Source organism: Apium graveolens, chromosome 2 (genome assembly GCF_009905375.1).
Source record: "Apium graveolens cultivar Ventura chromosome 2, ASM990537v1, whole genome shotgun sequence".
NCBI lineage: Eukaryota > Viridiplantae > Streptophyta > Magnoliopsida > Apiales > Apiaceae > Apium > Apium graveolens.
This window is the reverse complement of record NC_133648.1, coordinates 122056147-122128235: the sequence shown is the minus strand read 5'-3', so window position 1 is coordinate 122128235 and position 72089 is coordinate 122056147. Positions and strand designations below refer to the sequence as shown.

Below are 72089 nucleotides of genomic sequence, written 5' to 3'. Positions count from 1 at the left end.
AAACGGTGGCATACCAATACTAGCGTGCCAACTATTATTATACGCAAACTCAACCAGATACAAATATTTATCCCAATCACCTGTCCACTCCAATGCGCAAGCCCTCAACATATCCTCCAATGTCTGAATCGTGCTCTCTGACTGTCCATCGGTATGCGGATGATAAGCTGTGCTAAAATTGAGCCTCGTACCCCAAGCTTATTGGAATCATTTCCAAAAACGTGATGTAAATCTCGTATCCCTGTCAGAAACTATCGACACGGCACACCATGAAGTCTAACAATATCTCGCTGAAAAATCTCTGCCAACTCATGAACCGGAGTAGTCTCTCTAATAGGCAAAAAGTGAGCGGACTTAGTGAGTCTATCAACCACCACCTATATGACATCGTTCTTCTTGAAAGTCCTCGGCAAATGAGTCACAAAATCTATAGTAATGTTTTCCCACTTCCAAACTGGAATATCTAGCTGCTGCAACAATCCACTAGGCCTCTGATGGTCTATCTTCACTTGTTGACATGTAAGGCATTTTCCCACAAATTCTGTTATATCTCCCTTCATTCCACTCCACCTAAAGTGCTTCTTCAAATCCCTATACATCTTGGTTGAACCTGGATGAATAGAGAATGAAAAACTATGTGCCTTTTTTAAAATTTCCTCGCGAATTATCGGATCTACAGGAACACACAATTTTCCACCCAACCATATCACACCTTCCTCATCAACACGAAAATGTGTTTGCTTTCCACCTGCCTCCTCAGATCTAATAGCTTCCAAACCTATATCATTCTTCTGGGCTTCGTTAACCTTTAAAACAAGATTTGGTTCCACTTTCAAATTTATAATGCTACCATTTGATCCTCTAACATACAACTCAATACCCAAGCGCTCCAAATCTGAAATAAGGTGCGGCTGAGTAATGAGAGATGCAACACTCCCTAAGTTCTTCCTACTAAGAGCGTCTGCCACTACATTCGCCTTCCCTAGATGGTACTGAATATTTGCATCATAATCCTTAAGAAGTTCAAGCCACCTCCGCTGTCTCACATTAAGCTCTTTCTGAGTAAAGATTTATTTGAGACTCTTGTGATCAGTAAAGATGTCACATGTCTCTCCATAAAGATAGTGTCTCCAGATCTTCAAAGCAAATACCACGGCCGCTAATTCCAAGTCATGGGTAGGATAGTTCACCTCATAAGGTTTAAGTTGCCTAGAGGCGTAAGAAATCACTTTCCTACGCTGCATAAGAACACACCTCAATCCTCTCTTGGAAGCATCACTATAAACCTGAAAACCTCCACTTCCTGATGGCAACACAAGTATTAGAGCTGACACCAACCTCTTCTTTAACTCTTGAAAGCTCTTCTCACGATCATCATTCCACTCGAACTTAATTCCCTTCCTCATTAGCTGAGTCAATGGCAAAGCTATGGAAGAGAAACCTTCCACAAAACGCCTGTAGTAACCTGCCAAACCCAAGAAACTCCTCACTCTGTCACATTGCTAGGTCTGGGCCAATTAGTAATAGCCTCGACTTTCACAGGATCCAACTCAATGCCCCTACCAGAAAAAATATGCCCTAAGAATGCCACTTCCTCCAACCAGAATTCACACTTGGAAAATTTCACAAACAACTTCTTCTCCCTCAAAATTTCAAGTACAGTACGTAAATGCTCCTCATGCTCCTCTCTGCTCCTAGAGTATATCAAGATATCATCGATGAAGACCACCACGAATTTATCCAGATAATCATGAAAGACCCGATTCATCAAATCCATAAATACCGCTGGTGCATTCGTCAACCTAAAGGACATCACGAGAAACTCATAATGACCATAACGAGTGCAAAATGCAGTCTTCAGAATATCTTCATCCCTAACTCGTAACTGGTGGTAACCTAACCTCAAATCTATCTTTGAAAAGTACTTCGCCCCTTGTAACTGATCAAACAAGTCATCAATGCGTGGGAAAGGATACCTGTTTCTGACAGTCACCTTATTCAACTCCCTATAGTCAATGCACAATCTCATGGAACCATCCTTCTTCTTCACAAATAATACAGGAGCTCCCCACGGAGACACACTTGGCCTGATAAATCCTCTATCCAACAACTCCTGCAACTGTTCCTTCAATTCTTGCAACTCAAGTGGTGCCATTCGGTAAGGCGCCTTAGAAATAGGTTCAGCACCTGGAACAAGTTCAATAGCAAACTCCACCTCTCTATGTGGTGGCAAACCTGGTAGCTCATCGGGGAACACATCTTTATACTCTTTCACAACTGGATAATCCTCGATGTGAGGTTCATCCTTCGATGTATCCTTCACGAAAGCAAGGTAGCCATCACAACCCTTAGACAACAATTTACTCGCCTTTAGAGCAGAAATTAACTTAACATCCCCCTTCGGCTGAGACCCTTGGTATACAAATTTTGGTTTATCTGCATCCCCAGAGATCACCCTCTTTCCTTGACAATCAATTGTGGCACAATGTCCACTCAGCCAATCCATGCCTAAGATAATGTCAAAGTCATGCATCTCCATCGGAAGCAAGTTAACCTTACAATTTTTATCTCCAACAGCTATCGGACACTCTCGATACACATTAGAAATAACAACAGAATTCCCCATCGGGTTAGATATAGACATATGAGGATATAATAATGAAGGTGCAACGCTAAGATGACGAACAAACGATAAAGACACAACAGGATGGGTCGAACCAGTATCAAATAACACATAAGCATCACGTCTACCAACAAGAAGTGTTCCTGAAACGGTACCTGAATTAGCTGCTGTCTGATTCGCAGTCAATGCAAACACTCTGGCTGTAGGATTCTGCTGACTACCATTGCCACTACCACCGCCAGCTCCTCCTCCACCAGGGTTTGTGATATTGTACAATCCTTTGCCCTATGGGACATGCTACCACACAAGAAACAAGCCCCAGTCTGTCTGTAATAAGCTCTACATAGATGATGTCCACCACATGTAGCACAAGGAGCCACGGGAATCATATTAGGGTTTCCCCTATACACTGAGTAACGGCTCTGTCCCTGCTGACGATTCTGCCACTGCCTAGGCTGCTTCTGTCGCTGAAACTGCTGATTCTGATTCTGACCTACATACTGATTCCGGCCGTGGAATGACTGACCACCTCTATTTTGATTCTGTCTGTGCCACTGCCCCTGCTGACCATTCTGACCTCCATACCACTGTCTACCCAGTGCAAAACCCTGATCATCCCTAGTCCTCTTACTATCACTGTTAGACCTGGAAGTCCTGAAATCTATGCGCTCCTTCTCAACATCATTTGTTGCATTAGCCGCCTCTGCCACATTATCAAATTTAAAAGAAATTATGGAACCCCTCAGATGAGACTTCAACCCCCATTTAAATTTATCAGCCTGTTGCGCAGCAGTCCCTGCAACTGTCCCAGCAAATCCAGCCAACCTTATAAATCTCGCTATATAATCAGTAATGCTCTCATCATGGTGCTGCACAATCGAATGAAATTCCCTCAAATAAGCCTCCCTATCAGCATTAGAGAAGTACTGCTCATAGAATACCTCCTTGAATCCCTTCCATTCTAAAGCCTCTGCATAATGTTCCCCTTTAGTAGCTTTCACTCCTCTCCACCACCTATGACATCACCCTCCAACTTATACACAGCTAACCTAACCTTCTGAATCTCATCACAACCCAGTGCATCAAAAATCTTCTCGAGATGAACAATCCAATTTTCAGCATTAATGTGAGTCGGTGCTGCACTAACAGAGTCTGGTTTTTGCTTCACAAACCTCTCCAACCATACAAACGGCTCCAACTGATGGCCCTGACCATTCTGATTCTGATTCCCATTGCCATTCTGATTTCCTTGTCCATTCTGATTTTCCTCGCCATTCTGATTTCCTTGTATATTCTGATTTTCCTCGCCATTCTGATTTCCTTGGTTTGTCAAAGCCTGCTGTACAGCCTGAGCCACTGCTTGCCCTATCATCTCAGTAAGCTGAGCAGGGTCAATATGAAAGGATCACGTCTAGGAGGCATCTACAATATAAGATAGCGAACGAATGAAGATTATGAGAAGAATATGATGAAGCAGTTATAAACATATTTCAAAATGATGAAGCAGAATGAAATGATAAAGAGCTGAACGAAACAAAATTAAATAGAACAATCATCATATCATCTACCCAAACTCACAGGTCAACCTAAGTAGGTTTTCTACAAGAAAGAACCTGGCTCTGATACCATCTCTGTAACACCCCCTTCTTAAAATAGAAGGAGATATTACCTATAATCCATAAAGCTGCAAACAGAGCACTAATATATCTCTAAATAAAAATTAAACAGTCTAAAATCGTCAAAATAATATTAAATCTCCAAACTGTCCAAACCAATAATATAAATTATGAATTCTCTAAATAAATAATTAAGTCTAACTAATGATAAAATTCCGAAATCCTAATCAATGAATTGGGGTAGCTCTCCATCACACAATCCCAGATTCCCCTAAGCACCTGCCAGAAAAAGAATACGGCATGAGCCAAACGCCCAGTACGGATTTGGAATACAATTTATAAAACAAAAGATCAGAAATAAATAATCAGCAATTTATAATAAAACAACAATTTTAAAAATAAGTAAGTCTGAAGCAACGAGGGGCTAGGATATTTCATACCGAGATCAGAACGGATACAAACACACACATCATAGGGTACCTAATGCGTGCAACAGAATGGATAACGTGTACGGCATATACAACGTCACCATAAATCAAATCACAAATCAAACTCTGGGTGCACCCACGTATCCTGAAACAAATATCAAATGCGCAAAAGCTCCCATCTCTGTAATACCCCCTTTTTATTAATAAAAAGAGATATTACTTAAAATCCATAAACCTATAAACAGAGCACTAATATATTTCTAACAATAATTTAACAATCTAAAATTTCTAAAATAATATTAAATCTCCAAATTGTCTAAACCAATAATATCGATTCTGAATTCTCCAAATAAATAATTAAATCTAAATACTGATAAAGTCCGAAATCCTAATCAATAAAAGGGGTAGCTCTCCATCACACAGTCCCAGATCCCCCTGAGCACCTGCCAGAAAAAGAATACGGCATGAGCCAAATGCCCAGTACAAATTTGGATTACAGTTTATAAATCAAGAGATCAGAAATAAATAATCAGCAATTTATAATAAAATGATCATTTTAAAAATAAGTAAGGCTGAAACAACGAGGGGTTAGGATATTTTATACTGAGATCAGAACAGATACAAATACACACATCATAGGGTACCTAATGTGTGCAACATAATGGATAACGTGTACGGCATATACGACGTCACCATAAATCAAATCACAAATCAAACTCTGGGTGCACCCACGTATCCTGAACAAATATCAAATGCGCAAAAGCTCCACCCAAGAGCTAACAGAAGGATACGCCATGACCAATCACACTGTCACAGAAGTGTCATGTCACTGGTGCTGCAATGACATGGTTGTAGTACCCCTACAGCTGTTTAACTCGGTATACCCTAAATCACTAAGGGTTCAAAATAAAATATTCTTGCAAATTTAACATCACCTGATACGAGTAATTCAGATTTCCAAAACAGAGGGTGTCATAAATAATATTTCAAAATAGAAGTAAACAAATATTTATAATTTTGCAAATCCATTTTAAAACAATTTTCGGAAGTCAAGGAGGTTAAAAGAATTTTTAACGAAAACAAATAGAAGGTAGAACGAAACGAATCAAATATATATAATATCTAAGAGAAGTAGCGCAGAATAAAAGGGGACAGAATCTGTACCTCAAATATCACAAACTCTAATACTATTGAAATCCGCACACGATGCTCTAAATTCCCGGCTCTTGTCCTATAATGATTTATATTTAAAATCTTTTAGGTATTTATTCATTATATAAATTATATATATAATCATACTTTATATTACTCTTGAATTTATTACTTATAAATCTATTTAATTAATAACAAAGCATCAAAGTCATGCTATAAATCAGATCACCGACAAACTTATTGCAATGGGACACAATTAAAATATAATAACCTGATTATAGCAAGCATATTTACTATCATATGCATTAGATACATCATAGGGTACCTAATGCGTGCAACAGAATGGATAACGTGTACGGCATATACAACGTCACCATAAATCAAATCACAAATCAAACTCTGGGTGCACCCACGTATCCTGAAATAAATATTAAATACGCAAAAGCTCCTCCCAAGAGCTAACAGAAGGATACGCCGTGACCAATCACACTGTCACGGAAGTGTCATGTCACTGGTGCCGCAATGACATGGTTGTAGTACCCCTACAGTTGGTTAACTCGGTATACCCTATATCTCTAATGGTCAAATAAAAATATTCTCGCAAAATTTTAAAATCACCTGAGACAAATATTTCAGATTTCGAAAGCAGGGGCTGTCATAAATAATATTTGAAAACCGCATAAACAGATATTTAAAATTTCCAAATCAATTTTAAAATAATTTTTGGAAGTCAAAAGTGTCAGATCAAATATATAATGGAACGAGTAGGATACATAAATGAGTGAATCAAATATACCCAAATGATAAGAGAAGTAGCGCTGAATAAAAGGGGACAGAATCCGTACCTCGGATATCGCAACTAAAATACTAATAAAATCTGCAACGAAATCGCTAAATTCCCGTCCCGCGATCTAAATACAAAATTATAATTTGTAATTAATATAATTGATTCTTAAATTTATTAGCAGTTAACCGAACAATAAAGCTTATCATAATAGAACTGCGCGGCTCCAGGCTATATACACATATTCCAATTTAACACTGACACCCGAGACCAAACTATTTATAATATATACTCATTCGATTAAAACCAACAAATATGTGTACTAGTACTGCACTACGCTAGCTACACGATTGTATACCCTGGCTTTTAATCAACTAGCATGGCTCACTTTAAGTTAAAAACAAATATACATGTAAATATAATAATAAAACTAGTAAAATTATAATTATCAATAAATCAATAACTTATTCCTATTATTATTTAACACATGTTATCGACATGCTGCAACACAACGTACTAACTTTAATTATTAAAATCTTAACAATCTAAATAAATTATTGCTCTGTATTTACAAGAACCATAGATTTCGTCAATTATTAATATATATATAAAAAACACCCTGACAAAATTACATGACCCTGTACACATGCTATGCATAATAATAAATATTATTATAATATGAATACAAATGCTATTAATATAATAATTCAATATTTGATATTAGTAATTACCAACACAGATCATGTCCAAAAACATGTATATGGACAAAGTAAGTAGCCAAATTATAAATACTATTAAAACTCAACATGTAAGTTAATTACATTTTGATTATTACAGATATACACAATTACAAATTAAAATTTAGTATAAATTTAAAATTATTACTCGGACTCAGTGGTCAACATGAATACATAGCTTAACTTGAACATGAAAACAATATATCAAAACCAATAAAACCCACCATGTCCTGTACATATGAATCATGATAATAAGCTAAAAGAAAATTGAATTATTTATTCAGAGGACAGAAGCATGTTAAGAAAAATACTCAACCAACTCATGCTCCCACATGCCACAAATCCAAATATATATGCATTAAATTGAATAACTATACTCAAAGATGCAAGACAAAAGATATTTAATATTTTAGTGTAAGAATGATACAATCTCTTTGTCATGTAACTCTCCCACGTGCACACCTCTTCTTTCTTTCCTCTGTTTTGCTCTGATCTCTCCCAAGTCTCACCAATTGACTTTTAATATTAGGGTTATATGTTATGTGAATGTAAAGTAGAACGTAAAAGAAGTTTATGTACTGCCAGTCAAAATCTCCCATTACGAATAGAATTCTAGGCCCAGTTTTATTTTTCTATTTTTTTTTGATATCTTAAATAATAAAATCTTATTCTATTATTATTATTATTATTATTATTACCTTTATCTAATATATATAAAATTCACGTATATTACACTAACCGAGCACTAAATTTATATCCGCAAAAGATTCGAAAGAATTTTTTAATTTAGTAATTATCATATTCAACCCCCCTTCTACGATAATTCGGGACCTAACATCCATGCAACCAAACAATCTCCTAAAAACTCACAAGCACCACTTGTACTTTTGAATGGGATGTTGTTGAAAATAATGAAAGATGGCAAGCCTGTATCTCTCAATGAACTCTCTCCTGAAAAAGTCAATCCCATGAATCATAATGCTAGATCTATGAATTCACTTTTCAATTGAATGGTAGCTACTGAGTTACGGAAAGTATCAGCTTTTACCATGACTAAACAAATCTGGGATAATATTAAATTCAATCATGAAGGGAAATCTAAGGTACGTGAAGTAAAACTTAGTATGCTAATCAGTGATTATGAAGGTTTCAGGTTGGAAAGAGATGAATTATTAAAGATACTCAAGGAAGGTTCTTGACCTTGATGAATTATGTATCTCTTCTGGAAAGGACTATTCCTCACTCCGAAATCAATCGGAAAATTCTCAGGGCTATGCCAAAGAAATTTGCTCCTAAGGTCACCATATTGTAGGATTCAACTCTTCTTTATACTATGGATACTCTTACACTCTTTAGTAAACTGGAAGAATTCGAGAATCAACTAATCAGGCATGATGAAGAAGATGATTTTCCTTGGAAAAAGATATTGGCTCTTAATGCAGATGCAGATGAATCACTTGAGGATTCATCAAGAAGTTTCACAAATTTCTCGCCAAAAGGAATGCATCAAAATAACCTATTAAATTCTCAGTTTCCAAAGAAGGATTTCAAGTCTAACCCCGACAAAGAAAACAAGGCTAATTCAAGCAAGGATACATACTTCAAATGTGATCAAAAGGGGCATTTCAAAAAGGACTATTACAAGCTCAAAAATAGGAAGAAAACATTTCTTACACGGAGTGATGATGATTCTGATATGGAGATCGGCTCAAATGATGAAGTTGCTCAACTATGTTTTGCTGGAATCGAAGACAACACCGGTGAAAATGATAAGGTACAAAATCTTCAATATCGTACACATTCAAATATATTTTCAACAATTCTAACCTTACAGGCTCAGAATAGAAAGTTAAAAGAAAAGAATGTTTATTTAAAAAAAGCATTAAGTGAGGTTCTCAGTGAAATAAATGATCATATGAAAGTTGAAGCGTTGGTTGCTAAAAATTGATCTTTAATCAAGAAAGTTTCTAAGCTTATAGAAGGAAATGAGTATCTCAAGAATGAGATTGAGATGAAGGACGTCTGTCTTGAAGCTTTGAAGAAAGATTCAACTTTAGTTATTCCATAAAATGTCGAAAGAGACAGTGAACCTGACCTTTTGGTTCTTCAATTAAGGCAAAAAGTTGCCCAGCTAGAAAAGGATCTAGTAAAGTGTTTTCATGGTAAAGGAACTCTGAATGCTCTACTTGTAGAACAAAAATCTTCTCTTGATAAAGGAGGATTAGGATGCGAATCAGTCAAGAAAGGAGCTTTTCAAAGTGGTTACAAGAGGACTCCAATGAAGTACAAGATGTTGTATGAGAATGTCAAAATTGTGGCAAACCTGGTCAGACTACTTCTGAATCAAGATTATGTGGTATAAAGGGCCACTATCCTAACTCGTCTTATAGATCATCTACTAGATATAAATTTGCCCATGCATATGTTAATATTATTCAGATGTAGATTAAGAAATCAGATAGGCATTTATATAAGATCAGTGATACTAACCAACAAGGAGCCAAAGTCAAGTGGGTACCTAAGAGTTGAAAAAAAAATCAGGTATGCTTGAAGGTCAATGTTCCTCGCAATAAATGGATAATCGATAGTGGATGTTTTCGTCACATGACTGGTGACAAGTCCAAGTTTCTCTCACTCGAAGCTAAAGAGGGATGTCTAGTTACACTTAGTGACTCTAACACCGTTCGTATCATTGGTAAAGGTACCATTGGTAATGACAGGTTCATTATTTAAAATGTTTGTTAAGTTGATGGCTTGAAATATAATCTTATTAGTGTAAGTCAACTTACTGATGTTGGTCATAAAGTTAATTTCGATAAGGATGTTTGTTATATTGGTACTAAAGCTAACAAGTTTTCCTTAGTTTCCAAAAGAAAGGGAAACATCTTTTTCTTAGATTTTGATGAACAATATGAAAAAATATGTCTTGCTTCTATTCTAGAACAACAGAATCTCTGGCATAGGCGCCTTGGTCATGTCCACATGGATTTGCTTCACAAAATATCATCTCATGATCTTGTTCAAGGTCTACCAAAGCATAAGTACAAGAAGGTGGAACCTTGCACAACTTGTCACCTTGGTAAACAGGTGAAAACTTCCTTTATTTCTAAGAATAGAATGTCAACTACTGATCCTTTGCAGTTACTTCATCTTGACATTTTTGGTCCTGAACGCTATGTAAGTCTTGGTGGTTAGAATTATGCTTTTGCTATAGTTGATGATTATTCTCATTTTACTTGGGTACTATTTTTATGTACTAAAGATGAATCATTACTAATCTTGAGACTAAGTATTCTTTTAAGATCAAAATAATTCGTAGCGATCATTGAGGTGAGTTCGAGAAAGACTTCATAACATTTTGCAAATCCAGAGGAATTACTCATTATTTCTCAACTCTCCATACACCTCAACAGAACGGAGTAGTTGAACGTAAGAACAGGACTCTACAGGAAATAGCTAACTCTACTTCATGAGAGTAAGCTCCCACATAAATTTTGTGCTAAAGCGGTACACACTTCCTGTTATATTTTAAATAGAGTGCTTATTCGTCCTTTTATGCTTAAAACTCCTTATGAATTGATTAAGAAAAAGACTCTTAATATTAGTTATTTTTGAGTATTTGGTTCCAAGTCTTTTATCTTAGATACTCAGAATAATCGAGGCAAGTTCGTTCCAAGATCGACAGAAGGAATTTTCTTGGGATATTCTACTACAAGGCTTACCGTGTCTAAAATCCTATCAAAGACAAAGTAGAATAATCTATCAATATTTCCTTTAATGAATCTACTCGTAATATTTCTCAAATTAAAGAAGATGATGTTGATCTACTGTCTCATTCTCAAGTGAGACATCCTCTTTCTTGAAAGAGTCAGTCTCCTTCTGACAACTCAGGAAGTCAAGATTCTCCTAGTTCATCTCGGTCTTCGGGTGATTTACCAGGTTCTCCTCATGGTTCAGATCATTCTTCTGGTTCTCCTAGAACACCTGAACAACGTTCAAGTGATTTCACGGCTTCTCCATCAGAAAAATCTTCACAAGCGGAAAAGAGACAGTCTCATTCAAATGAGACAACTCCTATTCATTTCCACGAAGACAATTCTAATGAAGAAGAAATTAGTAATATTTATCTTCCAAAGTCTTCCAGAGCAGTGAAGAATCATCCTCATGACAATCTTATCACTTATTTAGATCAAGAAATCTCAACTCAAAGCAGGCTTCAAAATTTCTGTGCATTCTGTGCTTTTATTGCTGAGTTTGAACCAAAGAATGCTCTGGAAGCTGTTGCAGATGAACACTGGTTAGTTGTAATACAGGAAGAACTGAATCAGTTCGAGTGTTGTGATGTTTGGAAACTCGTCCCGCCTCCTAAGGATGCTAAAGTCATCAGTACTCGTTGGGTTTACAAGAACAAAAAGGATGAAGATGGTAACATTATTCAGAACAAAGCTTGATTAGTAGCATATGGATACAATCAACAGGAAGGAATCGATTATGACAAGACTTATGCTCCAGTAGCTCGCATAGAAGCTATCCGCATTCTCATGGCTTTTGCAGCTCACAAAAAGTTCAAGCTTTATCAAATGGACGTCAAAAGCGTATTTCTAAATGGCCATCTCAAGGAAGAAGTTTACGTCAAGCAGCCTCCAGGTTTGTTTATGAAAAATATCATAACTTTTTTAAAGGCTTAAGAAATCTATTTATGGATTGAGATAGTCCCTCGATGTTGGTATGAGCTTTTCAGTCAATTTTTAGTAAACAACGGTTTCATCCGCGATACACTCGATCCAACTCTCTTTATTTTTCATAAACATGATCATTTTTTATTATTTCAAGTTTATGTAGATGATATTGTGTTTGGATCTACTAACGAATCTTTATATAAGTGGTTTTCTGATTGCATGCATAAAGAGTTTGACATGAGTTTAATGGGTGAACTACAGTATTTCATTGGGTTGCAAATTAATCAGTCTGCTACAGGAATTTTTTTATTCACCAAGGAAAATATATCAATAATCTACTTAAAATATTTTCTCTTGTATATGTTACTCCTAAGGCTACACCTATGGGTACTTCTGTTAAGCTCACTAAAGATGAACAAGGTACACATGTAGATGTCACTAAATTTTGAGGTATGATTGGATCACTTTATATTTAACTGCCTCTCGTCCAGACATTATGTACAAAGTGTGCTTATGTGCTTGTTTTCAATCTCAACCTAAAGAATGTCATTTGAATGCTGTTAAACATGTTTTTAAATATTTGAAAGGTACGAGTAACTTGGGATTGCTTTATCCAAGCTCCTATTCTTTTGATTTAATTGGTTTTTAGATGCTGACTATGCAGGATCACAGGTTGATAGAAAAAGTATAATTGGTGCTTATGAGTTTTTAGGAGATTGTTTGGTTGCATGGCATAGAAAAAACAAACATCTATAGCTCTTTCTACTGCAGAAGGAGAATACATAGTAGCTGGTAGTTTCTGTTCTCGGATATTACAGATGCAACAAACTTTGCAGGATTTTGGTATTTCTTACACTAATATTCCTATTTACTGCGATAATACCTCTATAATTAATATCTCTAAAAATCCTATCATGCATTCTCGTACTAAGCATATTGATGTTTGTCACCAATTTCTACAAGATAATGTTTTTAAAGGTAATATTGAGCTTATTTATATATCTACTGAGAAACAGCGTGTAGATATATTTACTAAACTTTGGCTGAGGACTGTTTCTGTTTAATGCGTCGTGAACTTGGTATGTGTTCTATGTGATTTTTATGAGATTTTCTTGTTTATATTAATTCTGTATTTTCTAGTTGATTGTTTCTTTTTTTTATTCATTATTTTTATTTTATTCATTTCTTTTTGATTGTTTTGTTCGGGAGTGGTTCTATTTTGGTTTATTTTTTTATTATTTCCTTTGTTTGCGTGAGACCACCGAGTTGCATGCAAATAGATTGAGTATCTCTTTGATGTGACTTATCACTTCATCTTCTCCTCGTTTCTCGTGCATGTATGTTGGGTTGTGTATACATTTTCTCTTTTTCTGATCAATCTTTACTTCTTTTCCTACTTCTATTCAAATTCCATCTCATTGACTTCTCTTCTTTAAATACATCTCTTCATTTCCTTTCTTCTCTTTTCATACTTTCTAATTCTCAAATATCTCTCAATACCCAATCTCTATATACCCTAATTCTTCTCTTTTTCTCTAACAATGCCTTGCCAACACACTCACAATACTCGTTCACGGTCGGCTGCTCCCAGGCCATCGAATGCTCCTACTTCTGGTTGAAACGTCGCCGAGTTACCAAGGTAGATTCTGAAGTCTCCAGTCGTGCTTCACATGAATCATCTCCAGTACATGTAACTCCTGGATTGTTAAAGGTGTTTGCTAATCAGATTTTGAAAGAGCGTCTCTGTGATGTTGGTCTACTCAATCGAGTTGGTGTGGTTGATTTGTTTAGGAGGAAAGGATGTGAATCGCTGCTCTCTCTGTCAGAAGTTATTTACCCAGAATTGGTCCATGAATTTTATGCTAATTTCCGATTATTGATGGATGATATGGTGTTTTCGGAGGTCTGAGGAACCCCCATCGTGTTCAAGCCCGATATGCTAGCTCACATTGGTGAACTTTCAAACAAAAGAGTGTGTCTGTATACGAAGAATAGGTTGAAGAAATTATTTGTAAAAAAATTATTGATGTGTCCATCAAACCCACGGTATCAGACTTAACCCCCCTTACGTTGTTTATTTTCAACTTGTTTCATACGAATATTTTCCTAGGAAAAGTGGTAGAGATCGAGTCACTTTTCAGGATGCCATTATGTTGTCTGTGTGTATTCAAAAAGTTCCCTGTGATTTAGCTTCATTGGTCATTAGGAACATGAGTCATTGTTCAACTCATGAGTCAATGCATTTGCCATACTCAAATTTGTTGACTAATATTTTTAGGTATTTATGTATTTCTTTTCATTCGGTTAAGAATGAGAAATTGAGTATGTGTTTGATTTGTTCATTTTGTCTACCAATAATATTGTTGCCACTGAGTCAAACGACCTTATTTTTTATGATGCTCACCGTATCTTTGGTGGTTTGCCTAAGTCTCCAAATTATGCCTTCGAACCCAATGATCAGGACAATTCTACTTTCATTAATTCTTTATTGGCCAAGTTGAATGAAAATTCTGCTGCCCTAGCTTCTTCAAATCGGCATTTTGCTTTGTTTGAGTCTTTAGGTTCCCTTACCTCCTAAGTCAATACGATGAGAGCCTCATATGGGTTGTTCAATAAACATGTATGTAAGTCTCTAGATGCCATTAATGCTAAGCTTAACATTCTGTATGCTCATGATAAGAGGTTGGCCAAGACGGTGGATTTTGAGTTTGGTACTTTGCAAGAAGGCATATGCTCCACTTCTAAAGCCTATGAGAACGGGTTTGTTAAATTGTTCTTTCAACTTGGTTCTGAGACCAAGTTTCTGTCTCAGTAGCATTCTGCCATGCAAGATAAGTCTAAGATGTATTGGGATAGGAAAAAGGACTGGATTGGCGATTGTACATTGGAATAAATCACTGAACATATCCCTCTCCCTGCGATTCCTCCACCATCTGTGTTTGGGATGACCCGCGAGGAGTATAAGACCAAGATTTTTGAATGACTGCAGGAACGTGATGGAACAGCCCCTGACAAAGATGACTTTGACAAGTTATTTTCAGAGGATGGGAAGGAACCAGTCTATCCTTAAGACAAGCACAAGGACAAGGGAAAAGCCCGAGTCGATGTGTCTGACTCCGACTAAAGACCCTTTTATATTGATGAAGGGGGGAGAAAAGTAGATTATGTTTTCTTTTCAATGATAATGAGACTGTTTCTTTTGTTTGGTGATTAAGACTATGATTTTATTTGTTTTGAATGATGGTTTTATGAATGATGTTTATGAATTGGGATTAACCTTGGTTTAATGGGTTTTTGGTTCAATTATCTTAGACGTTATTGGTTTAATATGTTGTTTTGTTCGTTTTATCCTTGTTCGTATTATCACAGTCTCATTATACTGCTTCTTTTATGCTTCGTGTCTCATTTGTTGCATTTTTCTCATTTATAAACTATTACATAAATATATTTTTATGGTTACTAATCTCTTGAACATAACTTAAAGTGTGTTTGATGGGGGGCTTATGTTCTCTTTTTCATCATCATAAAAGGGGGAGAATGTTGGAATACAGGTTTATGATGATTGTGCTGCAATAAATTAATCAGACATTATCCGAAGCAATACAGATTATCATCGGAAGCATAGTTCTTATCGAATTAATAGGGCAGTTGTATTTCTTGTTTGACTGGATATTCTCTTCCTTATTTATCTCAAACAAACCCTATATGATAAACCTAGTTTGAACTATTCAATACTTATCTTCCAAAGTTTTATCCCTTATTAAAATAACTAACAAATTATCTTCATAGAAGTATTCAAATGTTTTTGAAACATCCCCAAGTAACAAACTTACCCTTATCTCGAGTTTGAAAAAACAAAGTCGTTAGTTTCTGGTTCAATATATATAACTCCATATTTCATATTTCAGACTATTGCTTACACGATCCATCTTTATTCATTCTGAAAAATCATTCTTGTTCTACATACATTGAATACCCAGTCGAACAAGAACTTAGTTGATTCATAATTTCATATTCATTTGATTGTACGTGTATTTATATCAACTTATGTCGAGTTATGGCAAGGGTTTGATTTTAAAAGATTAGCCAAGGTATCCAGTGGGCTAGGTGATGGCTGTAGTGCTAGGTAGCAAGTGTGCTAAGGGAAAGGGTCTTTCATGGCTATATGTTTGTAATCATAGAAAAGATTGTAAGTTCTTTTATTGAAGTTGATATAATACATTCCCTATGCTAGTTGGCATGGGGACTTGGATGTAGGCCATTAACTAGGACTAGAGGCCGAACCAAGTGAAAACTCTTAGTGTTCTGCATTATTTTATTTCTGATTATTATTGCTTTATATTTCAGTAATTTATATTCTGCAGATTAATTGAGACTGTCTCATAGTCTGTCTCATAAGTGAAAGGGTATGTCCCATTTACAGAAGAGACTGTCCCATTCATCTTAACAGTTAGATTATCGAATATATAGATTATGACTTTCAAATTTTATTATACTTCCAATGATAATCTGTATTGCTTCAGATAATGTCTGATTAATTTGTTGCAGCACAATCATCATAAACATGTATTCTAACTACATATCAAACTACTTAGTTATGATCATGCAAGTCTTCCTTCTATATTCTAATTTCTAAATATTTAAATGTTTTACAGGTCAAAATGATTACTTCTGCTATGCAAGTATTTTTCTGTTATGCTATGTTCAGAATAGTTAAGTATTTTTACATATCCGAATATTGCATTTATAAATATTTTAGATTTTGAGAAAATGATTTTTTTTCTAGAATGATTCATGCCCAAGTGAAATGGGGGATTTAAATTATTAAGGAGGTCGATTGATTCAGCCCCTTTCATAAATTATTTTACGATTGGATGGTTACTGGTTACCGCATAAGTGGTCGAGACGTCGGTCCAGCGTGAGCTATTATTTGAAAATGTAATATCTTGCAAGGAGAATATATGCCTTTTGGGATGCCCTATAATTACGGTATGGCTGCGAGATACCGGTGTTGTTTCTGGACTGATCATCAGTAACAACATAGTGTATAATTTGTTCCAATCTAAATTGCTATATCGTTTTTGATAATCATATAATAAATCATTTATCAAGTATTTTTGTTTTGTATAAAATGTGAGATATAATTATGATTCAATTTCGAATTGATGTTCATATTTAATTTGCTGTTAATATCAAAAATTGGTATTGATATATATGATTGATGTTGACTTCAATACTTCAGTACTGGTATATTGTGAGCATCTAAGATTAGTATTGATATCTAATTTGACGTTGACATCAAACTGAATATTAAAGTCAAAAGTGAGGTTTGAATAAAATTTATGATTCAGTCCATAATTACTTTTTTATATTGTGTTTACACTATTCCTGTAAACACTGTTTTACAAATTCTGATCCTTAATGGGATTCAAATTATTTCTGAAGCATTTTCGCTCAAAATATATCAAAAAGATTTTAAATAAAGTTGAGAAAACAATTATTAGATTCCCTAACTAAATTTTATGGTTCAACAATTATGATTTTAAATGTTCCGCTCCTTTGCAGATGGCGGTTTTTTATTAAAAGACCATATATATGTTATACTGAACTTGTTGAGTATTTCTTTCGCTCATACTTCCCTATTTTAAATCTTACTTTCTAATTAGAGAATTAACTAACGCTGTTTAGCTGTATAATTCGAGAAAGCAAAGAAGGTGATTATTATAAAGATGGTTGCTCCAAGGTTTACAGAATTAGTGTAAGTTCTATTATGTAAAGATGTTTATATATATATATTAGTTGTGTATGATATAATTGGGACTAGTATACTTCCTTTCAAAGTTATACTAGCAGGTTTAGCTTTGAGTTCTAAGATTGTTGAAAAGAGGTTTTAAAAGAAAAGAGAAAAAATTATTTATGGAAATTGGGAATTCTTGTTTCTAGAACTGTAACCTAAAAAAATCTTGGTATTCTTCGGCGTCACAGATGCTAAATTTTAACTGTTGGTACTTGTTTATTGATTAAATATGTATTTTATTAAGGTTTCATTATGACGACCAAATCCTCTGACCCCGGATTGGGGGTGTGACAGGTTGGTATCAAAGCTAAGGTTAAAGTAAACTAGAAACAAGAGTGTCGGGGTTAAACCCAATATGTGATATGGGCTTACAAGAACTAAAAATGAGCAAATCAACCAAGAGGGACCGAAAGCAACTGTGCCAAGCAAAAATTACAAATGGAGCCCTATAAACAATAGAACAAACAAGAATCAACATATACAAATAACAATAACAACAAATATAACATTAAAATCAAAGAATAACTTACTTTATAGATGACCCAATATGAAGAATCAACCAATCTGTTAAAAGAAAAAAATTTTTAAAAAAAATTGAACTTTGAAACCAAATTTTGAAAAAATACTTACTAATTTGAACGGAATTTAGGCACAAAAAAACAATAAATCAGTCTAAAGCTTCCTCTGCACCTAATTAACAAAATCTAGGCTTTTATTAAAAAAAGCTAGGGTTCTAGCTAATTAGGATTCAACATTGGGGTTTGAAAGCTAGGGTGTCAAAGGAGTCTGTAAGCTAGCTGCGGTTTGAATTAGAGTGCAAATTAGGGGGTTTCAATATAGGTCTGAATTAGAGTTCATGAGTTAGAGTGAGAGGTGAGATTATGAGAAAACTGAGTTTGTGAGGAGAGAAAAAGAGCAAAGTCCTTTGAGTTCGTGAAAGTGGAAATTAAAATGAGCCAAGGGGTAAAATGTTTTTAAGTAGAAGGGGATAATATTTTCAAGTACGGGATGTGTATATTGGGTTTAACCCCAACAATCCTCCCCTTCAACCCAATACTCCAGATCAGGTTGAATGGTAACCATCAAAACATCAACGTCCATTCACCGATGCCTCCCCTCAAATAAGAATCCTTTCATCTCGTTCTTCCAACTTTTGAGAATCACTAAGGCCCGTATAGTGACCTCCAATAACTCCAAACTACCATTCTTCATCCTAACGGCATATCCATCCATAAAATCACGTGCATCAACCACGAGTGCCTCCTTTCAACATTGAGTCACCCGATCCTTGCTTTCACAATCCTTCGGCCTCTTTTGAAGAACATCACGAGTATCATCCAAAAAATTTCACCTGGTTGATCAACCATCAAACCATCGAAACTATTGCAATGATCCCGTCCATCTTCCACCTCGAGTCCGAATGAATTGATTCAATGTGCAAGTCAACCGCCATACCACACGTAACTTTGTCAGCAATCCATCACGTATTCCACCATACCAATTGAACCTCGAACGTTCCTCCAACCCAATTCATCACGAACCTCGAACCTCAGCTCTTGATACCACTTGTTAGAAGGAAACACATACACACACATATTCGAGATTCAATTCTACCAATACAGAGTACGCACACAAACACACAACAATATATTAGACGTGGAAAACCCACGTCCCAACTTGTATTATTAATCAATTCAATTATCAATAATACATCAATACATAACACCTCAATGGTGTCCCAAATTGATACTTGAGCCAAACAATGCTCAAGCATCTCCCACACGATACCTAAGATGACTACATCTCTTAAGCATATGTCAAAACAATAACATGACTATATTTATATAGCCATCACAAACTTAGCCAACAAGACATACCGAATCTGATAATAATAATAATAATTGTCTAACCATACAATTATTACCCATCTCCATTATGATAATAATTGTCAACATATATAATTATTACTCAATCCCATTATGATAATAATTGTCAACAAATATAATTATTACCCAATCCAATTATGTCTTGTATCACCAAGCCCATATCACATATTGGGTTTAACCCCAACAATCCTCCCCTTTAACCTAATACTCTAGATCAGGTTGAATCGTAACCATCAAAACATCAACGTCCATTCGCCGATGCCTCCCCTCGAACAAGAATCCCTTCATCTCGTTCTTCCAACTTTTGAGAATCACTAAGGCCCGTATAGTGACCTCCAATAACTCCAAACTACCGTTCTTCATCCTAACGGCATATCCATCCACAAAATCACGTGCATCAACCATGAGGGCCTCCTTTCAGCATTGAGTCACCCGATCCTTGCTTTCACAATCCTTCGACCTCTTTTGAAGAACATCACGAATATCATCCAAAATTTTTCACCTGGTTGATCAACCATCAAACCATTGAAACTATTGCAATGATCCCGTCCATCTTCCACCTTGAGTCCGAACGAATTGATCCAATGTGCAAGTCAACCGCCATACCGCACGTAACTTTATCAGCAATCCATCACATACTCCGCCATACCAATTGACCCTCGAACGTTCCTCCAACCCAATTCATCACGAACCTCGAACCTCAGCTCTTGATACCACTTGTTAGGAGGAAACACACACACACATATTCGAGATTCAATTCTACCAATACAGAGTGCACACACAAACACACAACAATATATTTGACGTGGAAAACCCACGTCCCAACTTGTATTATTAATCAAAATAATTATCAATAATACATCAATACATAACACCTCAATGGTGTCCCAAACTTATACTTGAGCCAACCACTGCTCAAGCATCTCCCACACGATACCTAAGACGACTACATCTCTTAAGCATATGTCAAAACAATAACATGACTATGTTTATATAGCCATCACAAACTTAGCCAACAAGACATACCGAATCTGATTATAATAATAATTGTCTAACCATACAATTATTACCCATTCCCATTATGATAATAATTGTCAACACATACAATTATTACTCAATCCCATTATGATAATAATTGTCAACAAATACAATTATTACCCAATCCAATTATGTCTTGTATCACCAAGTCTCTAGTTCTTTTTTTTGCTAAATTTGTAAGTCTCTAGTTCTATTAATGTTATATGTGAAAGTTTATAAATTTATGTAATATGTTAAGTTTTAATTTTAAATTTGTGTTTTGATGCATAATTTGTATACTTGTTTTGTTATATAGAAATGATGTTTATGTGTATGTATGTGTATACTGGGTTGTATTTTCAAAATAATAACTTTGAATATTTATGTTTATATTTTAGTTCTTGTTTGATACATCATATGAATACTTGTTTCCCCTAGATGTTCCTATTAAGGGTGATTAAGATTTAGGACTATGAAATGCAGTATCTAATACACCATAATGGTTTCAATTTAAAATATAATTATTTGCAGGCTAGTCAATGAAGGTTGCAAACTAGTAGAATGCAGTTCTGCAGTACCATCCCAAAAATTTTTGAATGACGATCTTGTAAAACTTGTTCATACTAATGATAAATGGATAATCTGTTCGCACAAGAATACACAATTGTTGACTTCTTTGAGTTAAAAAATTATTATCTTGTATAATGCTTATAAGAAATTACCAGATGAACTACTCTGGTATTATCATTGCATTTGTAAAATGGCTTGTCGATATCTCCACTTCTCTACATGTGTAAATGGCTTGTTGATATCTCCACTTCTCTACATGTATTCTGACTTGTTGATATCTCCCCTTCTATACATGTATTTTGACTTGTCGATATCTCCACTTCCCTACATGTATTTTCGATATCTCCATTTTTCTACATGTATTTTGACTTATCGACATCTCTACTTCTCTATAGGCCAATTTGACTTCTGTACAAGTAAAGTGACTTCTCTACAAGTGAGGTGACTTCTCTACAAGCCAGATTTACTTCTCGATAAACTTCTTGACATTCCTTGATCTGTGACTTCTTAACATTTGACTTAGAACATTTTTCAACCTAAAGCTTTATTCTTCACCAAATAGTTTATCTTCATTCTGAGGCATGATCAAGATTGATCTTCTTCCAGAGATTTATTCCTATCTTGTTGGTTGTTTACTGAAAAATACTCTAGTCTAGTCTATTCAAACAATTTTTACAGACTCAAGAAATATCATTACAGATTACATAGGATTAGAGGTAAACTAATTCTTTGAGAATTAGTTTCACAAGAGGTACAATTGACAAATTTCTATTTTATAAATACCATGGTAAAGACTTGTTATTAGTACAGATATATGTTGATGATATCATTTTTGGAACTACTAATCATAAATTTTGTTAGAAATTTGCAAAGCTAATGCAGTCAAGGTATCTAATGAGTATGATGGGAGAATTGAGTTACTTTCTGGGGGTACAAGTTAAACAGACTGGTGAAGGGATCTTCATAAATCAATCTACATACACCAGGAATTTACTTAAAAAATTTGAAATGCAAGACTGCTCAACTAAATTAACTCCCATGGCCATTGCAACCAAGTTAGACTTAAATACTGGTTTTTCAGTATATATAACTAACTACTGAGGTATGATTGGCTCACTCCTATATCTGAATGCTAGTATACCTGATATCATGTATGCTACCTGTATTTGTGCAAGGTTCCAAGCTAATCCTAGAGAACCTCATCTACTAGCTGTGAAAATAATTTTTAAGTATCTCAAAGGCACCATGAATCTGGGATTATGGTATCCTAGAGATTCAAATTTTAAGCTAATTGGATATTCAGATGCTGATTTTGCAGGATGCAAAATAGACAGGAAAAGCACTTCTGGAAGCTGCAAATTTCTTGGTGGCAGATTGGTTTCTTAGTATAGCAAGAAACAAAAGTCAATTTCCACATTAACTGCAGAAGCAGAATATATTACTACAGGAAGCTGTTATGCTCAGATTCTATGGATGAAGAATCGGTTACTAGATTATGGGTTAGATTATTTTGTTATTCCTATATATTGTGATAATCAAAGTGCAATTCCAATGACAGGAAATCCAGTGCAGCATTCAATGACTAAACACATCAGCATCAGGTACCATTTCATAAGGGAACATGTGGAAGCAGGTACAGTGGAATTGGTCTTTATTCCAACAGATCAGTAAGTAGCAGATATATTCACCAAGCCTCTCTATGAAGCTACTTTCACAAGATTGGTGAATGAACTGGGAATGATATCATGACAATTCTCAAACTCTGATAATTAAGACTATTGATATTTGAAGCATGGTATCTTATTATGTGCCAGTAATTCTTAGATACTAATTATTGTGCTAAATGTTGATGCCATGATAACATGCAATTAACTTCTATGACCCTTATCTGAAAGCTGCATGTTAGAACTACTAATTGTGTGTATATGCTCTGTTATTAGTTAAACTTGCTTTAACTAATAGATTCTAACAGTAACTATTAATTTCTGATATTGGTCAAACCAGTGCTGACTGATAAATCCTGATAGTCGTAATTATAATACTGATAATGTCAAACCATGATTGACTATTATATTTCATTTATTATTTTGAATTTATTCGAAATAAATGGTTACTCAGTATTTTTAATTAACAGTGAGTTAATGGTGTTAGTGTTTGTGCCCTAGAGACAACACTATGATGTTTTAGTTTAAGACATTAGGATTATTAATATTTATGTTCTATCGATTATTCCCTTTATAATTTATTAATTCTTAATTTACTGCGATATAAATGTTAGAATAATAAATGTCCTTGGAATATGATATGCAATTCTATATCTCTAAGTACGTGACTTAGAAATGAGATTATGAGAATAGTATCAATATTCCTAAAGGTCCCTAGTCGAGTATTATTATTAAGGGACAATAATAATGCATTAAGACTAGTATGTTTGTTGACTGATGATCACATCTCATTGATCATAGGTATAGTGATACTAAAGTCAAAGACACATGCAGATGTACATGTACATGGTGCTGAACAGGCACGATGTGAGATTCTACATGTCTGTTGTGTCATAAGTAATTCTCACAGTGATAATGATGTAATGGTCAAAGACCTGAAGTCATTATATTTCTATACGAGAATTAATATACGTTGATTCCATTAAAAGTTATTCTTGACCGGGTAATGATAAAAGTGGACATTGGGTATATTATGAATCGTATGAGAAATATGAATGATCTAGAAGGGATTTAACCCTCCTATTTTAGGAGTGATATTATTGGCCACTTGTGTGAGCTAGACTATGAAATGCGTGGCCACGCACAAATGTTGATTTAATATAATAGTCTACTCATTGATCAAGGAAACTTGGATTAAACTATGATGAGGATGACATATTACATGCCTCTAGTTTAATCTATAATATTTGGTTAAAGGGATTATATTATATTGTACATTATTCACAAAAGGTTTAATCGATCACCGATTCAATTATTATTACTTGGGTAGCAATGATGTATTACTAGATGTCGCTCATTGTTTACAATTTTAAATTAGATTTAAAATTTGTTGCCAACGTAATAATAACCTATAAGGTCACACACTAAGAATGCTTGAAAGATTATTTAATTTAAATTGGATTTAAATTATATTAAAGTAATTCGAAGTATTTATAATATTAAATAAGTATGACTTAATTAATTAGATAAATATTGATATTCGAATTTACTAATATTAATTATGAAATTTATTTGTTAAATAATTAAGTGAGACTTAATTATAATACAAATAGGAATTTCGAATTAGTAATAACTCCTAATTAGTTAAGAGTTATAATTCGTTTTTCTACTCTATATATAATATCTCTTGTGTGGCTGATATTTTGTGTGAGTGAAAGACTTTTACTAAAACTCTAGCCACCAAAAGAGAAGATGGAGAGAGCAAGAAGAAACGGGTTTGTGCTAGTACACATCCATCCTTGAGTTCAAGCATTCGTGTGGATACCGATAGAGCGTAGATCGCGAGAGCGGGATGCGTGGTGATTGAACAAGCTTTGGATCTCCATTAGTCAACCAATTGGTAAAGCTTCTTAAGGTAAACAATCTGATCTACGAATTAAGTATAAGTTTTTCGCATGGATCCTGCGGTGGGTTTCAAAATTCTGATTTTTTTACATTTTTAATTATTGTTTTTGTTGCGTTTATGTGCTCGAAACCCAACAATGGCATCATAGCTACTTGTGAAAAGTGTTTAATTCGTTTATGTGTTTACTGGATTTATGATGATAACATGTATACAATATTCCATGACTGTTATGTATGTGATTTTGTATGTTTTACATGTTGTTATGTTTAGATATGCGTATATATATATATATGTTTTGAATAATATGTTTTAGATATGATATTCATGAGAGTTGTATAATCATATGATGATTATATAATCTGTATATATACTGATATATACATGTTTTGTGTTTGTTCTTATTATAAGAATCGTATTTGATATAATTCTGAATCGGATGCAGCAGATTTACTGAAATCTGTGTCTGGTGTCCGATTTTGGCGAACGAATATGGTAATTCATATGGAATCGAGCGTCTGAATGTAACAGATAGCTAAAGCTATCATCGACTGATCTATAAGGCTTTTGACGTCGTTTAGACCCTGTAATCTGCGATTTAATGTTATCAGATTTAATTTTGAATTTTCTGATTTTTGCTAAATTTGGTTTTTATGATTAGATCATGATGGGTATGATATCTTAAGATCATATTATGTGTTTTAACATGTTCTTATGTGTTAATTGAGCATGGTGGATGGTTATGTCTTATGACCTTAGGTTAATGGTTTTGATTTTTTTAAATACGACTTGCATGTCGTTTGATCTTGTAATTATTAAATCTCGAATGTAACTCGAGTTCTTATTGTAAGTACATTAGATTAGTTTTTATTTTTCATTCGTGTAATGTACATGAAGACATGAAGATTTGAAGATCAAGGAAGGGTAATCTTACATGGAGGCCATCCAAGGAAGCAATATAAGAAAGAAGACATGTAATAGTTAGCCTGTATTTATTTTTCACCTTAATTTGACCTAGATCTTTGTCATTAGCTTGATGAAGATCACATAGGATAAAGCCATAACCAACCATGTTTATTTATTGCACTTTACATATATATGAGCATATGATGAATGTATGTGTAGAGTAGTTTATAAAGATGCATGCTTAATTAGATTAAGGATGTATGTATTAGATACGACACTCATGTCATGCTTTCTAAACAAGATAAAATCTGTAACGACTCAAAATTTTAAAATGAACAAACGATTATGAGATTCTCGTGTTTATGAAACACGGAATAAAATAGAAATTTTCTTTATTTCTGACATGGGGCGATTTTGTCAAAAGCGATTTCTTTGAACTTGTAAGGTTGTGGGTTTTAAGCGAGACCGTTGTGACTCCCTCACTACCTGAAAATCAAACCATTGACGAATATTGATTTGAAGTATTTTATTCAAGGAAAAATTGGAAATCACTTTATGATGGGATCATGATCTTTTTAAAAATAACAAAACCCTAAAATTAATATTAAGTTGATCAGATGCCTTCCAATAAGTCTAATGCATTAACCCTAGATCTATAAGGAGTGGGTTCGCCAAAGCGAAGTACTCCCATCTATCGTGGGAGATGTGTTGAAGTATATTAATACTTTTGACTATTGGGTTTGACTTAACTAAGTTACCACAATAGGATTGTGAACTTAGAGGCATAGAGTTTGGTGAGATTTATTAGATAATATGAATAAATGTTGTTCTACCAAGCTATCTAAGAGTTATATTGTTGATATAATTGACAAATGTTGTCTACCTAAATAATCATGTTTTAGGAGAAAAGCCAAAGCTGACCTAACGCATGGTGAAATATGGATCTTGGCTCAGTAGAAAGGATATAGAAGATATTATTTCCGAATTAATAGTTAGGGCTATTGATTTGATAAAAATAGTGGGAGATATATATTGTGTGTATATATATATATGAATAATCACTTGAACATAATTTAATGATCATCTGTAGACTAAGTCATTTTATGCACTTTAATATTGTAGATATCAAATGACAAATAACACAAATAACTTCTCTATGTAATAGTCCTTGAGAAGGACAAGCTGACATGATATAATTTCCTCAATTGACATTGGAACTTGAGGATTGTCCTCAGGTTCAAGGATGTCACTCAAACCCCTCCCTTTTTCTTCTAGCTGAGAATGAAACATGTGCAGAACAAAATGCTTACCAGAAGCAAATTAATTATACAACTGATGTTTTATGTCTCATGCTTGTAATTATGAGTGCTAAGCTTTAGAAGCAACAAGAGCATAATGATGCTTATGATATGATTGAGCACCTTCAAAGGCTGTTTGAAAGATAGGCTCGTCAGAAAGATTTGACAATAATAAGGCACCATACTTTGTATTAATGGGAGAATGATATCCGGTTGGACCACATATTCTAAAGATGATAGGTATATGTACCTTGATATTTTGGGTTTTAAGAATAGTCTAGAGACTCGGCTTAATTTGATCAAACAATCTTTGAACAACTTCTATTCTTAGTTTGTTAAGAACAAAAGGAATGAGATAGAAAGAACACTCACTGAGTTGTTAAGCATGTTTAGAACTGCTGAAAATAACATGGTAAAGGCAAGAATTATGTCCATATTGATGATGCACACATGGAATGCAAATGGGAAAGGAAAGTGGACAGGCAAGGTAAGAATTTGATCTTATTCGGTGTCAAACCAAAGTCCAATCCCAAAGGGCTTTTGAAGCCTGATAGTGGTGTTGCTAAAGGAGATGATTGTCATTTCTATGGAAATAACTGGATGATTGGAAGTTAAATTGTCGAGCTTGTTTGGAAGATCTAAAGAAGAAGACTAGCAATGGTCAAGCTTCAGGTATCGGGTTAGAATTGGAGAAAAAGTTGTTGCTCTAGTTGAAGGAACTTGATACCTAATTTTGCCCATATAGGCGAGATTGAGAACTTGATAAATTGTTATTACGTGCCTGCTTTTAGGGGATACATTAAATCAATTTCTTGTCAGGACAAGAAAGATTTTTATTTTAATTAAATAAACAATAGTTGTTTATTCTATTTTAATGATAAGACCTATAATGTTGCACAAATAGTTAACAATTTATATGTTCTAAGATGACTCAAATCAAACATTACCTCTACCATTGTTGTTAAGCCATATTAATGAGAAACACATTTCTGAGTTACATATAGATGGATACTTGGATAAGTTTGATTTTGAAATATACGGAAGATGCGAACTTTGTCTCATTGGCAAAATAACTAAAGCTTCTTTTACCTGATCAGGTGAAAGGGTCATCGAACGATTATGACTTATACATAATGATGTATGTGGTCGAATGCGTATGATGGCAAGGGGTGGCTTATACTACTTCATAACATTTACTGATGATTTTAGTAGATATGGATATGTGGTTCTTATAAAGAACAAATTTGATTCTTTTGAAATATTCAAAGAATATAAGGCCGAAGTAGAAAAGCAAACAAGGGAAAAGTATAAAAGTTTTACGATCAGATCGTGGAGGAGAATACTTAAACCTCAATTTCAAGAGTTTCTTAAAGGAGTGTGATAGTGTATCATAACTTACTCCTTCTGGAACACCTCAATGGAATAGAGATTCTGAGAGGAGAAATCGTACCTTGTTGGACATAGTGCGATCGATGATGAGTCAAGCGGATCTTCCATTCAGTTTCTAGGGTTATGCTCTAGAAACGGGTGCATATACACTTAACCAAGTTCTGACTAAAGCGGTTCAAAATACTCCGTATGAGATATAGAGTGATAAATGTCAAAGCATGTCATTTATAAAAATTTGGGGACATGAAGCGTTTGTAAAATGTTTAGCCTCTGACAAGCTTGGACCAAAATTACATAGATGTTATTTTGTGGGATACCCAAGTGAGACTAGGGTATAGTTTTTATAATCCTTCCGGGAACAAAGTGTTTGTTGCTTGGGCTGCTGTATTTCTTGAGGGAGAACTACTTTCTAAGAAAATCAGTGGGAGGATAATACATCTCGATGAAGATCGAGAACCACATGATAACATTGAACCAGAGTTGGAATAAGATCAGGATGTACATCAAAATGTTGAAAGTAATCAGGTCCAAGAAACATAGGTTATTTGTAGATCTAGTAGGATTCACCATGAGCCCGGGAGAAATTATGAATTTCTTTTGACTCAAGATGGTGATGTGATGCTTACGGATAATGATAAGCCTCTCACCTACCAAGATGCTATGAATAGTTCAGACTCCAAGAGATGGCTAGAGGCCATGAAATTCGAGATGGAATCCATGTATCAAAATAAAGTATTGACTTTAGTTGATCCACTCAAAGGGGTAAAACCTATAGGGTGCAAGTGGGTTTTCAAGAAGAAAATTGACATGGATGGTAAAGTATAGACCTATAAGACGCGACTAGTGGAAAAATGTTTCAAAAAAAATTTATGGTATAGACTATGATGAGACTTTTTCACCGGTTACTATGGTCAAGTCCATCAGGATTTTGTTAGCAATAGTTGCTTACTTTGACTATGAGATTTGGCAAATGGATGTCAAAACTGCTTTCTTATATGGGAGCCTTGAAGAGGATGTATATATGATACAACCTGAGGGTTTTGTCGATCCAAAGTTTGCTAAGATAGTTTGTAATTACTTCTATCTATTTATAGATTGAAGCAAGCCTCAAGGAGAATGAATATTCATTTTGATAAAACGGTCAAAGTGTTTGGCTTATTCATAACGAAGATGAACCATGTGTTTGCAAGAAGGTTAGTGGGAGCCATGTGATATTCCTAGTATTATATGTAGATGACATATAACAAATAAGGAGTGGCATACCTTCTCTACAGGCTATTAAGACTTGGTTGAGAAATAGTTTCTCGGTGAAAGACTTAGGTGATGCTACCTATATATTAGGGATCAAGATCTATAGAGATAGATTGAAAAGATTAATCGACCTAGTTGGAGTACATACATTGATAAAATATTGCATCATTTTAGGATGCAGGAGATAAAAAAAATGATATGTTTCGATGTCTCATGGGATAGTGATCTCAAAAGATAACTGCCCCCTAAATCATTAGATGATAAGGGCCAATTGAGAAAGCTCCATATGCTTTAGCAATTGGATCTATAATGTGTACAATGATATGTATTTATCCTGATGTTTCGTATGCTTTGAGCATGACGAGCAGATACTAGTCTAATCCAGGTGAGGGTCACTGGATTATTTTCAAGAATATTCTTAAGTACTTAAAGAGGACTAAAGATTTATTTTTGGTATATGGAGAAGATAGGGAACTGGTTGTAAAGCGTTACACTGATACTAGTTTCTTAACCTAATTTCTGGATAGACAAGGATGATTATGTGTCTATGTCTGGTTTGTGTTTTGTCTAAATATAAGTTATATTAGCTGGAATGGTTCACAGTAAGAACATTGATGATTCTATAATGGAAGCCGAATATATTGATACTTTTCGAAACAGCCAAGGAGACTATTTAGGCATGTCCTTAGGCGATATCACCTTATTAATGAGATCAATGATCAAGGAGATATAAATGTAAATTGCATAGTAATGATAATATTGCAGACCCACTGATTAAGGCTTTGTCGCAACAGAAGTACGATAGTGAAACTAGTTCCATGAGTATTAGATACATGGGTGATTGGCTCTAGTGCAAGTGGGAGATTGTTAGTGTTTGTGCCCTAGAGACAACACTATGATGTTTTAGTTTAAGACATTAGGATTATTAATGTTTATGTTCTATCGATTATTCCCTTTATAATTTATTAATTCTTAATTTACTGTGATATAAATGTTAGATTAATAAATGCCCTTGGAATATGATATGCAATTTTATATCTCTAAGCACGTGACTTAGAAATGAGATTATGAGAATACTATCAATATTCCTAAAGGTCCCTAGTCGTGTATTATTATTAAGGGACAATAATAATACATTAAGACTAGTGTGTTTGTTGACTGATGATCACATCTCATTGATCATAGGTATAGTGATACTAAAGTCAAAGACAAAGGCAGATGTACATGTACATGGTGCTGAACAGACCCGATGTGAGATTTTACATGTTTGTTGTGTAATAAGTAATTCTCACAGTGATAATGATGTAATGGTCCTTAGACCTGAAGTCATTATATTTCTATACGAGAATTAATATACGTTGAATCCATTAAAAGTTATTCTTGACCGGGTAATGATAAAAGTAGACATTGGGTATATTATGAATCGTATGAGAAATATGAATAATCTAGAAGGGATTTAACCTTCCTAATTTAGGAGTGATATTATTGGCCTCTTGTATGAGCTAGACTATGAAATGTGTGGCCACACTCAAATGTTGATTTGATATGATAGTCTACTCATTGATCAAGGAAACTTGGATTAAACTATGATGAGGATGACACATTACATGCCTCTAGTTTAATCTATAATATTTGGTTAAAAGGATTATATTACATTGTACATTATTCACAAAAGGTTTAATCGATCACCGATTCAATTATTATTACTTGGGTAGCAATGATGTATTACTAGATGCCGCTCATTGTTTACGATTTTAAATTAGATTTAAAATTCATTGCCAACGTAATAATAACCTATAGGATCACACACTAAGAATGCTTGAAGGATTATTTAATTTAAATTGGATTTAAATTATATTAAAGTAATTTGAATTATTTATAATATTAATTAAGTATGACTTAATTAATTAGATAAATATTGATATTCGAATTTACTAATATTAATTATGAAATTTATTTGTTAAATAATTAAGTGAGACTTAATTATAATACAAATAGGAATTTCGAATTAATAATAACTCCTAATTAGTTAAAAGTAATAATTCGTTTTTCTACTCTATATATTATATCTCTTGTGTGGCTGATTTTTTGTGTGAGTGAAAAACTTTTACTAAAACCCTAGCCACCAAAAGAGAAGATGGAGAGAGCAAGAAGAAACGGGTTTGTGCTAGTACACATCCAATCCTTGAGTTCAAGCATTCGTGTGGATACGGATAGAGCGTAGATCGCGAGAGCGAGATGCGTGGTGATTGAACAAGCTTTGGATATCCATTAGTCAACCAATTGGTAAAGTTTCTTAAGGTAAACAATCTGATCTACGAATTAAATATATGTTTTTCGCATGGATCCTGCGGTGGGTTTCGAAAATTTTGATTTTTTTATGTTTTTAATTATTGTTTTCGTTGCGTTTATGTGCTCGAAACCCAGCAAATGGAATATCTTTTAATTGCTTGAGTGGGTTAGCTACTGATGTAAGTATCTAATAACACTTGATTACTTACATTGGGAATAGAAATTTAAAGAGAGAGATTACTTTTTGTTTACCTAGATACACGTAATCGTGTATACGTATTATGATTAATTATTACATGGTTAATCAAAGAGTCTTTTCAGTTTCTATCTCCTCCGCTACAAATATACACCCTCCACTTTCAAAACTTCTCACTGTCTTTTTATACACAACTCCTCATATCATCACTATGGCACAAAACCAGTTCTGCACTCGCACTCACGATGGGGTGTATTATCTTGCTTTCAAGCTCGATAAGGGTCGTGTCTATTATGACCCATTGGGACGTAGAGTCAAGATTAACAATCAAATCTTTAGTCCTCATGATGTTCCATCATCAGTCTATGAGGAGCTGTCTTTTGAACAGTAAATGGATCTTCATTTCTTTCAAATAGAGACCATTCTTGAGGAAGAACGCCTAACCAAAGAGGCTGAGAGGCGTAGGCTTGAGAATCTCGAGATGTAAGAGAACATTATCTCTCTTGCAAAGACTATTTCGGGGATTTATCATCGCCGAGCCATGAAGAAGCAAGAAGTATTGAAGAAGTTAAAGATTGGATAGTTTCTAGGAATAGTTTCTAGCTTGTGTTAGGGCTATTTTTTGATTCTCCTTTGTATTCATCTTTTTCTTAAATATTAATGAAAATATCTTTTACTTTCTTTGACTCTTTAAGTGAAAATTTTTACTGTCTTGTTTGTGCTTGAATGCTTAATTGACTGTTCATATTCAAATTAGTACCGCATGCTTAATTTCAGATATATTTAATAGTGCATGTGAGAAAATAATCTCTGTTTAAATTCATATGTTCACTACAGTACAAATTGAGCACATTACAGGAAGTAACTGATGTTACGAAAGAAATTTATGAAAGATTTAATTCTTAACCAGTGAGAATTATAATCTTTGAGTGTTATGTTCTATCAACATTCTTTGAAACTTTCTTCATCCACCAGGAAAGTTGTCCACACTCAATCTTAACTTCATAAATCTTATATCTTAAATTTCTTCTTACAACTGAAACACTTAAATTTATTTCTCAAATGTTTTCAAAAACCAAGTGACATAATTCTTGAATTATGCTCACCACTCAGAAACAACATTAAGTTGGTTAGAGACTACTTGTTGAGGTAGATCTTAATGATACTAATAGAGACACGGAGGTTTCATCGATTTTTACTGAAGACTCTGTGAAAGCTATCAATAAACACATTCAATTGTTAGTTCTTTGCAAGAAGAACAAGGTTTGAGATCATGGTACATGACAGTAACCTGATCAAATCCTCTCTGATTCAAATGGAGGTTCCCATTATTGGTGAACAATAACTGTCATAACCACGGTATAAACTGTGAGTTCAATTGTGACTTCAGATTAACAAGGTATAAATACTTTTATTACTTTATCAGCATTTATTTTAAATACTGATTTGGTCTTTTCAGCATTTATTCTTCATGTTATAAATCCTGTTGGTATGATTATTTCTAGACCTTATTTAAGGACTACCTCTAGTTATATGACCACAGATCACCCATCTTTAGCCACATCTTATTTCTGTAGGACAATCTTTCTGAGCCTTTTTTGTGAGATGTATGAAAAGATTGAGGGAAAACAGAATTAAAGAGAGGCAGGATCCTTCCTGGCAAAAGGAGAGGTAAATGAGAGATAGGATTTAGTAATCCTTCTGAGGAAGCTCTGACTATTAAAAGTCATGAGATGTATGGTGTGAGGAGTAGTGAGACTACTTTAAAAGAATAGAGAGATTAAGTTTTACTTGCTATGTTTACAAGTGCACAGAGTACTAAAGAAACAGATGTTGAATAACAGTCTCTTGAACTTCAAATAAACTCTGATGTACCAAGTGTTGTTAATCTCCCTGCAAGTCTAAGTATTGATACTTTCTTGAAGTCCATACATTCTACTATTTCACCACATGAGACGATCCTTGTTTTTGTTTGAAAACAGTCCATTTACTCTACTAATCCATCACCTGACATAATCCCTGTTGTTGTTGAAGATGAAGTAGCACAACAGTCTATTCATAAAGTTTCATCCATTTCAGAATCACCACAGCATTCTATAGGAACTGAGGTTCTGAAGTATATATCGAAGCTCCGGTTCATTTATCTAAAATTCTTGAAGATGTGGAGTTAACTATTGATGGTGTTGAAGCTTACGAAGCTATTGGATCACATGTTGCACTAATTTCTAATTCTATTCTATATGCTGAAGCTGGCGATGAAGTTCAGCAAATTGTGCAAAATCCAGTTGTTGTTGAATAATCTAATGATGGTGAAGAAGCTAATGTTTCAAATGTTCTTATAGATCTCAAAGATGATCTTTTCTTCCCTGAAGATATGCCTTTACATGTGAGATAAAAGAAAATAAAAAAGTTCAATGCTAAGAAGGAACAGGATTATTTTGATAATCTCTGGAATTCTAAATGGAAAGATGATACATATCATGTTTCCAAAACAAAAATTGTTGCACATCTGGAAACAGCGGAACAGAAGATTAAGAATCCTGATATGCTGCAATATCTAAAAGCATCAACTTTGGTTGTCAGATCTTTACATACAGCTCAAGAAGCAACAACTTCTCAAATCAATCAAATCAAAGAATCATTTATTGCTTCAAGGATGACTACTCATCAGGAAATTGAAGCTGGTCAAGCTAGATTGGAAGCTAAACAGGTTCAAATGTCTGATCAACTTACAGAAGTACAGAATTCAATGGAGCTGATTCTTTTTCTACTGCTTGGTGATGATGCCAAAAAGGGGGAGAAAATTGTTAAATCTAAATGTAAACAGCTGATATTGATAAATACTGATGATGAAAATCCTGATGGAGGTAATAAGGGGGGACAGAAGGATAGTGAAGAGGTGAAGAGCTAGTTGGAGTTAGTGTTTCATCAAAAGTGTTGGGTCCCAATGTGTTTGTAGAAGGGGGGTTGAATACAAACGTTACCAAATAATCGAGTAAAATGCGGAATAAAAAATGTGAAACAAAATTCAAGTTAAATAAAAATATTATTAAACTTGAAATGTGTTACAACAACTGTATCGATTACAAGGTATTAATCTCAAATCAATTATCACAAATCTAGAATAAATTCGACATGAACTTTTTCTATTTTTGCAATAATTAGAATCAAATGCTAAACGCGATTTGAGATTAAGTTCTAGGGATTTTAATCCGCTAGATTGATATACAAGAACAAGATAAATAATTCTAGTGGTTTGGATTTAACATTAACAAACTAGAAATTGATCTTGAATTTCTGCAGATGAAGAATGATATTTTTCAGAGGCGGCTGCTTGCTTTTTGTTCTTGTATTTTGATTGAGTTAAAAATGATATGCTGCTTCTCTGCTTCTATTTAATCAATCAGCTGAATCAATTGAATTGGAATGACAATCCTTTAAGCTTGCAAGACTTTCGGTAGGACAATTGAATGAACTAGCAAGACAATCTGAATGAACTAGCATGACAATCAGAATGAACTAGCAAGACAATCATCCTCCTGATGTAACTTTCGGTGTAACAATTGAATATGGCCTAGCATGACAATCGGTATGACAATCCTGATTGTCATGCTAGTTCATTTTCAATTGTCTTGCTGATTTAATGCTTGAATTTAATCCAATTAAACTTCTGAAAATTCCTAAAATTCCTAGAATTAAATCAGAATTAATTAATCAATTAATTCAATTAATAAATAAATTATTCTTCGCAGATATAATTTATTTTCTTAATTAAATTAGATGACTCAATTAATTAATAGAGAATTAATTCTAGTCTTGAGCAGCAACCATTCTTCTGCAAATCTTCTGAAAATCACTGAAAATTATGAATCAATTCCACCACTTCAACGTTGACACTCGATGTACTGTCTGGTTCATGAGTGACTAACTTCCGTGACGTTTCTTCATGTCTTGACTCTGACACTTTGATTTTCTTCAGATTAAATCCTTGTAATTAATGATACTCTGACGAGATCTCTGTCACTTGATTAAATCCACGATCTTGATTTATATCACTGAGGCATGATCAACTTCTTGAACTTCTTCCAGTGAATTAACTCCTCAAGTCTGTAGATGAACCTTGTCTCTGAATCCTTTGACAGATATTACTTTGCGAGATCTCTCTGACGGTAGATCCACTATTTACTTATTACATTCTTATTTGAGTTGAGTTGAATCCTCGAATATACAAATAGGCTATGACATATGACTTACAATCTCCCCCTATTTGTTTGTTAGACAATAACACACAAATACCTAGAGGATAACTCAACTAACAAATAAGAAAAAGATATAAACATACATGCAAAGTAAATAGCAGAAAAGTTCTGGACTAGATTTAACATTTTCCAGATTCCAAGTAGATGTTCCTCTAGACTGAACATATCTTCAAGTAGTTCCATCTTCACATGTACAACCACATTTCCTGTTGAGAAGCCCATATCTCTTGCTTCTCCCCCTATGAGAATCAACTGATTAAAGAAGATCACCTTCGTTTTACCACCTCTCCCGTACAATAGGATCCGCAGATAAAAACCAATGGTTCTCCTCTAACAGCTTCTTCCCTTATCAGAAAATCACCTTGTGTTTACCACCTCTCCCGTACAATAGGATCCGTAGTTAAAAACAACAATGGTGTGGTGTAGTGTACATTTTTAGGATCTTTTTCTTCCTCCCTGCTATTTCTCCCCCTTAGTTGAGGAATCCTCCAAACTATTACTTAAGCTTTTATCTCCCCCTTAAAGAAGGAATGTATGCTGTCGTCTGAAGGAGTTCTCATATTTCACTTGGTTGGAAAAGAAATAACAAGTGTTTCTCTTTCTTCCTCACTGTGAGTGTGTGATCCTGTTTTAGTGTACCTCACATGTGTTTCACTCTTCTCTCCACTCGTGTTTACACTCATTCTCACAAGTGTATCACTCTTCTCTCATAGCTCCATAATCCAGCTGTACCTGCAAGGAAAATCACCTTAGCCATCCTTTAAGGAGGTCACAGGTGGTGCAATGGGAGTTCACAAATCCCCATCCTTGTTAAACTCGTCAGATAAATCTGAGTCATAATCTACAAGTTGCTAGTTTCCCTTTTAGGGTTCCAGATTTGAATTCTGGGAAGGTAAACAATGATCCAACGATTTTAGCATAAAGATCAAAGTTCCCTTCTAATGTCTGTGAAGACACTTCCTTGTGACTTATCAGGTAATATCTGAATCATTGTCAACAAGTTGTCGATCTGCACCTATGTCAGATCCACTATCCGCAGATGCATCCAGGGGATTTAAGCCTGGGGAGGTAGACACTGACCACTGACATATGGCTTTTGGATCAGTATCCTCTCCTAACACCTGTAAAGGCAATTGGTCCATTAACGAACCTTGAACAATCGAATCTGACCTTAAAATGGTCGAAACTCTTGTTTCCGTCAACTCATCCTTTGAGTGTGTAACCTCTCCTTGTGCATCAAGAATTGATTATGTTTGAAGTGGTGACACTACATCGGATACCTTGGCCGACAGGCAAAATTCAATAGACTCACCCTGTTGAGAGAATGAATCTAGTAACTGTTTTTGTGCCTTTTCAGCCATTACATCTTTTTGAGAAGATGTATGGGGGCTAGCAGTTGTCTCGGTTTAAATACTACTCATCTATGTAGGAGACAGAGCTACTGGGTTGACTACAGAACCTTCCTTATGTGGTGCACTAGGCACTATCTCCCTCACGCTCATTCATACTATATTTAGTGGTAAGAGAGTGTTGGTTGGTTCTGTTTTTTTTTTTGTTTGTCTTTACAGTCTGGGATAGACGTTGTGGGTTTTCAACCTCATGACTGTCAATGAAAGAAAGTCAATGGAGACTGAACCTGTATCATAGAACATATGGTAATAGAGAGAAAATGATTTACAATAGTGATTTCAAAAGATTTTACATGAAATAAGAAATCACTAATGTAGAAAGAAGTTTGATTTTGTTTTTCAATATGAATGAGTTTTTGATAAAACATTGATCACTTAGGGTAAAGTCTAAGTAATTCTCATTCATATCAAAAGCTTACAAATATCTGCAACATAATGTTAACAAGATATCATTGACCGATACTTGTCAAGTACTTTAGATACTAAATGTTATGTTGCATAACTATGACGACTCTACTAGTTCATATAAAATTATAACTTCTGTTAGAGTGCCATACCATGTCCTTGACGATTGCTTGAGCAGTATACTAGTTCATACCAACCTGAAGTGAGATTGTGAAGAAGAGATTGCATGGTCCAATAGATCTGCAGCTGCAAAGTCCATGAACTGTGGTGCACTGACTTCCTCTTTTAATTCACCAATCAGGAGTACACTTGTACACATCTTACTAGAGTACAATTCCAAGTGTAATGTGCAGCAGGTGCCTGATATGTCGTAATATTCTCAAGTCTCGTCACTGGTGCTATATGTTAGATACTGCTTCCTGATAATAACCTAGCACAATATACAAAATTACAATGATAACATTCCCAGCTTGCAAACAGCCATATCCCTCGGATAAACCTTTGCTGTTATCTCCAAAGGTAACCAGGGGGCCATCTTTCTCAATCCACATTTGATAGCAGGGCTCTATCTCCGGTCATATATCTTGATGATCCACTGTCAAGAATCCACACTACCGGTTACACCTGTATACTGCCCTGCACTTCAAATGGATTAGACCTTCTTCGGAACCCAAACTTGGTTGGGCCCGGCATACTTGTAGAACTGTCCTTTGTCAGACAAAACAACATTTTTAATTTTAACGATCTCAACATTCTCAATGACTGAACATTTGACCTTGTAAACAGCCTTAACAAATTTCTGTTTAAGCTTAGGCACAAATGTCTCCTTTCTAGCCTTAGAAGGACTAGCAGTCTTAGACCTATCATGCTTCTTGTTATTCACATGCTGACGAGGAGTAGTCTTATCATTAGACACATACTTACCATTAAAATAAGCATACATCATATTAAAAGCACAAGACATACAATTAGCAACACCACATGCTTTATGAGAGTGATTAACAGCAGGCAATTTATGCATGGTAGACATGGCATTATTGTTATCCAACTCATGTGTGTCTGAGTTAGTCTCAGTTGCTTTCACAACTTTGACTGGAACTTTCGACTCACTTGACTTGGAAACAATCTTCTCATAAGCATGATCCTCAGCACGTATTTCTTCTTGAATAACAGAAGAGGTCGCATCAAATGGTTCAGCAATTGATGCTTTATAGAGGGGTTCATCAACACCCTTAAGCACATGTGGTACTTCCCTCCCTTTAGCACATACATGAGGAGGGGAGTTTATGCCTAATTCTCCAATAGCAGCATTGTAATCATAACCTATTCCAGATGTTTGATTAACAGCTTGCTTACTGTAGAACTCTTTAGCCTTCGAACAAGAATTGAAGTAGGCTCTAACCTTAGTCTCAAGACCGGTGATCTTGTCTTTGAGAATAGTTTCGAGTTTTCTATAACAGTCAACTCTATTCTCTAGAAAAGATACCTGTTCTTTTAATTTATCTTGATTAATGTGCACAAGTCTTAATTCATTGACCTCTTTCTCAAGGTCTGTGATCTGTAAACTTAACAGTTCATTATCACGACGTGCACAATCTAAGTTACCTCTTAGATGATAAACCATTTCAGCATCAGAAAGTTTTACCTCTATTCTTGACGATGAAGCTTTTCCATCAATAGCCATAAGAGCAAGATTTCCTTCATCTTCATCTTCACTGTCAGTATCATCCCAGCTTCTTCCCTTTGCCAGATAAGCCCTTTCAGAGTTCTTTCTTACTTGCTTTGGCTTCCTACATTCTGTGGCAAAGTGTCCCAACTCATTGCAGTTATAGCATCTAATGGTGCCCCGATCAACCATCCCTGTTTGGTATCCACCACTGCTGGTGTTAGAGGATGAAGATCCACCTTTCTGGAATTTGTTGTAGTTGGACTTGTACTTCAGCTTGGGATTCCTCTTGAATCTGACATGGGAGAATCTCTTGACAATTTGGGCCATTGACTCGTCTTCCAATTGCTCCAGCTCTTCCAAGGAATAAAAATCATCACTTGATTGATTTGTAGTAGGAGGATCATATTCTGCTACTAACATATTTTCCTCAGCCTTGGAATACTGTACCATTCTTTCCAATTGTTGAGATTGCTGTTGTTGTTGACCTTCAGCTACAAGTGCAGTAGATGTGCTGACCATTCTATCCTTCCCGTAGACTTCCTTCTGTTGAATCTGCTCCAACTCATAAGTTTTTAACACTCCATAGAGCCTGTCCAAAGAAATCTCACTCAGATCTCTAGCTTCTCTAATGGCAGTGATTCTATGTTCAAGATGAGCTGGCAGTGTTAAAAGGAACTTTTTGTTGACCTCCCTGGTTGAATAATACTTTCCATTGATGTTCAGGTTGTTGATCAACGCATTGTACCTCTCAAACACTTCAGTAATTCCTTCTCCTGGATTTGATTTGAAATGTTCATATTCAGAGGTTAGGATTTCCAACTTGTTCTCCCTAACTTCCTCTGTGCCTTCATTAATCACCTCAATAGTTTCCCACATGTGTTTGGAATTTTTACAGTTCATCACATGTCTGTTCATCAAGGGATCAAGGGAATCAATTAATATTAATTGAAGGCTGGCATCCAAGGAGGCTTCTTCCTTCTCAGCAGGAGTAAAATCTTCAGGCTCTTTTGGATAGGTTCTAGCTTCAGTAGTCACCACACCATCTATTATTACCTCCGGTTCAATAACCATCGGAGTTTTTATACCCTTCTTTAACAAGTTTGAATATTTGGGATTTGCAACTTGTAAAAATAATAGCATCTTCTTCTTCCACATGATATAATTCTCTTTATCAAATTGTGGAATTTTAACGGTTCCAACTTTATGTGAAGTCATTATGAATTTTTGAATAAATAAAAATTCAAGGAGTTGAAAAATCACAAAAGTCTAGGATCTTGATTTGTTCGTTAATCAGAAGGCTCTGATACCAATTGTTGGGTCCCAATGTGTTTGTAGAAGGGGGGTTGAATACAAACGTTACCAAATAATCGAGTAAAATGCGGAATAAAAAATGTGAAACAAAATTTAAGTTAAATAAAAATATTATTAAACTTGAAATGTGTTACAACAACTGTATCGATTACAAGGTATTAATCTCAAATCAATTATCACAAATCTAGAATAAATTCGACATGAACTTTTTCTATTTTTGCAATAATTAGAATCAAATGCTAAACGCGATTTGAGATTAAGTTCTAGGGATTTTAATCCGCTAGATTGATATACAAGAACAAGATAAATAATTCTAGTGGTTTGGATTTAACATTAACAAACTAGAAATTGATCTTGAATTTCTGCAGATGAAGAATGATATTTTTCAGAGGCGGCTGCTTGCTTTTTGTTCTTGTATTTTGATTGAGTTAAAAATGATATGCTGCTTCTCTGCTTCTATTTAATCAATCAGCTGAATCAATTGAATTGGAATGACAATCCTTTAAGCTTGCAAGACTTTCGGTAGGACAATTGAATGAACTAGCAAGACAATCTGAATGAACTAGCATGACAATCAGAATGAACTAGCAAGACAATCATCCTCCTGATGTAACTTTCGGTGTAACAATTGAATATGGCCTAGCATGACAATCGGTATGACAATCCTGATTGTCATGCTAGTTCATTTTCAATTGTCTTGCTGATTTAATGCTTGAATTTAATCCAATTAAACTTCTGAAAATTCCTAAAATTCCTAGAATTAAATCAGAATTAATTAATCAATTAATTCAATTAATAAATAAATTATTCTTTGCAGATATAATTTATTTTCTTAATTAAATTAGATGACTCAATTAATTAATAGAGAATTAATTCTAGTCTTGAGCAGCAACCATTCTTCTGCAAATCTTCTGAAAATCACTGAAAATTATGAATCAATTCCACCACTTCAACGTTGACACTCGATGTACTGTCTGGTTCATGAGTGACTAACTTCCGTGACGTTTCTTCATGTCTTGACTCTGACACTTTGATTTTCTTCAGATTAAATCCTTGTAATTAATGATACCCTGACGAGATCTCTGTCACTTGATTAAATCCACGATCTTGATTTATATCACTGAGGCATGATCAACTTCTTGAACTTCTTCCAGTGAATTAACTCCTCAAGTCTGTAGATGAACATTGTCTCTGAATCCTTTGACAGATATTACTTTGCGAGATCTCTCTGACGGTCGATCCACTATTTACTTATTACATTCTTATTTGAGTTGAGTTGAATCCTCGAATATACAAATAGGCTATGACATATGACTTACAATCTCCCCCTATTTGTTTGTTAGACAATAACACACAAATACCTAGAGGATAACTCAACTAACAAATAAGAAAAAGATATAAACATACATGCAAAGTAAATAGTAGAAAAGTTCTGGACTAGATTTAACATTTTCCAGATTCCAAGTAGATGTTCCTCTAGACTGAACATATCTTCAAGTAGTTTCATCTTCTTTTGTACAACCACATTTCCTGTTGAGAAGCACATATCTCTCTTGCTTCTCCCCCTATGAGAATCAACTGATTAAAGAAGATCACCTTCGTTTTACCACCTCTCCCGTACAATAGGATCCGCAGATAAAAACCAATGGTACTCCCCTAACAGCTTCTTCCCTTACTAGGAAATCACCTTGTGTTTACCACCTCTCCCGTACAATAGGATCCGTAGATACAAACAACAATGGTGTGGTGTAGTGTACAAGTAGGATCTTTTTCTAACTTCCATGACGTTTCTTCATGTCTTGACTCTGACACTTTGATTTTCTTCAGATTAAATCCTTGTAATTAATGATACTCTGACGAGATCTCTGTCACTTGATTAAATCCACGATCTTGATTTATATCACTGAGGCATGATCAACTTCTTGAACTTCTTCCAGTGAATTAACTCCTCAAGTCTGTAGATGAACCTTGTCTCTGAATCCTTTGACAGATATTACTTTGCGAGATCTCTCTGACGGTAGATCCACTATTTACTTATTACATTCTTATTTGAGTTGAGTTGAATCCTCGAATATACAAATAGGCTATGACATATGACTTACAAAAAGCAATCACTAGATCTCAATCTAAACAAGGAGGAGAGAGTAAGAAAAATGAAAAAAGAGTTAAAGAATTAACTGTGACTACAAAAATGCAACAATCTTTACAAGTCACAACTGTTGCTAATAAAGACCAAGGTATTCTGGAGACAGAAGCTGGAGCTGAAGCAAGTCAATATCTTCAAACTCTGAAAGTAAAAGGAAGAAAGAAAACTCTATTCTACAAAGATCCAAGGATTCAAGCATTTGACTCTGAGGTGAGTAGAAGAATCTTTAAAAGAGAAAATCCTGGAGTTGATCTTGTACAGCTAAGGCAAATGGAGGAAGACTTCAAGAATTCCATGAAGACAATAAATGATGATACTGTTGTTATCTATCAAGTACTTTATGAAGATGATCCTTCTAACAGACCAACAGGAGGTGTAGTTATAAGGGAAATAAATCAGGCAGGGGATGAAAGATATTTCAGATCTCAAGATATCTTAACTGCTGACCAGGAAGCTTAAAGGAAAAGAGAAGATAGGAGAGAAAGTCAAAGATTTCAAAGCCTAAAGCCAAAGTTGTTGTAAAGAAGAAATCAGTATCTAAGGCAACTAAATCTCAAATACTGATAGATCCAATCTATACAGTAATTCAAGAATATGATACGGAAGAAAGATTTGAAGAAGAAGAAATCATCCAAGCTCACCAAAGAAGGAAGATTTATGAAGCTGACTGGGCTGATAAATTGAATTTAACCTCTAACATTGCTCAAGTTAAAGAAGAAGTTGTTAATCAACCAAACACAATCTCTGATTCTACTCGTGTTGTTGATTTCTCAAATGAAGCAGATTTATCAAATCCTGATTCTGAAGACATAGTCTCTGATAAGCCGGAACTTACTTTTGAAGAAAAGAAGAAGCTACTGTGGGAAGCAGGGAACCAGTACCTAGAAGAGATTCTTCTAAAACATTAAAGAAGATTTATAGTGGAAGTTCTCGATCTAGACAACCTGGAATCACAAGTGGTCTTGGAAGATTAACTACTGATGATCCATTTGTAGAAGATGCTTTGACTCTAAGAAAGCATTCTTATTTGACAGAAATTGGAGACAATGTAATGCTTGAAGACTTACAGAAGATCATATCAGTGCAAATTGTTATTGATCATGCTGAAGAGAAAATAATTTATTTTCTGGAGTCTGGGAGAAACTTAAGGTTGAATCAAGAACAGTTAAGAGACAAACCATGGCAGGAATTGGAACTTATTGCTACAATTCTCAAGATAACTAATTCTGTAACTGTCAGATGGTCTGCATTCATAAAGAACCTGATACAGTTAAAGCAGAGAGGAATGCCTTACAAATTAAACTACATTCCAAAGTACATTGATCAATCTGAATATGCTGTTGATATGCCTATTGGAGGATCCAAGATAGAAATGAGTCTAGGGACTAGAGTTTTAACCTTTAATCCTGATGGAAAGAAAATTAGGTTTCTAGAGCTGGATGATCTATCTCTTGGAAATTCAAAGTTACATAATCTCAGGGTTGCCATCTATCAGAATAATGAATCAACAGATGAACTAAGGGAACATAAACAGAGGATGGATTGGTATTTAAATGTAATGGAAGAGAATCTGTTGAGGAAGTTTTTTGAAGATTTTCCAGACTGTGTTAAAGTTCAGAATGAAGAGTAAAGTCTGGTATTCACTGAAGTAAGATTGAATATGCATACTTGATTCATGCATTTAGATAGTTTTGACATCATCAATTGAAACTTGTCCATATTTTCATGATGAACAAGTTGGGGGAGATTGTTAGAAGCAATTGATGATATTATCAGAAACTATCAGAAGTTCACATCAGAATTTATATCAATGGATGATAATATCAACGGATGATGATGTCAACCGATGATGATATCAACGGATGATGATGTCAACGGATGATGTAATCAGTATTTGTCACATCAGTTGATCTTCGATAAGGAAAAGGAAATATGAACTCAAGGCGGTGAAGGACTTTATCTCAGAAGCATTGTTTTAGGTTTCCTTGTTGTTAATAGAATAGGATTCCTTATACATTGTGTAGATGTGCTCTATATAAAGCACAGATTAGGTTCATGCTAAAAGCATTGCGAACATTATTATATCTTTCGCATAACCTAGAAGCTCTGAAGGATATTTGTTCATCCTTTCGAGAGAGTACGTTTGTAAACAGTTTTTATCTGTTAATATAAAAATTGTTGATTTTGTTGAACCTTTGTCGAATTGATTGCATTAACTGTATTCACCCGCCCCCTACAGTTGATTACGATCCTAACATCTTCTTTATGTACTAATATAAGTGGAACATAGATTATATACAAGTCTTCGTTCTATGTTGAGTTATCCAAACCAGCATTGTTGAGTTAAACATACAACTTCAATCTTGCTCAACATTCTACTACTATTCAAACACAAAATGCGATACAGTGTCTTAATACATTCATACATATAATATGATTAAATGTGTAACCAGTCATAAATATAAAGGGATTACATTTTTCTACAATTATTTAAATACCAAAATATGACACAATCTTATATACAATATAATATATATATATAAGTATATAATATATAACACAAAAAAAAGTAATTTAATTCAATATGCGTATTTTTTTAAATATCTGCATATTTCGAGCAACAATATTGTAATAAACTATCAAAAATAAAAAAAAATATTGAAACGTCAGAAATAACAATATATGTATATTAAAAATTATATAAATAAATTTTTAAAAATAAAAAAAAAATAAATTTTATCGTGCATTGCACGATCTATAAGCTAGTATATATATTAAATTTATATGTCAGGTCTCAAAAAACTGACGTAAAAAGTTGGTTTATACGTCGGCTAATTAAAAACCACATATATATATAACTCGCATACGCGAGGTTCCCAAAAACTGACGTAAAAACGTAATTTGTACATCAGCATTCCAAAAATCGACATATATATTTTCTTATACGTCGGTTATACTCCGAAACCGACATAAAAAATTCTTGAAAAAGAATAATATATATTGGTTCCTTAGTAATTTGACGTATATAAGTAGTATATATGTCGACATCCTTTATGGCCGATGTAAAAAACCCGACATAAAATTCAGTTTTGTACTAGTGAATGTTGAGTTTATGGTCGATGTAAAAAACCCGACGTAAAATTCAGTTTTGTACTGGTGAATGTTGAGTTCAACAAGATCTAGTCCTTTATTTGTAATCCATCAGGTATTATTTATTATTAATCATTTAAATTAGACTTGCGCCTTATATATATATACATATATATCATTTAATATATATTAATTATTACATCCAATATTTATATATTTATATATATAATGGGTTAAGTACCTAGGCCCATAACTTTGATGGGCAGTTATGAGTTAAGCTCATTAGGGTTAGTCATGTTATTCCCTCTATATAATGAGTTTTATGTTTGACTAAAAATTATGATTCTTATAATTTTTAGAAAACACACATAACCATCTTTACGTATAGAGGAGATAGTAAGGACTAAATTCTTCAAGTATCCACATTTCTTGCCCCATATCAGGATCATCAATGGCATCTTCTGATTCAGGTACGCTTTCACTATTAATTTTTTTTTTGATTGAGAGATTCATGTATATATATTGATCATATTTGTATACATGATTAAATCTAACACTCAAATCCCAATTACTTGAGACGCAACCAAATTAGATCAATTGTAAGAAACAGATCTAAATTTATACGTTAATTCAAAATTACGAGTTAGTTGTTTGAATTACCTTCGCAACGACATACAAAATTATATCACAATTGGATTATGATGGTTAATAAATCAACTAATTGTTAAGGCAATTGCATGAGAGATCAGAGATATTAGTGTGAAGAAGCAATGAAACAATTATTTTCAGATTTACCGGCACATAATAGATTTTAACATATTTTTGCAATAAATATAATGTAAAAATTATATTTGTAAATAAGTTTTAAAAGTGAAAGTATTTTTGTAATTAATTACTACCATGTCACGTAATAAATGTCTTTTTCAAATTATTTTCATGTATTTTCACGCATAAAAAAAACACAATAAGGACTTATATATATATATAATGGGGGACGGTCTCTTGTAACGGTTTGTCAGGAACCCGTATACAACAAATGATTTTTTATCTGTTGGATGAACCATCCAACGGCTGTAATTAAAAAAATTGTTATTGGGACCGCAGACAGTATCTGAGGTCTGGAGAAATTACTTTTTTGCCCTTTTATCGCGGACCGCGAACATTGTTTGTGGTTGGGACTTGATGTTAATGCAGGGGGTCCATTTTCACTCGGTAAATAGAAATTTATTTCAGGTCTCAATCGCAGACAATGTTCGCAATCCGTGAAAGTTAATTTCTCCATGTTCGCGGTCTCTATAGATATTTTTATTAATCATAGTCGTTGGATAGTTGATCCAACGGATAAAAAGTTGTATAAAGGCTTCCTGGCAAATCGTTGTCAGGGACCTCTCACATATATAATAAATGTATTTTCTCTTTATATATATATAAAGAAATTGAACATCCTATATTTATAAAATACAAAAAGAAAAGAAAAAAATGTTTGTAAATATGTTTTTATACGCGTGAAATGGATGAAAAAAACATGAAAAAATTAGGACGTTTATTTTAAGATTGGAGAAGTACTCTTTTAATATAATTATTAAAAAAATCTTTCAATAATCACCTTATATTAAAATATTTTTAAAAGAGTTGTTCCTCCTTTCTCTCTTTTAAAACCATAACCCTTACGGGCTATCATCAACCTTTTTGTTGATAACAATCCCCCTTTTATTTTTTTTTTAATTTTTCTATTTGTTTTAAAAAAACTTTCATCAAGAATTTTAGTATTTTGCTACCCGTATATTGAGTTTTATTCTCTCTTTTTATGACAATTTAATTTGTTTATTTTGTTATTCGGGATCATGGATTTGCATTAATTTAGTATATTACGTCATTTATATGTGTCATATCGGATTATAATTTAGTTAATTATTTGAATGTGTAATGACAAGTCCGATTTATGTGTTTCTCACGGCTATAACCAGTTGCTATATTGCCTATCAAAAAAGTACAGTATGTAGATTTCGGCGATACGAGCCATAGATGTACCCCAATATCATAGTTTATGATTTGATTAACAATCATAATTTTAAGTTTATGATTTGATTAACAATCATAATTTTGATGAATAAGACTTTGATTTGATTTATCTTAATACATATTTGTTAAATTCTAATAATCTTTCTAGTTAATGTTAAGGCTGAAAACGAGTCACATAGGTAAGAACAATTGTAACGTCAGATTCGGCTCGAATTTAAAAATACTCGTTCGGATTTGGTTTGGATTCGAATCAAAATTTTCACTCTTTGCTCATATTCGACTCGAATTCGAATATAAATATTCGTATATGATTCGGTTTGACTCGATTATGTGTCAAATTACTCGTTTTTATATATTTGGATCTGAATTCGTCTAAAATAATACTAAAAAAATTAAGAATACTCGGATAAATAAGTACAAAACTAAAATGTTATCATTTTGTAGAATACAATTTTAATATATATGCATGACATGTATTATATATATTATGAACATAATTAACAAAAATCGAATATCTTTAATACATACATATTTAAGTACTTTCAAAATTTCGAACTACTCTATATATATATGACCAAATACCAGAATGATGAGATTCGACTCGATATTCGTTCAAATTTTAAAGGAGGATTCGAATTCGCTCATTTTATATACGAATGCGGATTATATTCGTTATTAACGAGTCGAACCCTGATTCAAACCCGTATTACTCGGATTCGTTCTCAGCCCTAGATATCGTGTGCATATTAATTAATAAACTAATTGATTAGAGTAGTTCTAAATACCCCAAATTCGTTCCCAAAAACCTTTCTAAATAATATAACAAGATATGTGACATATTTTTAATTGTATGCGCATATATATGCACGCGGAGTCTTATCATATTATTAGGAAATTAACAATTAACCGTACTGACATATAGGCATTTGAAAAAGAATTTTGGTTACTTAACATTTCCAATTGATTATTTAAAAAATATTAAAATATTCTATATATTTATTTTAGTTACATCAATTAAATTCAAAATATATAATTGAATTAAAATCATAAATATTGTTAAATAAAATTTATCAACAATAAAATTATACTTTTGCTTCACCGACTTGTAATATTTGGTAAGGTGTCTTACAAACAGAAACAAATAACTAGTTTATTTAACATCCACTTAAATCTTGAAATCCTAAATTTAATTTGATTATAATTGACAACGTCCGTGTCATTATTCAGCTAAATCACAAGTTTCCGCGTCAAAAACCCTCCAGTTTCCTTTTTAAACTTGAATTGATGTTTTTGAATCCTAATTGAAACGAGAAATTGTAGATATTAGCTATTATAAATTAACAACAACACAATCACTTTACGCATGAACACAAACAATTGCTCTTTATCTCTATATTTATTTATTTAGTACATGTCTTGAATCTTGAAAGTGTGACAACAGAGGAAGAGGCTATGGAACAAAACATGGAAAAGCATGTTGTTGAGGCCATGATCAACCCACAAGCAGTTCTTGATTATTATTTTAGTTCCGATGAGACTGGGAAGATTAAAGGGATTCGAGATATTCAGATGAAGGCTAAGCAACATTTGTCAGCCATGGGATGGAGATTTTATTATGCTATCAAGAAAGGTGGCAAGAGAGAACTTAGATATTGTCCTCCTAATAGTAAGAAGAAGTACATATCTCTTCGAATGGCATGCAAGGGCTATTTAGATAGCGAATCGCAGTTGGGGGTAATGCATGAGAGTGTTCTTGATGGACCAGTTGGGAAAACAGGGGATGAAGTTGTTGGATCACATGAGTCTGGGAGAGTTAGTGATGGTGTTCTTCAAGGACAAGTTGGGAGAGAAAACAACGTGGAAGTTCCCGAAAGCAAGAAAAGAAGGCTGAGTTCTGGTGATGTTTATGGTGAAAGAATGATGCTTTGCATGAAAGGAAAGAGAGATGTTGTGGAGGAAGATGATAGTTTTGTGCAGAGTAGTTTGTCCAAGGAAGATCCAGGTTTCCAAGAATTTTTTAATGATTTGTTTAGGGATGTGGATGCTGAAGTCGTGGATGGTGAAGACGTGAATGTTGGCGCTGATGTGGATGGTGAAAATGTTAATGTTGGACCCGGATTGGGGAAACAGATAGTTAGTGATATGATTTTGTCTGGAGAGAAAGATAACAAGGTTAAGAGAAAGATTGGGGGTAAGGGTGGGGTAGGGGGGAAATTGGCTTTGTTGATTAAAAGTAAGGTGATTTTACCTTTGACAAAAGTGTATTACAGAAACAGAAGAGATGGTAGTGTAATGGGAGAAGGAAGGGTTACTAGTGAAGGGATTGATTGTTCTTGTTGTAAAGGTGTGTTTACTCTTAGTAAGTTTGAGGCTCATGTTGGTAGTACTTATCACAGACCTGCAGCCAATATATTTGTGGAAGATGGAAGATCTCTAATGCAAATTGAACAGCAAATGTTAACTATTGACAAGCAAGTGAAAGGAATCGACAAGAAAGCGAAAGGTAGCAACATTGGTTCAAGAACTGGGACTGTTGAACGTAATCGACATGATGATTTTTGCTTAGTTTGTAGGGAGACAGGAGAATTAATATTGTGTGACAGTTGCACATCTGCTTTTCACCAAGATTGTCTTTGTTTGTCCGAGGTTCATGTCAGCGAGTCCTGGTACTGCGCATCATGTCGTTGCAAGATTTGTGGCCAGATTTGTCCAAAAGATGATTCAGAACCAACTATTAATTGTGAGCAATGTGAACAACAGTTTCATGTGAAGTGTCTAGGTGAGTTTTGTGTTGCAGACGTAGAGAGGCAGAAATGGTTTTGTAGTGGAAAGTGCAAGTTCATATCTTCTAGCCTTGCTAATTTGTTGGGAAAAACATTTCTGGTTGGGGAAAATAATTTAATTTGGACTATTTTAAAGAATGAGAACAATGTGATTGATGTTGAGACAACCAGGAAACTAAATCGTGCTCTTGCTGTGATGCACGAATGTTTCATGTCGGCAAAAGAACCTTGGAACGGGAGAGATGTCGCTGAAGATGTAATCTTTAGCAGACAATCGGATTTGAAACGATTAGATTATCGAGGCTTCTATACTGTGATCTTGGAGAAAAAGGCTGAAGTTGTCACAGCTGCAACTGTGAGAATTTTTGGAGACAAAGTGGCAGAAGTACCCTTTATTGCTACGCGATTTAAGTATAGAAGACTTGGTATGTGCAAGACACTGATGGATGTGCTGGAAGAGAAGCTGATGAATTTGGGCGTTGAGAAGCTAGTTTTGCCTGCACTTGCTTCCGTTGTAGACACTTGGACTGGTCCCTCGTTTGGGTTTTCGGAAATGACATCATACGAAAGATCCAAGTTGATTAACTACACTTTACTGACTTTTCCGGGTACTGTAACATGCCAAAAACTGCTGGTAGGATCAGGATAATCTTTTAGAGATGGGTATTTGTTCTTTGGTGGATATGAAGCACTTGCATAGATCCGCTAGTGAATCAGTTCACAGTGGAAGGAAAAAAAGAGAAGTCATTCCAGAACCTTGAGTTCACTAAACAGTAATACATGTTTAAATTTTGATTTCTGTAGAACTAATATACCTTTCATAATATTTTTAACAGTTCAAGTTTGTTGGTGAATTACATATGTAATATTTTTTTGAATATTCATCTCCAAGTCCTGCTGCTCTGTAGATCGCAGCTTGATAGATCATGAGCGTCTGTATTTGGTCATTCTAACTGGCTGTATTGAGTTTGTAGTTTCTTGTACTTGATTACATTCAGGACTACCTTGGTTTAATTTGTGGAAAATGAAATTACTGGTTGCTGATAGGATTTGAGAGAACTGAAAGACTCATTTGCACTTCTTATAAAAAAAAAAAAAAACTGTTCTATATAATGCATATATTTAACATGTGTCAGAATTGATGTTTGGCATTAACTGTATGATGCACTTTCGAAAACCGATTGTCTTCCAACTGTATGATTGGCTAGAAATTAGAAATTAGAAATTGCTGGGCAATGTGCTGTGCAGGGTTTTTCAATTCCATGCTTTGAATCAGGGACAGGATGAAATTTCAATTGTTTGCACAATCAGCTACTAGCCTACTACAACTGGAGATCTTTTCTATGGAATGGATCTTTTTGAAGAAAAAAAAAAAGCCTACTTCCACACACAAGTTTAAAAAGTCATGCTTCAGTCAAGGCCCAAATTTGCTCTATAGGGCCAGCTACAATTTCTGGTCCAGATGTATTATCAAGATTCAATGGTGGCTGTATAATATATTTGTGGCTGAGGAGCATTCCAGTCATAAGGCTCTGTTTGGGAGGTCAAAGTATTAAAACATGTACGATAAAATATAAATATTCAAAAATTACAAAATAATGAAGCTAAACCCAAGGACATAATATTTGCTTACAATTTGTACTCGTCAGACTTTTTTATGGGAAGTGCAGCAGTGTTTTATTCAGGTTTATGTTGTTGTTGTTGTGGGAGATTAAGAAGCTCCCAGATTGTTAGTTGCAATGGAGGATTAAGATGGCAAGTTTTACAAAAAGTTGATAAAGAGTTAGATAAAGGCAATGAGAGATCAGCATTGTCTCTTGTTAAGGATGTTCAGGGAAAGCCTGACGGTCTCAGATGTTTTGGAGCTGCCCGCCTGGTTTTTTTCTTTCTCACCCTCCTAATTTATTTCATGTTTTCTTGATCTTTTTTTCCGATTTTTTCCCTTAACTGAACACGCTCACATACCCCAAGTGTTCACAAGATTTGAACCCCTGTTTAGGAGATATGGGTAGACCAAGATACATTTGGTTGTTTTCTCAATTTTTTACATGTTGTTGTTTGTGTCGGAGCTGTCTTCACTCTTCCTTAAGCTTTGTTCAAATTATGTATGTGTACATTAGATATAGCCATATAGGTTCTAATAGGTTTTTGTTTATGACTGTTTAGTTACTTATAAGTCTGGTAGGCTTTTGAATTGGAATTTATGTGTAGATATGTGTGGTTCTTTTAAGATTTCCAGACATTTGTAATTCGTAGTCTAATTAGACAATATATTGCTTCGAATATAGGAGTTGCTAAGAGTAAAATTCAGGAACACCTATAAATGTAAGTGTATTAAAAATTGTTGGAATTCAGGTTGTTTATGAGTTTGAGACTTTGGGTAGAGCGGAGCATGGATAAAGCATTTCCTAACCATTATAGGAGTATAAACAAATTACATTCCTAACCATTATATATTTTGTCTTAGAAATACAAACATGAACTGTGATTCTTGTATAATTTTTTTTGTTTAACCTGTGATGCTTAGTTGTCCTCTGCTACAAAATTGTTTTTAAATAAATTTTATTGCAGGTACCGCAAAGGCTTTACACCTTGGATGAACTAAAATTGAACGGCATAGAGACTTCTTCTCTGCTCTCACCAGTGGATACTACACTTGGAGCTATAGAGCGAAACTTACAGATTGCTGCTTTTATAGCAGGCCTTTCTGCATGGAAAGTGTTTGAATTTAGTCCCACACAAGTCTTTTATTTCTCTTTGGGGCTGTTGTTTCTGTGGACGTCGGATGCAGTAAGCTCTCTAAAAAATCTATGCTTTGTCAGATATATATATTTTTCACTTTTCTTTTTAGGTAAATGTTTTCGCTTTAAGAGAAAATATCATCATTACCTACTCCAGTCTCCTTGTAACTATGAGTTTTTTAGCTTGTTTTTTAATTTAGTTTAGTATGTGGCGAACTTGTGAAAAGTTTCAGAGACTAGTAACATGAAGTTCATTAGGATACTTGATCAGTAGGGCAAAACAAGTTAATGTTTTTGGTTTTCTTCTACATACATCCGGTTACTAACTAAGTGCATGCAGGAGCTAGGGAATTTTATACCTAACAACTATCAACAAAGTTATTCTTTACTTTCATTGTTGCTAAGCTTTTACTACAATTAAAAATACTCACTTACCCATCCCTATAGCTGGACTCGAAACCTCAACGTCTACTTATGGAGACGGTCACTCTTATTCAATTATATTGTTATTTCATGGAGCAACTTCCACATGCGACTGCTGAAGCAGTTGTATAGAAAAAGACAGAAGAAATTAATGCTGTTGCTGTGACTGCATATTCATCAAGCGGTTTAACAGTTCTGAATCTATAGATGTGTTTGAGATCAAGCTTCTTTAATAAGTAACAATCACACAGACTTCCAATCTGTAGTGTTCCAGGTCTCAATAGATCAGAGTGATTCTCGGATGATAGAGGTCTTAACAGATTTATTTATTGATGCAAGTAAGGGATACTTCTGTACAGGATCCACACAGAGAAGATTGTTCTAATATCCTCTGACACCGTATACTCCAAGTCTCTAACCTCATGGCATCTGATCATATCTGACTTAAAAACATATTACCATCCAAAGACACAGTCCATACTCTTCCAGTTAATTTAACCATAATCAAGTGTCAAACTGGCACTCGGTTAGAGTTGATTGTTGGTGAAGTACAAGATTTTTCAACATATAACAACGGGGAACAAGATGAAAACAACTTCCGCATTCAGATAGATGATAGCAGCTTGTTGAGAAATTTTGTTTTTGTTTATTAGGTATGCAATAAGAAACGGCCTGAATTTTTGTTTAGGGAGGTCTAAGAGGCAAATAAGTGAAACTGGGACTGCAGTTACTGTCACGAGTGAAAGGAAGAATGCCCTTTTTTATTCCAATTTTATGATAAGTACAGCTTAATTTCGAAACTACTACATTGGCACGAGTAGTAATAGTGCTGTTCAATTCTCTACTGTCACAAACACGTCTACTAATTCAATTCGTTAGAGTTCAACTAGGTTGTTCCTGTTATAAATTAGCTTCATTAAATTTCAGAAATCCAAAGTCTCTATGTTCTGTTATTGGTCTCACTGAAGTGATCCTTTTGTAGGTTTCTTATAATGGAGGGATCAGTGGACTAGTACTCGATACGATAGGCCACAACTTAAGCGAAAAGTACCACAATAGGGTAATCCAAGTAAGAATTGTTTTCTCTCATTTAATATGCTTCCACAATTATAATTCCCTCATCTGTTTGGTTGGAGAGAGTGAATAAGGAAGGAACAATATTAAAATTTCTTAAAAAAATAAATTAATTAAAGATGTTATAAAGGCTGGAAGAGGGTGAAGTGAAAAAAAAGTGAGGGTTTGCAAATTCTCAATGCATGAGTGTTGTAAGGAAAATGAGTAGTAGGAATGAAGCATTCATCTACAGATTTGTGGGATTCAGCTCTAAATTACATTTTTGTAAAAGTAAGGAGTGGAAGGAGGAAGGGGAAATATGAAAATTTACCTACAAAATAGTACAAATTTCATTCCATCAACACCGGATTTTTTTCCTCCAACCAAACAGAGCATCGGTGCAACTCTAACTGTAGTGGGTACAAAGTACAAACACATTCACACGTTATTACTACCTAATTTAGTAGATCTATAAATGTTATTACATCACAACATATATATCTTCCTAATCTCTTGTTGCCTTCAAACCATCTAGCATGAAGCTGGCCATTTCTTAATTGCCTACTTGATGGGGGTTCTTCCTAAGGGGTATACTTTGTCAAGTTTGGAAGCTTTCCAAATGGAAGGGTCACTTAACGTTCAAGCTGGGACTGCCTTTGTCGACGTGGAGTTTGTTGAGGAGGTATGTTTTCTTCTAGTTAAATCATTATCATTTATATATGCAAAATGTTTCTTAGTGCTTTGTTATTGGTTTGTCTTAAATTTTTACTAATCTTCTTTCCATATTTAAGTTATACACGTATAATCGACAAGGCCTAAACCACGATGTCATGTCGAAGTAAGTTATACGACTGTTTTGTGCACAGAACGAGACTTTAATTTTCTGTATAGCATGTTCCTTGTTAAAAAAAATATATATAAATATTCATGAAATTATGACCAAAAACCATGTATATCTACTTCACAGAGCAAATTACATTATGCAAGGCAAAGAAAAACTGCTAGAAGTTTGAATAATATTTAGGATGTGGGTGATGAGAGTACATGTGGATGGAGAACTTCATAATACTTGGGCATTGAGCTATCAAAAGGATTGTAAGTAGTTTCTTTTTAATTAATCAATCAAATATTACCTAGATATGATACTTATCTGAGATTTTGAATAAATTTCCTTCTTAAAGAACCATGTTCCCTACTATTTTCTATACAAGCATTGAACCTTCATTTATCAATTCTGGGAACTAAAGCCAGCCACATCAGTTAGGAGTTGGATGTGTAAAATTGATCTATAAGTACTTTTTCTTGAAATATTTTTATGGTGTCTGAAAGTTAAAAGGTCAAAAATATAATTACGACATGAAATTAGTATAACTTAAATAATTTCAGTCACAATCTTAAGTCTTATTACGTAACTTATTAACTTATACTATCATATACGTAGAATTTCTGGAAAGATAATAAGGTAACAAAACAGCAGAAAAGACTTAATTACATTAACTACAAACTATTGTATTGTCATGGCTAAAGCTATATAGTTTGGACAGACATCTCAGCAACTTCAAAGTTGCGGTTATATTTTATTAGCATGACCATGGGAAAACATCCATCAGGCCAGACGAACATGTCTAGGACACAATTGTGCTCATGGCTATCGATTAGCACTTACGATTTCACTAAAAACCTACTGCAATTTCTAAGTAAGGTCAGTGCATACTGGAGGGCTTTCTATTTTCTTTCCTTGCAGATCAGGAGAGGAAATGGAAAATGATTTTTATGTTTAAATTTCATATAAAAGTTAAACAAGAAAAAATATAGAATTTTATAAGAACTTGTATTGTGCTCTTGTTTTTTATTCACAAACGATTTTTAACATCTGACTGAAAATTGCATTTTTTAAACAAATAATCACGACTATGCCATGTCTTTAAACCTGTAACATGTTTTGTTGTTATAAATTAAATTATAGCAAACATTAAATTATTAACAGTAGAAGTGGCAAGAACTAAGAAGTTGGAAGTTTAGAGTAGTATAACATCGCTAAACTTTACATGAATCTTATATGTACATCCTTGTAATTAAAAAGCAAATGACCAAAATACACCTAATGCATGTTTTGTTATTAGAGCTTTCTTAATAATATCACTTATCTATGTACCAACTCAGAGCATAGAAGACCGAGATTATCAGTTATCCTTCGTTAGCCTTCGTTTTATTTAGCCTTCGTTTTCTTTTAACACTGACTCCTCATGTTACATGCAGGTTAATAATGGAAAAGTTTCAGCAACTGTAAGTCTCTTTATCAACTAATGTCAATGGACCTAATGTTCTGCATTTATATACTATGTGAAAATTAAGTGGAAAATGTGACTTAAAGTGTACAATGTTTTTTCATATAGATGTTGAATAGGTTCTCTTGTATAGCTCTAGCAGGTGTTGCAACTGAATATGTATTGTATGGCTACGCTGAGGGAGGTCTTGCTGATATTAACCAGGTATATGTTGTATCATGTATAGTTGTTACTTCTTAGATCCACATGTGTAAAAAAAAGTATTGGTAATAGTTAAGATTTAAGAATATTATTTGAGGAAGTACCTATGTTATCTGGCATTTTCAGTTGATTTGTTTGTCCAACATGTTTACCTTTAAAAAGTTGGAAACACCATTTATTTCATTTTCCTTTCTATTAGGGAACACACACAATAGAGCTTCGATGTCAAGCACAAGAATAAGCTTGAAATGTTGTGTCATGATTACGGGTTTCTATTTATATATCTGATCTTGTACTTAAAAACATTGCAACTTCAGCTTATGAATGAAAGAACTACTCTATCAGTACCATACATTAGCTTAGCATCTGAGGTTCAATGTCATGTACTTAAGATCGAATAAGTTATGGTTCATCTCAATTCTCACAGATAATGCAAACAAGATATTGTCCAGAAATAATAGATATCTCTATATGTTGCCTGCTTAAGATTCCCAATATGATTAGACACTTGTACTGTATACCACCAGTTCCCTACTGAGTGTGAACATTTCTGTTTCTGTAACAGCTGGACTCATTACTTAATGGCTTAGGTTTCACACAAAAGAAAGCAAATTCCCAAGTAAGATGGTCTGTGCTAAATACAATACTTCTTCTGCGTCGTCATCAGGAAGCACGAACACAGCTAGCTAAGGCCATGATGGATCGAAGATCTGTCGGCTTCTGCATCAATGTAATAGAAAACGCCATACGTGATGACGATCTTTAAATTTTAGGTCCTAACTGTACAATACAGTTTTAAAATTGAAGAATTAAGTATGCTTCTTTCTTTAGCACCAGTTGGATTGGAATGTATTGTATATACTTGGGATTACAGTTATTACAGTTCTTCCTTCAATCAAGATTGATTTTGTAGAATGCCAGCAATCAGAAGTGATATCCCATATTGTCTCGGCCCCAGTAATAGGGGCCCAAGGCCCAGTAAAGAAAGCCCAGGACCCAATTAACAAGAACCTTGGGAGACTCTGGGACACATGCCAACATCACCACCGTCCAGGTGCCACGGATCCAGAACCTTCTAACGGTCCGGATCCGGAGATACTTTGTCTCATCACAGTCGTCCACGTGTCTTATTGTCCAAAACTCACCTACGGTCTAGTTCCAAGGCACAAACCCCTAAAATCTAATGGGAAGCCTATAAAAGGCCGAACAAAAGTAGTATTAGGGGTTGCTTCATCTTTACTATACACTCACATATACACACACCGCATATATTCGAGTAATTCTTATTTACCCTTTTTTCTTCAACACCCCTTCTCATTCTCACACCGGAGGTGCCGTGGGGACGCCACCCCCCTCTGGTTCTGTTTTGCAGGAGTCCTACGGCTACACTACACATCGCCGTCATTTCTCCTCAAATGGAGGTTGAGTCCGGGTAGGATAAGGAGAGGACCCCGGAGTGATCTGGAATTATCATTGGCGCTAGAAGGAGGGGTCGAACTTCCGACCAGTGATGTTCACTCTCGCTCCCGTTACACCGCCCCAAAAGATCAGAATACTACACCCATATAAGATTACCAATCTGCTTTCTTAGATCTACTTTTCCCCATAAGTGTGCTCTCTTAAAATATCAGTAGTGGATCTTGTTTGGCTACACATGTCGTAGTATTACAATACTTTGGGAGCTCATAGCGGTGATTACCACGTATTTTAGATCTACAATATACGTATTACTATTTGAGTTTGCATCATCTCTTACCGCAAGTTCTCAATATTACTAAACGTTCATGACAACAAGAAAAAACAAGGAAATCGCTTCCCCCTCGGTTCTGCCACCGCCGCCCCCACCCAAGGACGGAATGGAAGATGTGGACGAGGGGCTCCCCATAACCCGGACTCCCTCTCAACCCCTCCAACCAGGAGATCAAAGAATAACAATTGAGAAAGCTGCCCACAAGTATGTCGAAATTTCGGCCAACCCCTGGGGAAACATGACCCCGGAACAGATACAAGCCACAATGAACCTGTGGAAGGAAAAGTATAATACTGAACCTGCGGGTCTCAGGAGGAACATTCTGAAGAATCACGGGGATCAGTCCTGGATCGAATCGCAAAGAACATGAAAAGGCCTCCAGAAGATGCCCGGGATGAAATTAAAAGAGCTACTCTACGGGACAGGATCCGGAAAGAAGAAGAAGTCAAAGCTAAGGAAGTCATTGAGAAGCGAATTCGGGATGAAGAAGCAAAGCTGAAAAAGAAATCTCACTAAATCCATGTTTCCTCGGATTCGGAGCCTGAAAAGGAATCCAAACAAGAACAAATGGTTCGGGCTCTCCGTGATCTTAGAAGAAAAGTCGAAGGCAACATGGAAGTTGGAGCGGCGGCCACCCCATTTACTAGAAAGCTGGAGTCTACTCCCAGAGAATCAGGGCTCAAACACTTCAATTTCGATTCCTTTGATGGGTTAGATGACCCCGAAGAACATCTGAATTACTTTAAACAATTCTCCAACATTTATGATTACAATGACCTAACTAGATGCCGCTTCTTTGCATCAACACTCAAGGGGGGAGCTCATAAGTGGTTCAGCCGAATACCATCTCGGAGTGTTGATTCCTGGAAGGATTTTTGATAGATTTTCTTACAAAAATTCCGGGCCAATCGAATGAACGAATTACAAATGTGTCATTTGGAAACAATCCAACAGAGGAGCAAAGAGTCCCTCCCCGGGTTCATCAAAAGATTTCAAGAAGCTGTCAACCAACTATCCAATCTGGAAGAAAAAGAAGCTGTTAATATCTTCCGGAGAAACCTCCATCCGGTCTCTTGCGAAGGCTATGTCAAGGACCTAATTCACAGAGAGCCTCAGAGCCTGGCCTCAGCCTATGCACTGGCCTCCAAATTCATAAAAGAAAATGATTTTCTCCAGTCGATGAAGATGAATAGGGGAATCCACGACGACGACGAGTCCCAGGAGCGTCGCGCGTCATACAAGAAGGATAAGAGATTCAAACTAGACAGACAGTCGAATCACATCCAACAATCCTAGGGAACCCCACCCCAGGACAGCTATTCTGGACCCCAGAAAAATGAGAGAAAACCAAGAGCTAAAAGGGAGCCCAAGCCAAAACCGGAGTGGACACCCCTTAACCGGCCCCGGGCCGATATCTTGCGCAAAGTTAAAGGTAAACCCTTTTATTATCCACCAAAACCGTTTCTTGCACCCCCGGAGAACAAGGCCTGGGACAAGCATTGTGGGTACCACGAAGATCATGTACATACAACAGAAAATTGTTTCTCTTTGAAAATGTTCATAGAAGATCAAATTGAGAAGGGGAACATGAACCAGTATCTTCAGAGAAGGTTGATCGACAAAGAGAAGACCCCGGGCAGCAGCAAAAATGTGGTCAACGTTGTCTTCGGTGGAACGGCCTCTCCACCCCGGAGCCCGGACATGGATAATGACGTAATGATGGTCCAGCCTTTTGAAGATGAGCCAATATATTTCTCCTATTCTAATTTTGAAGGACTCAATCTGGACCACAACCAGGCCTTGGTGGTGACTCTCGATATGGCAGATAACGAGATAAAAAGAATTTTAGTTGATAATGGTTCTTCTGCTAACATAGTATTCGAGCATACACTCAACAGGATGGAGCTCGACCACCTGTGTATGGGCCCCTACCTTGAGGACCCTTTATATCTGTTCGGGAACACAATGATTCCAATCCGGGGAGTTATTTATCTTCCCATAACTTTCGGAACCGCACCCCAGCAGGTTTCTCATATCATGAAGTTCTACGTGAAGTCAAACAACACCTGATGCACCCGCATGTACTGAAAAAAGCTAAGCCCGGAGAACCCCTATCTCTCTATATTGCGGTCGGGCCGAGAGCAGTTTCTTCGGCTCTCGTACGGGAAGAAAATGGAACACAGAGCCCGGTATACTATGTAAATCAGGTCCTCAAGGACACTGAAACCCGATACCCAAACTTAGAAAAAATTTCCCTAGCTCTTGTACACTCAAGCAGGAAGCTGATGCAATATTTCCAAGGCCGGGAGATAAGGGTGATAACTGATCATCCACTCCGAAGCAACAAACAATCAAGCTGAATATGAACCACTACTCTCCGGGCTCAGACTAGCAAAATCCCTCGGGGTAACAAAGTTAGTCATCCTTGGTGATTCCCAGATTATGGTCAAACAAATCCAATAGAGAATACATCGCGAAAGACCCAAGTTGGCACAATATCAAGCGATGGTGCGAAGTATCATGGAAACCATCCTGGATACCACCATTCTGCAGATAAACAGAGAGGAAAACTCCAAGGAAGATGATTTATCCAAGCTCGTGCAAAATACTTCAGATCTAAGCAGTTCGGTATATTTTGAAGAGCTCGGGGTACCTAGCACAGATCGGGGCGAAATCTTATGCATCAGCAGCCCTGATAACTGGATTACTCCCTATATAGCCTACTTGAAAGAAGGAACGCTGCCAGAAGATCAGGATAAGGCATGTTACCTCAAATATAAAGCTGCCCATTTCTTCCTTGAAGATAATCAACTATATAGGCGAACGTTCTCTGCACCCACTCTCAAATGTGTTGATTCGGATGAGGCAGATTATTATCTCCGAGAGCTTCATGAGGGAATTTGCGGAGATCACTTAGTTGCAAAAGCCCTAGCCTACAAAGTCATCAGACAAGGGTATTATTGGCCAATTATCCATGCAGATGTGGTGGCATATGTAAAGAAGTGCAGCAAATGCCAAAAGTTCAACAATATGCCGAAGCAAAGCCCAAGCCTTCCGGGGTCAGACCTCTCCCCAGTTCCCTTTGCTGTTTGGGGGATTGACATCATGGGTCCTTTTCCCCGAGATAAAGGAGATTTACGCTACGTCCTAGTAGCGATTGACTATAGGACTAAATGGGCGGAAGTTAAAGCCATGCGAACCACCAATCAACAGGATTGCATAAAATTCTTGGATTCAATCGTGATGAGGTTCGGAATCCCGATGGTCTTGATCTCGGATAACGAACTGCAATTTTTTGGATCAGACTTCGAAGCATATCTGAAAGAGTGCGGCATCAAACATAAAAGAGCATCTGTAGCCCATCCCAGGGGAACGGAGAGGTAGAGGTCACCAACAGAACCATACTCCGAGGTCTAGAGAAAAGATTGGAGGAATCCAAGAAAACCAGGCCAGATGAACTCCCGAAAGTCTTATGGTCTTATAGGACCACCCTCAGGACAAGAACCGGAGAGACTCCTTTCAAACTTGCTTATGGTTACGAGGCTCGACTCTCAGTCGAAACCGGATCACCCTCCCACGGAGTTGTCAATTTCGATGAAGTCTCAAATATTGAAGGGCTTAAAACCAACCTGGAGCTCTTGGATGAAGGAAGAGACTGGGCAGTGAAAAAGATGGAAAGCTACAAGGAAAAGACAAGGCTCTATTTTGCGAAGAAAGCAAAAATCAGGGAATATGGAGTGGGAGATTTGGTACTCCGAGACACCGAAGCTTCAAACCCAACAAATCAAGGCAAATTACAGCCCAACTAGGAAGGGCGTTATAAAATTAAGGAGGTGCTGCGCCCCGGGACATACAAGCTATGCTATCTCAATGATACCGAGGTCCCGAATACCTGGCACAGGGCCCGGCTAAGGAAATTCTACCAATGATTTAAAGGTGCAAATTCTGGGTTCATCTCTATGTTAGCACTATGATATCCTTATCTCTCAATCGAGTGATTCAAATTCTGTATCTATTTGCCCCGAAATGTAATCTCTACCATATTTCAATTTAAATGAAAAATATTAATTTGGGCACTCCATAGCTTAGAGCTGTTTTATTCTCTTGTCCATTTACTCCTATTAAACGCACAGCAAATATGGCACGCATAGAATTTACCCCTACCCCGGGTCAGAAATAACTCACGGCCCATGTGTACTTGTTAATTTTCTAAATTTGAATTTTCCCCAACCCGTGGTCTGAAACAGGTCACAGCCTATATGCACCTAGTAAACTTTCTGAATTTGAATTTACCCCAACCCGGGGTCAAAAATAGGTCACAGCCCATGTATACTTAGTTAATTTTCTAAGTTTGAATTTTCCCCAACCCGGGGTCTGAAATAAGTCACAACCCATGTGTACTTAGTAAATTTTCTGAATTTGAATTTACTCCAACCCGAGGTCTGAAATAGGCCACAGCCCATGTGCACCTAGTAAATTTTCTGAATTTGAATTTACCCCAACCCGGGGTAAGAAACAGGTCACAACCCATGTGTACTTGGTAAATTTTTTGAATTTACCCCAACCCGGGGTCTGAAACAGGTCACAGCCCATGTGCACCTAGTAAATTTTCTGAATTTGAATTTACCTCAACCCGGGTCAGAAACAGGTCACAACCAATGTGTACTTCATTAATTTTCTAAGTTTGAACTTGCCCCAACTTGGGGTCTGAAATAAGTCACAACCCATGTGTACTTAGTAAATTTTCTGAATTTGAATTTACCCCAACCCGGGGTCTGAAACAGGTGACAGCCCATGCGCACCTAGTAAATTTTCTGAATTTGAATTTACCACAACCCGGGGTCAGAAACAGGTCACAACCCATGTGTACTTAGTTAATTTTCTAAGTTTGAATTTGCCCCAACCCGGGGTCTGAAACAGGTCACATCCCATGTGCACCTAGAGATTCACAAAAGGCCCGTCGGGCCGGGCCTTGATCGGGTCTCGAAAAGCCCGGGCTTTTTGGTCAAAGCCCGGCCCAGGCTTTGAATTTAACCGAGCCGGGCCGGGCTTGTCAAAAATATTAGGGCCTTTTAAGGACCAAATGCGGGCCGCGCCGGGCTTTCACAGTATCATTGAAAATATTAAAATGTAATTCATAAATTATATAATTTAATCTCTGTATCCTTTTCGCTCTCAAATGTGTATTCGTGTAAAAAAAACCAAGGAAGAGGAGTATTTATAGAAGACGAAGGAAAAGGCGAACAGTTTTTTACAATAAGGGGGGACAACGTGGCCACGTGGCATCACCTGATTGGCTCGAGTAAGGTAACTGTCATAGTAGTTATTACACCTCTGTAAATTCCCATAATTACCCCAGGGTAATCGTGGCGTGGCATATCTTTTCACAAAAAAGGGGGGAAGGAAACATTTTCTACACTATGTTATATATATATACATATACGTATTGTTAGGTCACACACACTGTAGAGGGGGTGAATACAGTGTAAAATACAATCAAATCGAACTTTTAATATTTCAAGTAACAGAAAACAAACTTTATTGAAACAATAAACTCTGTTACAGTATGGAACTGTTACCTCTCAGTGATGAACAAATATCACGAGAGCTGCTAGGGTTACAATGAATAATCTTCTCGAATATGATAACACTTATAGTGTAAACCCTATGTCTGTGTTTATATACTACATAGTTACAAGATAATCGCTAATTGATATAGAATATAATTCTGCTTCCTAAAATATATCAATCAGATATCTTTTCTTCCAAGTATTCTATTCTTCATAGAATTCCTTCTTCATACATATCTCTTCTTATGTTTATCTCGATCTTCTTTCCTTTAATCAGCTACTGTCCTTATCTGAACGTCCTTCAGCACTTAAGTTCTGATATCCATCTTTGCAGCAGTTCCTGTCAATCTGTCATCCACATCTGTCATGAAGTACAACAAGATGTGTTCTTTCAAGTAGGTATGGTAAACCATTTGTACAGATTCTAGTTGATTCAATCTCTCAGGAGTTGCTCCAATACCTGGTTCACTCAAGGAAGTTGGATCATTGGTAGTGTTCTGTATTCTTCTTTCATCAGCACTTCCCAATCCAGTTTTATCTCTTGCTTCCTTTCCAGTAACTACTCTTGCTTCAAAACCACTTGCAGCAGTCTTCAAAGGTTGAGTCTGTTTTGCTTTAGTGAATCCTGGTAGGAGTGTCTTTGGTCTATCTTCTGATATCAAGTTAACTTGAGCTGTGTCAGAGGTTACTTGCTTCTTTGAAATATCAGAACTTACTTTATCTTGACTCTGAATAACTTGAGCCATGTCAGAGGTTGTTTTAAGAACTTTTCTTGAAGTCAGAGCAAGATCATCCTTTTCATCAGTGATTTCTTCATTCTCAGGAGGCACATAAACCTTGATAGGTTCACCAACCTTTTCTTTACCCTTGGATCTTGGATCTATCTGCGGTTGTGATTTAGCCAATGTTGCTTCAGTATGTGTCCTTTCTTTGATCACAATGCCTTTGAGTTTTGGAAGTGACTTTTTACCAGAAACTTCAGATTTAGATGTAACTTTCTCTGATTTAAGTCTGGCTTCTTCTTCCATTAAACTCTCCAAGTCCATTCCTGGATTTTCCTGAAGAAATAACTGTCTTGACATTTCTTCATCAAGATCTAAAAGTTCATCAGAACTTATCCTTTTACCAGTAGCAGAACTTATTCTTTTCCCAGTATCAGAACTTGTCCTGTGACTTGTGATTTCAGCTTTTCTTGATGTGAAACCTCTACCTTGACTATGACCTCTACCCATTCCAGAGCTTCCTTGATCATCCTTTTCATTATCCTTCCCTTTCAGTGTCTTGTTAGTTTTGCATTTGGACGTAATTACTTTCTCCCCCTTTTTGGCATCAGCAGGAAGTAGAAGAGAGACAAGCAATTCCACTGAGGCTTGGATTTTAGTAAGTTGACATTGCTGAGAAGCTTGATTTTGCAGAATATCATTAATCTGAGCTTGTTGTTTCTCTTGAGTCTTCTCAATATAAGCAATCCTGTCAAAGGTAGGTTGGAAGAACTTTTTCTTATCAATCTTTTGAACTTGTTCATGTTTGATGAATTCTTCCTGAATCTTGTATAGCTCTGCATGAGTAGTTGAATGAAGACCTTGTAAATGTTTAGTACTCAATGCAGTGACTCTAAGCTGGGTTTTGAAATCATCAGAATTTAACATTTCATCAGCTTTAGTCAAGTGCTCAGCAAGATGCTTTTCATTTGGAACACAGGAAACTGAGTTCCATTCCTTAGTCCACTCCTGTCCTGCAGGAGTTTCACTCCAAGGCACTGGTGCTTCTCTGGTAACAAACTTCTTAACAAGTTCAGACTTAAGAATAGTTTGTTGAGGAACATGTCCTGAAGGACCTGCTGCATCAGCATCTGTATTTGGAGCAGCATCACCAGTATCTCCAGCATTTGCAGCATCAGAACTTAGAGAATCAGTATCTTCTGATAAAACAACAGTGTGAGTAGCAATGGAGGCTTCAGCATCCTCTAATTGCTGATCTGGTTCTAAGTTCTGATCAACAGCCATATCCTGATGCTCACCTAAATTCTGATCATCAGCATCTAGATGCAGAGAAGGTGTAGTAGATAACTCTGGAGTTTGAATAGCATCAGTAATAGGTGTTGTTGATGGATTATTTGCTGTTGGAGCTTCTAAGAGAATTACTTCAGGCACAACCAAGTTTTGAACATCAATATCAGCACTTGTGCCTGGATCAACAGGAGAGACAGATGCTGTGTTGACCTTGTCAGAAACAGCTTCCTGAGATGGAGTTGATGGAGAAGAAGTGACTTTAGCAAATTCCTATTCTTGTGAGATCAGAGATTCATGATCCCCTTCCTAGTTGTTGCTTCTTCATCATCTGAAACAGGTCTTTTTGCCCTCTGTTTCTTGTATATCTTTGAAGATATGGATTCCTTGGGAGTTTCAGGAACTGTCATTCTTCTAAGCCTCTTGAGAAGCCTAGATCCTCCAATTCCAGAATCATCTGAGAAGTGGCTTTCTCAGCTTCTTTAACAACAGGTCTTGAAGAAGGAACCTGTTCCTCAGTATCAGATTCATCTCTCAAGGCAATCCTCCTTCTTTTTTAAGGTGTTTGAGAAACAGTCTTTGTCCTCTTAGGTTTGGAAGAGGAAGGCTTCACAGTAGGTGCTGAGGTTGAGGGTTGAACTGTCTGTGAAGTGGAGAGATAGGATTTGATATATTGCCTGAGAGTTGGTTGAGTAGAATGAGTGGTAGGTGCTGATGGTTGTTGTGGTGTTTGGGAGGTTGTTGTTGGTTGGATATCAGAATAAACAGATCTATAAGTATCAGGATCAGCATTTACTAAGATATGTTTTACAGAGTGAGGAATCTGTAAAGGTCTAACCACTGATTTCTTAGTGTCAGCATTTATCAGGTCATTAAAGTAGCGTTTTGCAACCTTAAAAGGTGGAGTTGAGGAACTGACTAATTGAGGTTCATCAGTACAAAAAGTATATATAAGTTGACAGAATCTAGCAAAGTAAACAACATTCATATCCTCTGTCATCCTATCCCCAATAAAACCAATTATAGCAGTTGCAAAATCAAAATGAGTTTGGTTTATAATAGCATACCCGATGTGTTGACTCATAATAGGAATAGCATCAAAATTCGAACACTTGTTCCCAAAAGCTTTAGTGATGCAGTCGAAGAAGAAGCTCCATTCTCTTCTGATATGAGCCCGTTTCAACTGCCCAAGCTTTGTCAAACTCTGTCCATACCCCAAACTGGTCATTAACTCCTGAAGAGCTGATTCCTCTGAAATTGAAAAGGTACATCCTTCTGGGAGATGTAGAGCCTTGCGTATTGTACCAGGAGTGACTGTATATGAAGAATCACCCACTTTGAAAACAATACTGGGAGTGCCATGTGTACCACCATTATCAAAGTGCCCAGTCCGCCAAAATGTCAGAACTTGTTGGCTCGAAAAGACTGAAGGCTGGGTCAATGCATACCCAATCTCACTGTGTGCAAGAAGATCTTGCACAAAATGCAATTCAGATGGAGCTTCAGCATGATTAAGAATTGCAGCATAGTTGTTTGGAACAAATTTAGCTCCATCAATGATTAAATCCTTAGGTGCCATATGAAAAATTGAGATTTAAGAGTGCATGTTAGGTGTTTGATAAAATGTCTGTATGAGAAACCAACGTTAGATGAAGAAGGAGAGTAAAAGCAAGTAGAGAGAAAAAGTATGAAGGGAAATAAAGGATTAAAAAGTCCTCTCTCTCTCTTACTTATACTCAAAAAAAATGTTACCGTTGGACACCTGTCAGACATGCAGTAATAACGGATAGTTACTGGGCTCAAGAAAACAGTAATCATTACTTACCCACTTACAGTTTTCAAGGAAAAACCGTTCCACTTACCCGGTTATTCCATTAATGACGGTGAAACAGTTTTAATTCAAAATTGAAACTGTTCCCACTTATTCAAATTATTTTTCACTGCAACATTAATATTCTGAAAATAAATCAAGTGAAAATGACCAAGATAAATCAGATGAGTAAGTACTGATAAAGGAAAATCAGAACTTAAATTAACACAGTATTTATATGGTCATCAGAATATGAATATGTAACAGGATTTGACAATGCATTAAAATATCTCAGAGACAAAATCTTGAAACAAAAACAAATTTCATTAATATATCAAGAGAATACATTCATGAAATTGAAATTACATCAGAACTTATACAAGATTTCCCTAAGCTGCTAAACCTAACATCAACAGCCTTAGTCCTAGCTCAAGAAGCAGGGCAAGGCTGATGATGAAGAAAAATAGGAAGAAGAAAATAAATCATTTCTTCTTCCTACTCTCGACAAACAGAATGGCGAGTCGAATGATTCGCTCTTGCTGGCGGAGAGCTTCCAGCCTTTCCTCCTCCAATCGCTCCAGATGGCGATGGTAATCCATATAGAAGAACAGGAGGTGGGTGAGTACCTCCTATGGGACAGAGTCCCATATCTCATCAGGAATGGCAGTGACGTGCCATTCCTGCTGCCAGTCGGCACAGCTTAGCTCCATATTGAAGGTATCGTAGTTCAAAAACATGTTGTATCTGACCATGGTGTTTTTGAAAGAAAAAGTATGAAGGTAAGGTGAGTTTGTGAGAAAAGATTTGATGGGAAGGCTGATGTGAAGTGGTTGCTTATATAGGCAAGAGAATGCCAGGAGACGTAAAGAAATTTAAAGCTGACAGGTAGAATTAATTCTACCTCGTCTCCCCAGACTTGGAAAAAGAAAAACATTCATTGGAAAGGGAAAACATGATTTAATGCGCACAAGAAGCAAGTAAAAGTTGACTGTTCAAGTACGAGTACCACTAACCCTAACCATAGTGACTATTAATCTTCCACTTCAACAAATTCAGGTTTAAACTGAGACTGTTTCCAAATTTTATCCACAAATAAGTCAAGTAAGAAATCATACGTTAATATCAGAACTTAGACTTATATCAGAACTTAACAGTCATCAAAACATAATTTCTTAACTCGAAAAAGAAATGCCTATCTTAGTAAGTTCTCTCACAAATTCTGATTTATATTCTTCAGAACTTAATCATCAGAATATGTAATCAGAGCGTGTCCTCAGAATTTGTGCAATGTGACACAATAACTGTTCATCTAAAACAACATAGATCACCACAGTGATTTTCATCATTCATATGGAGTGATTAGTGTGTGCATTAAGCTAAATATCAGACAAAGAGTAAAGTCTGATTCACTTCAGTACATCTTAGAAATAAGGCATAACTAACATTTTGCTAAAGAGCTGTCATTATTCTGAAACCTACTGTTGAATGAGTTTATGCATGAGTCCACCTCAACTATTGTGTGCTAATTTTATGCATCTTTTTGAATTCCATTTTACAATGGCTTCTTAGTGTAAGTGAGTCACGACTGCTTATCAGAATTTATGCTATTATCAGAGTATTTCTCCAGTAATCATAGAGTGTGAAAAGTCACCAAAAAAAAATATTTTATTTGCTTTTCTGATGCATATTACTTAATACCAGCAATGCACTTGGGTCTTCCCTTCCACATTTTTTACTCTAGATCTCAAAGGAGTACCTGAATTTTAATCATTGATTCTTTTGCTTTTTCTTTTGATAAGTGAGGTTTATCAGCACTTAGTACATTCAACAGATTTACTAGCATCAGAACTTAACAGATGAGTAGCATTATTCTAGTTTGTGACTTAGTAATAAGATAGACAAAGTAAACTCAACTAAGCTCAATTATCAGAATTTGCTTGTGTCAATAGATTTCCACAGAAATAATTACTTCTTACATGGGATCCCTTGTTTATTGAAGACTGCTAGTTCAACATCTAGCACAGTTATCCTCATAGGATTGAATAGTTACTTAAACAGACATATCCCTTATCAGAGTTTAGAAACATATATCAGACAACAGTCGGTATTTAAACACATTTTTCAATTAAGTACAGAATACACAAAGAGATTAAATTCTGTAAATACTGATCATAAAGTCTGATGCAACAGAACAAAACTAAACAAATTTAGAAAAAGAACCTGAAACCATTCCAAGTTCATTTACCAATCTTGTAAAGGTAGCTTCACACAATAGTTTTGTGAAGATATCTGCTAGTTGTTGATCTGTTGGAACAAAGTGCAACTCCACTGTACCTTCATCTACATGTTCCCTGATGAAGTGGTACTTGATGCTGATGTGCTTTGTCATAGAGTGTTGAACTGGATTACATGTCATAGCAATAGCACTTTGATTATCACAGTAAATAGGAATTTTGAAATATGTTAACCCATAATCCAGTAACTGATTCTTCATCCAAAGAATTTGTGCACAACAACTTCCTGTAGCAATATATTCTGCTTCTGCAGTTGATGTGGAAATTGACTTTTGTTTCTTGCTAAATCAAGAAACCAATCTGCCTCCAAGAAATTGGCAGCTTCCAATTGTGCTTTTCCTGTCAATTTTGCAACCTGCAAAATCTGCATCTGAGTAACCTATCAGTTTAAAATCTGATTCTCTGGGATATTACAATCCCAGATCAGCTGTTCCCTTAAGATACTTGAAAATTCTTTTCACAGCTGTTAAATGAGGTTCTCTTGGATCTGCTTGAAATCTTGCACAAAGACAGGTAGCATACATGATATCAGGTCTACTAGCAGTTAGATAGAGTAGAGAGCCAATCATACCTCTGTAATCAGTAATATCTACTGATTTACCAGTATCCTTATCCAGTTTTGTTGCAGTGGCCATGGGAGTGGATGCACTTGAACAATCTTGCATTCC

General features: G+C 35.4%; 2 protein-coding genes across 2 annotated transcripts; both read left to right on the top strand.

The window, feature by feature from the left end:
* Positions 1–46800: 46800 nt before the first annotated feature.
* On the top strand, positions 46801–51931 carry LOC141692770 (increased DNA methylation 1-like). The gene is made up of 2 exons (XM_074497712.1): positions 46801–46947; positions 49941–51931. Exons 1-2 carry the CDS (start codon positions 46929–46931, stop codon positions 51929–51931), a joined length of 2010 nt encoding a protein of 669 aa, XP_074353813.1. The 5' UTR covers positions 46801–46928.
* A 911-nt stretch (positions 51932–52842) lies between these two features.
* On the top strand, positions 52843–58887 carry LOC141707802 (uncharacterized). Its single transcript, XM_074511172.1, has 7 exons — positions 52843–53158; positions 53854–54072; positions 55429–55515; positions 56035–56181; positions 57759–57785; positions 57896–57991; positions 58554–58887. The coding sequence occupies exons 1-7, from the start codon at positions 52940–52942 to the stop codon at positions 58752–58754; spliced, it is 996 nt and encodes a 331-aa protein (XP_074367273.1). The 5' UTR covers positions 52843–52939; the 3' UTR covers positions 58755–58887.
* Positions 58888–72089: the final 13202 nt, after the last annotated feature.

What these genes read in the sequence shown, in the direction of transcription:
- LOC141707802 (XM_074511172.1), top strand. Translation starts at nt 52,940, where the DNA reads ATGGGAAGTGCAGCAGTGTTTTATTCAGGTTTATGTTGTTGTTGTTGT. An exon ending in GTTTTGGAGCTGCCCGCCTG is followed by an intron (nt 53,159 to 53,853) that starts GTTTTTTTCTTT and finishes ATTTTATTGCAG; the next exon opens with GTACCGCAAAGGCTTTACAC. An exon ending in TTCTGTGGACGTCGGATGCA is followed by an intron (nt 54,073 to 55,428) that starts GTAAGCTCTCTA and finishes ATCCTTTTGTAG; the next exon opens with GTTTCTTATAATGGAGGGAT.